This window comes from Ochotona curzoniae, unplaced genomic scaffold (assembly GCF_017591425.1).
Source record: "Ochotona curzoniae isolate NIBS_2020 unplaced genomic scaffold, NIBS_Ocur_1.0 scaffold_3171, whole genome shotgun sequence".
NCBI classification, from domain to species: Eukaryota; Metazoa; Chordata; class Mammalia; order Lagomorpha; family Ochotonidae; genus Ochotona; species Ochotona curzoniae.
Genome location: NW_024467104.1, coordinates 450,768 through 522,856, shown reverse-complemented (window position 1 = coordinate 522,856; position 72,089 = coordinate 450,768). Strand labels below are relative to the sequence as shown.

General features: G+C 37.8%; 6 protein-coding genes across 6 annotated transcripts; 1 reads left to right on the top strand and 5 right to left on the bottom strand.

Annotated features, from left to right (window-relative positions):
* Window positions 1-233: 233 nt before the first annotated feature.
* On the bottom strand, window positions 234-1,190 carry LOC121172172 (olfactory receptor 5D18-like). Its single transcript, XM_041004014.1, has one exon. It carries the CDS (start codon window positions 1,188-1,190, stop codon window positions 234-236), a length of 957 nt encoding a protein of 318 aa, XP_040859948.1.
* Window positions 1,191-8,402: 7,212 nt separating this feature from the next.
* LOC121172234 (olfactory receptor 5D18-like) lies at window positions 8,403-14,188 on the bottom strand. The gene is made up of 2 exons (XM_041004086.1): window positions 14,163-14,188; window positions 8,403-9,345 (listed from the first exon to the last, which is right to left on the bottom strand). Exons 1-2 carry the CDS (start codon window positions 14,186-14,188, stop codon window positions 8,403-8,405), a joined length of 969 nt encoding a protein of 322 aa, XP_040860020.1.
* An 8,037-nt stretch (window positions 14,189-22,225) lies between these two features.
* On the bottom strand, window positions 22,226-23,836 carry LOC121172233 (olfactory receptor 5D13-like). The gene is made up of 2 exons (XM_041004085.1): window positions 23,799-23,836; window positions 22,226-23,138 (listed from the first exon to the last, which is right to left on the bottom strand). The coding sequence occupies exons 1-2, from the start codon at window positions 23,834-23,836 to the stop codon at window positions 22,226-22,228; spliced, it is 951 nt and encodes a 316-aa protein (XP_040860019.1).
* Window positions 23,837-38,892: 15,056 nt separating this feature from the next.
* On the top strand, window positions 38,893-39,822 carry LOC121172231 (olfactory receptor 4P4-like). The gene has a single exon (XM_041004084.1). The coding sequence runs from the start codon at window positions 38,893-38,895 to the stop codon at window positions 39,820-39,822; it is 930 nt and encodes a 309-aa protein (XP_040860018.1).
* Window positions 39,823-49,021: 9,199 nt separating this feature from the next.
* Window positions 49,022-49,972, bottom strand: LOC121172230 (olfactory receptor 4P4-like). The gene has a single exon (XM_041004083.1). The coding sequence runs from the start codon at window positions 49,970-49,972 to the stop codon at window positions 49,022-49,024; it is 951 nt and encodes a 316-aa protein (XP_040860017.1).
* Window positions 49,973-58,881: 8,909 nt separating this feature from the next.
* On the bottom strand, window positions 58,882-59,820 carry LOC121172229 (olfactory receptor 4P4-like). The gene has a single exon (XM_041004082.1). It carries the CDS (start codon window positions 59,818-59,820, stop codon window positions 58,882-58,884), a length of 939 nt encoding a protein of 312 aa, XP_040860016.1.
* Between the last annotated feature and the right edge of the window lie 12,269 nt (window positions 59,821-72,089).

Here is a 72,089-nt window from a genome sequence, read left to right as displayed (position 1 = left end):
AGAGTGTATGTGTTGAAGAATCTGTGGCAAATGTGAAATGTATTTCTGTCTAAGTCACAAGGAATTTTGACCTAGATTATAAGATACAGCCTTCTATTGGGGGATTACTAAACAGAGCAAACACATTTTTTTCTGATTTAAAATGAATCATATTTGCATGACATAAACAAGAAAAGCAAGAACAATCAGATGGCAAAGCAGACATTATCTGGATAAACATAGTTTTGTTAAAACTACATTGAATGAGAAGACACTTGAGAGTTGAACAACCTCCTGACTGTCTCTTTCACGTCTTTGTTCCTGAGCCTGTAGATCAGGGGGTTCAGCATGGGAATCATGACTGTAAACAGCACAGTGGACACTTTGATCAGGAGCCATGAGCTTTGGGAGTTGGGCACACAGTAGAGAAGGAGGATGATCCCATGGAAGATGCAGATGGCGGTCAGGTGGGAGGCACAGGTGGAGAAGGCTTTGTGGAGTCCACCCTTGGAAGGCATCCTAGTGATGGTGATGACGATGAACGCATAGGAAGCAAGGATGATCAGGAGGCTGCACGTCTCGTTGAACGTAGAAATGATTAAACATGCCATCTGGCTGAAGGAGGGGTCTGAGCAAGAGAGCGAGAGGACGGCTGAGTACTCGCAGCCAAAGTGATTTATGACATTAGATCCACAGTAGGATAGCACAGAAAGAGAGTATGTGAGTGTGAGGGAGCAGAGTGCACCCCATGTGTAGGTCCCAGCTACCAGGAGGGCACAGAGCCTGTGAGACATAGCAACAGTGTAGAGCAGTGGGTTACAAACAGCCACAAATCGGTCATAGGCCATCACAGCCAGCATGAACATTTCTGTGATCACAAATGCACAGATAAAGAAAAATTGTGTCATGCAGCCATTGAAGGAGATGGTTCTGTCTTCCACAACCAAGATTTCTAGCAATTTGGGTGTAAATATACTGGAGTAACACATATCCAGAAAGGATAGGTGGCTAAGGAAGAAGTACATGGGTGTGTGGAGTTTGGGATTGATCCTTGTGACCACAATTATGCCCAGATTTCCCACAAGAGTGACTGTGTAAATGACAAGGAATACCAGGAACAGCGGTGCCTGGAGGTGTGAGTATTCTGAGAACCCTAACAGGATAAAGGTACTCACGGAGGTCTCATTTTCTTTTCCAGTGATCATAGCCATTCATTTAAAAGGAAAGTGGACGTGAGAAGAGACAGCGAGCAAGTGAGAGAGAGAGAGAGAAGGAAGGAAAGAAAATATTGAAAGGGATGAAGGAAAAGAGAGAAGAAAGAGGGTGAAGAGGAGGAGTTAAAGGAATGGAAGGAAATCAGTTGATCACCGGTCCTGGAAACAATGTGGAGATGGTAGGAGGGAGGCCAGCTCTGGGAAGACCAATGACCTCTGTTATCTGAACCCTCTGCTTCTCTTCGGAGTATCTCCTAATAGCTTATTGTCTTCTTGATGATGGACAATTAAGCTTACCGTTGTGTACTTTAGTGTCCAAACCTAGAAGAAAAGTAAATATTGTTTATTAAGCTTAAAGAGAGAGACCAAGGAGCCTGGGTAGGTGGGAGTGAGGCAATGAGAAAATGAAGAGCACTGTATTTGAGTTCTGTCTGGGAAGTGTATTGAGTCTACCCAAGATAACTAATTAAAAACATTTAAGAGGTAGTGCTTGCTGATGTTACTAGTTTATGTGTGTCATTTCTAAGTGTGTGTATGTTGATCCTTAAAAATACTGTGATAGATTCAGTTGCTTTGGGACTAGGAAGATAGAGAAAATTCAGGGGAGGAATGAGCAGTCCTATGATCTCGGCAGAGGAGCTCTACAGAAAACTAAACATTTTAAATCATAAATAACAGTATAGTAAAGAGGAGATAGAGGATGTAATCTAATGGGAATTCCCAGTCCTTTTTAATGTACTAAATTTTTACTTACTCTAAGTATATCTCCATTATAAAAGACTTCCAGAATATCTGCTTAAAATTACCTATAACCTAACTAGAAGTTCACTAGTAATGGCATTCTCTCAGGCTCATACTTACACATGCTAGCCAATAGAGTACTCTTGGGATATTCTTGGAAGTTTCCCATTGGTTCTCCTCTGCTAATTTCTGCAACCTGTTTCCAGTAAACGGTTTTAAAGAGAGCAAACAGAAACCGTGAATTTTAGCAATAAAATAATGAAAAATAGACGATTTAATCCAGAAAGTAACTCACACAAAAGCAACAATCTTAGGGTTTTCATATAAGAAACACAGCATGATGGTCATTGGGACTGGCAGATTTGATGGTAGAGCATGGTGTGCCCCTACAAGGTTAAGAACTGTAGCAGTTCTGATATGTGCAAACAGCACCATTAAAATCTTTGAGCCTCCATATCTATTTCCACATTAGTCTTAGCTAAAAAAGACATATGCCATTTACCTGAAAGATAGAAATATAGACACAAAGAGAGAGCCAGAAAGAGACACAAAATTGAAAGCCATGAAGTTTCTGTTTGTAAATCAACAAGTGTTAGAATTAAAAATTGTATGCACTTCAGCCTAAAAGAAGTGAACCTCAGGAAGGCATTGCCAACTCGGGTCAGGTGATGCAATGGTTCACTGGCTAAATTCTCTCCTGGCATCTGTCAGGATTCCATACAGGTGCCGGTTCATGTCCCTCTACTCTAGGTCCCATCCAGCTCTCAGCTTGTGACCTGGGAAATCAGTAGAAGATGGCCCAAAGCCTTGGGACCTTGCTCCCCTGTGGGATCCAAAAGACATCCCTGGCTGAATAGGCTCAGCTTGGCCGTTGAGGCCACTTGGGGAGTGAACCAGCAGATGGCAGATCTTTGTCTTTCTCTATGTGAATCCACCTTCCCAATAAAATAAATAAAGAAATCTTTAAAAATGTCAAGCCAGCTCTGGCTACCATGTCATTCCAAATCACAGTGCCTCGTTCAAGTCCTACGTACTCCACATACTTCTGTTCCAGCTTTCTACTGACATACCTAAAGACAACAAATGACAGACCAAGTGGTTGGGTTCCTCACACCACACTGAAGACCTGGATGAGGTTCTGTTTCCCAACTTGGGCGTGTGTTGCAGTCCTTTGGGGAACAAACCAACAGTTGCAAGATACATACCTTCCTTTTTTTGTATGTTCATTTTTTTGTTTTGTTTTTGTCTGTTTTTCTTATCTCTCTGCACTATGCCTTTCAAATAGAGTACCTGGTGTGATAGCACAGAAGTTTTAGCCACAGACCTGTAATACCAACGTCACATGGGGGCACCTGTTTGTGCCATGGTTGCTCTATTCATGCCCCAGTTCTCTGTTAATGATAAGGAAAGTATTTGGGCCCATGCCACCATGTGGGAGAGACTCAGGTGAAAATCACTCTGGCCTCAGCTTGTCCAAGTGCTGGCCATTGAGGTCATTAACAATGGAAGAGCTTTCTGCCCCACCCTCTTTCTAGCTCTGATGCTCAAAATACGTTAATCCATCTTTAAAAAAAATAAATATTTTAAAAATCTGATTCTAGAGATGGATGTGGGTCATCAAGAGACAGTGATATTGTTTTGTACAAAACTGAGAACCGACAAGGTTTTGGAGTGGCCTACAACAAATGATGGCCTACAACAAATCCAGCATTGCTAATAATCCAAGGCGCCCGGGGTCAGCTATACATCACACTTCCCACTAGGCTTCAGAGCAGGTCTCCCTTTTCTGAAATGTATTTGGCCACTTTTATTGAGGAAAAAGGTCTTTAAACTCAAGGATATCATTCTTTTTCTTGTGTCACAGACATGCAGCTTCAGACATTGGAGACAAGGTCTTGCTTCTGATGAACCCTTATATCAGCGAATGTTCCAGAAATTAAATTGTGTAAAGAATCCTGGAAGCCTGGCAGGAAGTAGGTGATTTTTCAGGATGATTCTGAGTCAAGAATAATATAAACTTTGGTGAAGTTGCTATATGTAAAATCTCTGATCATTCTCATACATGTTTTCCCTAGTATTCTCACTTCTTTCCACTAAAGCTCTTATTCTCACATCTGATTATCCCTCTTCAGATCTCTCTTTGACATAGCAACAATTCACAATAACAGTTGTTATGGTCAAGTTCATAATTAAACACGTATATCAAATTTTTTCTGTATTATATGTATGTAATAAAGTGTTCATTTCCATTTCTAGAATCCAAAGAAGAAAAAAAATTTTGATTTATTCTCTTTTACAAAATATTTTTTCTAGTGTTTCCAGTCCCTTTACAAGGACCCCTTGCTTTTCTTAAGTAATCACTTTTACTTTGTTTTCAATTTATGATATTTGTTTTGTTTTGTTTTTCAGTCATGATTTCTACTAGGATTATTGATAAAAAAAATAATAACCAAAAGACAAAACCATTATCCAAGAGAATTCCATTCAGGCCAAGAAGAAATGAATTAAGAAAGCTGTTTTGCTTGCTTTATACCTCATAACTTAGATTTTTTACTTAATTATTGGAAAGGAATCAGGTTAATGCAGTGCCATACCAAACTTTGTCCGTAGTTTATTGGTAAGTTACACGCTACATGCTTATGCATTTACAACTTTTGGCAAAGTTGATGATTATGGACTTACTACTCCACTTTGTGTGTTGCTCGATTCTTGTTTGCCCGTTAAACCCTCTTTGACTTTTCATGGTAATTAAACATCTTATTTGGATTCTGGACTCTCTTTCTGCCTTTGGACTTTCGCTGCAACTTCTCTATCCATAAATGTCATTAGCCACTGCATTTCTCCATACTCTGTTATGATGTAAACACAACCTTTATCAAATATTACATCATTGCAATTCCAAAGGAAGAATCAGATCGTTCAAATACACTGCGTTTTGTAAGAGCCAAGGATTATAGCAACCAGAATGAGTTCAGTTCATTTACGCATGTTCCTCCCCCACGTATGTCACAAATCATTTTGATTGCAGGATCAGTATTTTATATGTAGGAATTTACAAATAAAAGGCAGATACACGAATATGTGAAATGTTACCATTATTGCTCTAATACTGTTTTGTGATAGTTTAGGGAAAATGATCATTGTATTCTTTGAAGCTAATTAAATTTTTCAAAGACTAGAATCAAATGCATCCATGGTGACACCATTAAAACACAAAAACAAATGACCTGGTTTGTATATCTGGATGCTTTACATTTAAAATCCACTTGCATGGATTTCACAATGTTACATAATCCTCATTTTCCCATCGCTTTCTCAATATGGTCTTGTACTTTCTTTGTAAGCTGATGGCTCTAGAAAGCTAGCGAAGAAAATTTGTTTTGTCCTGTTTTGTTTTAATCTCCCAAAGGTTGCTTCTGCTCCCTTCCTGCAATCACCATTGTTTATACTAGTCCTTTCAGGCCTGTGATGAATTCTGCCCCTTTTCAGCTCTGAATACAATATCTTTAGGGTTTTTAAATAGGACTCTATTAGAAAACATATCAAAATAAAGTTTTTTGGTCCCAGTGTGGTAGCCTAGTGGCTAAAGTCCTTGTCCTGCATGTGCCAGGATCCCATATGGACATCAATTCATGTCCCAGCGGCCATGCTTCCCATCCAGGTCCCTGCTTGTGGTCTGGAAAAGTAGTCAAGGATGGCCCAATGCTTTGGGATCCTGCCCCTTTGTGGGAGACCCGGAGGAAGCTCCTGGCTCCTGGCTTCAGATCAGCTCAGCTCCAGCTGTTGTGGCCACTTAAAGAGTGAATTAGTGGACAGAAGATCTTCCTCTCTGGCTCTCCTCTTCTCTGAATATCTAATTTTCCAATAAAAAACAAAAGCAAGTCTTTTTTTTTAAGGTTTTCTATATGCATTTTTATAACTCCTTGTGAGAAATTAATATATTTTTGTCAGTAAGTACAGTATTCTATATACAGTGGTATTTAAGAATTGTATCCTATAAAACATTCATTTCCTTCTAGGTCATTGAAATGACAAATTTCTCCTCTGGTGTATTATGCCATGTCATAGTGCAAGGACAGCAATCTTAGAAAGTTCTTCCAAGAAAATCTGAATCACCACACTATTTATAACACATAGAGCACATTTGCCATTTTATGTATGAATTTATGCATGTGCCACGTTTCTTAGGTGACTTAATTACATTTTCATGAGGATAAATTTATATATATCATTTCATATAAAATCATATGTGAGCCTAAGGCCATTTAAGAACAATGGTTTGAATTGAGCCCCAAATTCCGGGAAACAATGGAAATGAAGTCTAGCATCTCAAACACACACACTCATTTTGAACTTATCTCACAAATTTTTCCTCCGTTAAGATGAGAAAGAAAACATGCCCAACACTGAAACGACTCACCAAATGATGAGTTTTCCCGGTACACATTTTTACTGAGGGGCACCTTGCTATTCTTTGTAAATTGCTTGCACAGTTTCTCTTCAACATTAAACTTTCCTTATATATTTATAGACTTCTAGATGTCTTTATAGACAACGAGGGATGCTTACAAAATGCCACTTTATAAAAGTGGGAACTGGGGACGAGTCTTCCACTGTCCGTGCATTTCACAGGGAGCAGAGAGAAACCACTGAGGATAAGCCACTCCTTGAATCTGCATCCCATAAACAGGCTGTATGCTCTGCATCTCACTCCTTCACTTTGGGGACAGAATCCCTGGAGAGACCTGATGTTTTAATGCCAAGACACAGGAACAGAGTAATTAAAGAAAATCTTTACTATGACAGAGAATGCACTATCTTCATAATCATGAATATTTTGAACTTTATGTCTTAAAATATTACTTCTCCACAGATGTTTTATTTCTGAAAATCATGGAATAAAGTACCAAGCCTCTGCTGATATGTATTTATCAAGAATGACAAGATGTGAGAAGTTAAGATGACATCTTAGACTTTGTCTCAAGTAACTTATCAAATATTTTTTTAGAAACTAAAAAATTACACTCAGGGGTTTATCTACTAAAATTATAATAAATTATATGTTATCTATAATAAAATTATTAAGGTAACCAGTTTTCAAAAATATTTTAAAGCTAAACCAGTTTAAATAATTTTTCTCAAAATTTATTTTATTTCTATTTGAAAGACAAGAAGAGAGGTTTAGATCTGCTGATTCACTTCCCAAGTGGCCTGAGTGGCGACTTGAGCTGACCTGAATGCAGCAGACAGGAGCTTCCTTCAGCTATCATGCATGTGTACCAAGGCCCAAAGACTCTGAGTTATCCTTTGCTTGTGATTTTGCAGTTCTACAGAAAATGATGTAACTCCCTCACTCCTTGATTCTTAGGTTAGCCTCTTCATGTATTCTGAACCCCTAAAGTAGACAAGTGGAATCCACACAGGGAAGCATGCTTCCATTATTGGCACAGTCCGTTGTGACATGGCTTTCAACAAAGACTGTTATCCAGTTGGTACTTAACGATCACATACCAACCAACAGGCATGTAGACAGGTTAGTTTAGACAGTTGGCCAAGGATTAACACCCAATTGTCCCAACTCTTCTCAATATAGCTAGTAAAGAATGGCACTGATTAGAGATGTTTGCATATCATTGTATAATATTGTAGTTTATGATTAATTGCCTTTTGGATTAACAAGTATTTTGTGCCTGAATATTATCTGTGTATTACATAAATATCAACATCCTGATCATTTTATTGTGTTATCAATGGAAAACAGCAGAAAAGTTTAGATTCTCTCCATTTAAATTCAACCAGTAAATGAGTGAAAGCTTCCCTGCACTATTGTCATACAATAAAAATGTAATGATGAATATCCGTGTTGCTAAAGGGCAAATCTAGAATGATAACCATGTATTTGCAAAACATGTATGGCATTCTTGTGCTAGCATAGAGGGAAAAAATACACTAATCAAATAAAACCTAATAACATCAAATTTATTTGTATTTGTCATAACTAGTATCTATGAATATTATTAAAATGTAATTTTACGTATTTTCACTACTCTAGAAATGTTTAAAATCAAACTGGAACATGTAGAATTAAATGTAAAAATGCTTAAATACATACTGTTTATTGTTTCTGACAATTCAACTTACTAATGTAAGATTATCCAGTAAATTTTTTCATTTTAAATTGTTAACTTTTAAAATAATCATACAAATCTCACATCTCACAAGAAAAATGAAATCAAAGTGTCTCAGGACAATCACATAATAACAGGTAGACATTAATTTTCCTTTTGTATTAGCAAATATGAATTATTAAGGACTGTTATTTCACCTGACATTTCAATTTATTTTACTAAAAATTACACTTAATGTGTAGATTTTAATGCAAGGACTATAGATTTTTTCTTATATTTCTTATTGAACAGCTGCAACTGCACTAACATCTTCAAGTACAAAAATTAGGATTTTCTAGTATTACTTCTTATGATGTAACAATTTGTTATTAATTAACTTGCTCACTGCCTCTTTCACATCTTTGTTTCTGAGGCTGTAGATCAGTGGGTTCAGCATGGGGATGACCACTGTATAAAACACAGAGCCTACCTTGAGAATGAGCCATGAATTTTTGGAATTAGGAACACAGTAAAGAAAAAGGATGGACCCATGGAAAATAGTAATGGCAGTCAGGTGGGAGGCACATGTGGAGAAGGCTTTGTGGCGCCCTCCAGTAGAAGGCATTTTCAAGATAGTGATAAAAATGAAAATGTAAGAAGTCAGAATTATCATCAAACTACTTACTTCATTGAAAGTGGCACCGATTAAAACGATCATCTGACTAACCGAGGCATCAGAGCACGATGCTGCAACAATGGCAGCATATTCGCAGACAAAATTATTTATAAGTTTAACCCCACAAAAAGATAAGGTCAAGAAAGAGGATGTAAATGTTACACAGCACACTAAACTCCAAGAATAAGACGCAGCCACCAGCAAGCAGCAGAGCTTCTGAGACATCACAACGGTGTATAGCAGAGGATTACAGACGGCCACAAAACGGTCATAGGCCATGACCGCCAACATGAAGGTTTCTGTAATCACAAATATGCATGCAAAAGAGAATTGCAGAATGCATCCTGGAAAGGAGATGGTTCTGTCTTCCACAACCAGGTTTTCCAACAGTTTGGGAGAAACTAATGTAGAATAGCATAAGTCCACAAAGGACAAGTGACTGAGGAAAAAGTACATGGGGGTGTGGAGTTTGGGATTGATCCTGATGATCAGAATCATGCCCAGGTTCCCCAGCACAGTGACTGTGTAGATGGCCAGGAACACCAGGAACAGGGGCACCTGCAGCTCCGGGTATTCTGAGAATCCAACCAGGATGAAGGTGATTCCAGCGGTCTGATTTTTGCTAATCCTAGAAATAAAACAAAAATGTTAATCCAGAGAAGTGAGAATCAATATTTATAATAGGAAAGAAAATGAAGAACCTTTAAAAGACTTCAATATTTCTGTAAGAGTATTCTTGAAATCACTAGGATTCTGCTTTTCAAAGGTTGAAGTTCACTTTCATGTCAGTTACACAGTAAATAATCTCTGAGTGTGGTGGGAATGGAAAATACAGTATTTAAGCAGGAGTAACAAGGCATACCCTGTTTAATTTCAAATATGATTGTGGTCTTTCGCTTGCTTCCTAAGACAATCCACCAAAATTTTTGCTTAAATCTGAAATGAATCAGAAAATATATATCACATTTTTAACATTTTCCCTCTGTCTCATGTACTAATTATGTACAAGGTATTTCTTTTAAAACTGTTAAAACTTTGAAAAACTGTAAATAATCTATTAAAGAGTGAGCTTAATATTTTTATGATCTTTCAATTGACCGTTCTTCTCTTAAACCAACATTTTCAACATTTTTTTTACACATGCTGAAGCAACACAAACTTTATATACTCATGTTGAACATGCCTGATTCTTTTCCATCCCTCTCGAACCTGATGAAAAACTTGAAGTGTTGTTGTCAATGAAGTTTACATTATAAGTACTTTTAACAAGAAAGTACACACAGTGACAAAGTGATTAAATCATATTAAATGAAACATTATGTTTTCTAATGTGGAATATTCCAGAGTAAGTTTTAGTGGAATTTAATAAAGACTATAAAAACACAAGACTGCAAATACATTTTAGACCATAGAAAACATATTTTGCCATTTTGATTCAAGAGCAACGTTTTATCAAATGTAAATATTAGGATAGACTCTTCTCAAACAAGACAAAATAACGTTCCTTGACTAACTCCTCGATGTGTTAAAGATTTGTTTACTTTGATTTGAAAGCATATTTGTAGAGGGAGAAGCAGAGTCATATAAAGCAAACTTCCATCCCACCAATTCATTCCCCAAATGCTACAATGGCCAAAGCTGTGCTAAAGACAGGAACCAGGAGTTTCTTCAGGGTCTCCCACATGGTTGCAAAGACCCAAGGGCTTGAGCCTTACTCCTCTGCTTTTCCAGTCCATTCGCTAGATCAGACGCAGTGCAGTCAGGACACACACAGTGCCCATGTGGGATGCCAGCACTGCAGGCAGAGAATCAACCTGTTACACCATTGAACTCAACATATTTCTTTTTTTTTTAAAAAAAAAGATTTATTTTTATTATTTTTTCATTGGAAAGGCGGATATACAGAGAGGAGAGACAGAGAGGAAGATCTTCCGTCCAATGATTCACTCCCCAAGTGAGCGCAACGGGCCGATACTATGCCAATCCGAAGCCAGGAGCCTCTTCCGGGTCTCCCACGCGGGTGCAGGTTCCCAAAGCTTTGGGCCGTCCTCCACTGCTTTCCCAGGCCACAGGCAGGGAGCTGGAAGGGAAGTGGGGCTGCCGGGATTAGAACCGCCGCCCATATGGGATCCCGGGCGTGCAGGGCGAGGACCTTTATCCACTTGTGCCACCGCGCCGGGCCCATCAACATATTTCTTCAACCAAAAATGTGAGTATATTAAAAACAGAAAGCTTAGAACACTGGGATTGAAATAAAAAGATTTCTAATATACTCAATATTATTGAGACACTGTATGAAAAATAATACTCAGTTTTAAAATACATGGCACAGATCTACTTGCTGAAAATTTATTTTCCTGGTATTTTCATTCACATAATTATTTGTTCTACCATCTGCTGTCATACTTTACTCATTGATCATTCTCTGCTGTGTACACATGTGCTTTCCACTCACAAGGAACATAACACCTTGTCATTTATAGACATAATTGTCACGATTGCTCAATTCCTTAAAGGTAAGGCTCAATTTTTGATATTTTATATTTCCCCGAATATTGACTTAAGAGCTGGGTACACGGTAGACACCCAAGCAGAAAACCAGGACAGAATGAGTATCTCAAGGGCAGAGGGGTCAGTTAAGTTAAACTCAGTAAGTTTGGGGCCAGTTTGACCTATCAATGTGTTTGTCTTCTGGAAAGATATCCTTAGCATTTTTCTTAGAGCATGAATAAAAATCTGAGCCAACTCACCTAAATGCAGAAGTAGTCAATTGATTCATTGAATGAGAAATCTCTAAATAAGATTAGGGAATTTAACAATAACAATCTAAATCTGTGCCTGCTTAGTTGTTCACTAACGGAAACACAACACCTCTACAGGCAGAAGAGGTCCACACTGCTTTTCACTGATTATGTCGCGTCACTTCTTCTCCAACCTATTAAGAAAACCTTGGAAAAAACATAGACCATATCACTCCTTAAAACTAATCCCTGCACATATATTGTAAATACATGTGATCCACCAACAGCTAAATAATGTACATATCTAACTCAGGTTTAAGTGCGGGAAAATAATTCTTTGTCCCAAGGTGATAGTTTCCTAGATTTTCTCACTTGAGAATCTGTGACAGCAGGGATTTGTTCACATTAATTCCCAAATGTGCCTGAGTGAGAACTGTTTGTCAGGATGGATTAACGCAAGTACCTCCCATGAAATGCCTTTGAGATCTAACTTCAGAGTTAATGGAAATCTGCCAGACCAGAACATTTGCACAGCGGAATACTGGCTAGCATACTGCCTGTTAATGCTACTACTAGCTACTTAATGCTAGCACTACTTATTTAATGCTACGATAACTTCAATCTTAGTACCCCCAAAATAAAAATACAACACTTTGTGTTCCAATTTCTGACTGTGAGACATTTAGAAGAGGGTCAACAGGTTACAGTCTATTCAATAAATAAATAAGAAGCCATTGTACAATTGTATAATTAGGAAGTGGAAAATAAAGCAAGAACATTTAACAATTACAACTATATTTGCATCCAACTTTGATGCAACAATATATATAAGACAATGAACTCCATGGGAACAGTCAACTGTTTTACAGTATTAACAATGATCTTAGTCCTCCAATGCCAGCAATGGACATATCATGTAAACAGAAAAATCAATATGTCAGGAGAGCATATTTAAGTATCATTTGTAAGGCAGGTTTGAACCAGGCATATTCTTTCAACTTTTGTTTACCCTGGAAGAGCTTTATTTCATTTTCAAAGACAAAAGAAAGCTTTGCTGGTTACGTTATTCTGGGCTGACAACTTTTTGGTTTTAGATTCTGCAATATATCACTCCATTCTCTTCTGGCCTGTAGAGTTTCCCGCGAGGGGTCAGCTGTGAATTTCATTGGCATTCCTTTATATGTCAATTGACTTTTTTCATGTGCACATTTAAGGATCTTTTCATTATGTCTGATTGAAGAGAGCTTCATGTGTTGTGGTGAAGATCACTTCTGGTCAACACTGTTGGGAGTTCTGCTCCCCTCCTGAATGTTGTTTCCCAATTAATTCTCCATATTAGAAAAGTTTCCATTCATTGTTTCATTAGATACATTTTTAAACCCAGCTTCTATTTCCGCATTTTCTGGAACTCCCATAATTCTTATATTTGGCCTTCTAATAGAGTCTCTACATTCTTGAATACTGTTTTAGCTTGACCTAGTTCTGCTTTAAGATTTTTGTTTCCCCATTGTGACAAGAACTATCTTTCAAATATGAGATTCTTTCTTCTTCCTTATTCATTCTGTTATGGAGATTTTCCACTGAATTTTTTAATTTGCTCTATCGCATCTTTAATTTCTAATAATTCAATTTGATTTTCTGAACTCTTGTATGTGCTTCTGCTTGTTGAGAAGAAGCTATCAATTTTTTGCTCCTTTGCAGGGGAGTCTTCAGTAATATTCATTGTGCCTGTTTCTTCTTTTGCTCTTGGTCATTGTACTTCTGGTTGTCAGATTCCTCTCCTCGGGGCAGGTTTCTAAGCTGTGTCACCCACAGGTCTACAATTCGATTTTTACTTGTTGTGGTTGATACATGGTTTTTTGTTTGCAGTTGCTTGTGTTATGCCCTCCAGAGAGTTTCAGCTTTGAGCCCTTCTGTTAGACTTCCACCAAAGTTTCCATAGCCCAGCTCCTGGCTCACCACTCCACCTCCTCTCATCCTGTGCTCTGGCTGTGCCATCATCTGTACAACTTACCTCCTACTTCCAGTTTGAGCAGTGCCTGATATTAGAGAGATATCAAGTGTCCTAAATAGCTAGGTTGTTGGCGATGATGATCTTGCCAGAACCTGCTGGCCATTTGGTCTGAGGATCACAAGGACCTATTTTGAGTTATAAGATGCCAAAATTAGTATTATTTTCCCCATGGGACAAGTACAATAAACTGAGCTCAGTGAGTTTGCTCTCACCTCAGCACATGCACAGCTCACTGTTGTCTCTGTAATCTGAAAGTCTTTCCCACATTGTACAAAATGGCACCTGATGAGCCACTCCTGGAGTTCTATATCTACTGGCCATGCAGTCTGGGGGTTGCCTGGACCTAGTGTGGGTAGAACGCATAGGATGCAAGGTCATTGCAATTCTCTGTGCCAGGAATGAGTTCACTCCCAGCTTTGTGCAAGCTCAGTTTTGTCCCATTGCCTTTGCCTCCCTATGCAAGATGGCTCCTAATTTGGCTCTGTAAGGTGGACTGGTCTATGAAATGCACCCTTTTCCTGTACCACCAGTTTTGGATCTGTTGCTCTCTCTGCCCCTGGTTGAATCAAGCAAATCAGCAGAATAGGCAGTTATTTGTCTAGTTCACCTCCTGAGTTCCCTGTGAACTCCCCTTCCTACCTGGTTCTTGGTGGAGTTCTGGCCACTGGTAGATTTCACATCACTACTCACTGAATGCCACTGATATATTTGGTCATTGCACCAGCACACCATTGTCTCTACTGCTTCCCTGTGTCCAGCAGTCACCAGGTTATCCCTCTGTCTTCAGTCTGACCACTCCTCTCCTATTTGCTGGAATATACCCTCTCTGCTTTACCCTGGCTAATGTTTCTCTGTCTGTTTAAAGGTGTCCTTACCTTATGGTAGTACATTAGTTGAGACATGTGATGTGCTCTATAGAATTATAGTATAAAACTTTACTTTTTATTTAGGGTAAGAATAACTGTTGAAAAAAGCAACATGTAGTAGATTGTATTCAATTTATGCATTTGGATGTCAAAAGTCCCTGCTCTACTTATGAACCATAGTCATATTTGGTAAAGACATAAGGACAAAGCTGTCAATCTTCAGTCACACTGAGTCATTATTGTTAAATCAATCAAATGGCAGCACTGCCAGCATCCCACGTCAGAGTTCTGGAGTTTAGTCCTATCTGCTCTGCTACTGATTTAGTTTCCTGCAGAAGTGCCTGAAAAGGCATCAGAAAATGTTTCAAGGGCCTGGTGCCTGACAGTTATAATGGGGACTTACATGGACTCACTGGCTCCTGCCTTGAACCGAGCCTTACTTCAGCTGTTGTGGCATTTGTCAGGTGAACTAGCAAATGGAAGTGTAGTCAGTAAAGAAGAGCAGAACAGACTGTGCCTGGAATCTTGAGTTCACAGACTACTGATGCTGGAGATTAAGGTCCAACTCTGTAGGCAATGGTCTGTGACGACACCAGGCCTGCACTTGAGGGTCTGTAACTGGGCAGTAGTCCAAGACCACAGCACTGTGTGTTTTAAGATATGCTGTGACAGTCACATACTGGCTTCTGCCTATGGCTCAACCGTTGTTTCCTGATCATCAAGCCTTGGTAGTTCACATCATTATGGCACATAGCTGTCAATGACTGTGCCAGAATTCAATACAAGAGAAGCATCAAGCCTTTTGGGTCAACTTCTTTTCTCAAACAAAGGGATTTCCCTCTGGTCAGCCACTTTTGTAGTCATTATCATATGTCTATATCATTCTTTATTTTCTCAATTGAATGTCCTACTCTCTCCAACCTTAGTCATGCCACTGTTGGCAATGGTACTTTGCAGTTCTATAGAAGGAAGATTATATTTCTCTCTGGTTTTGGCTTAGTTGTGGATTTTCATTGGCTATTAAGACAAAAAAAAAAACACAAGAGAGAGAAAAAGGGATGTGCCACATGCTTTTATTGTTGTAATCTATTGTGAGTTTGCTTTAATAAGACTGTGAATCAAAGGCTGCATTGCAGATGACATACAGATAGACATGTAGGCAAGTTAGTGCATCACATTAGACCAGCTTTGCTTGGAACCAGGTGGATCAACTAATGTAATCAGAGGAATGCCAACAAAGATACTGACACATAATGGGGGATTACTGCGGTGTACCTCTAGAGAATATTTTTTCCTTTTGTTAAAAAATAAATAAATCATGACCGCGTAAAGTTGATAGATTCTATCAATATCTATATCATGGGCATTATTCAGTAGTATCATAGTTGGACTATTCCTATATTATTTGGCAAATGAAAATAGGTTTAAAATTATCTTAATAACCTTTTAAATAAACAAAGTAGCAGGCTCACAACCTTATTGACATAAAGTAAAAACCTAGATAAGGGCAAAAAGTTATCAAAACATGTATCATTATTGTGTTCTTGTACACAGAGACAAAATAGAATATATACAATCAAACATAGTTGAACGAGTTCAGATTATTCTATTTTTAAGGAAGACATTTTTCCTGTTTTATTTTCCTGATGTTCTTTCAGTGTTAAAACTGCCCACGTAGGAGCTGGTGTGGTGGTGTGGTGGTGTAGTGGTGTAGCAAGCTAATCCTCCACCTGCACAAGCCAAATCCTATATGAGCAACAGTTCATGTCCTGGCTGCTTTGCTTCTGATTCAGCTCTCTGTTTATGACCTAGGAGAGCAGTGCAGGATGACCCAGGGACTTGGGCCCCAACATTCATGTGGGAGACCAGAAAGAAGCTCCTTACCCTCAGCTTTAAATCAGCTCAGCTCTGACCAGTGAGGCCACTTGGGAAATGAACCAGCAGATGGAGGATCTCTGTATCTTCTCTCTGTGTAACAATGTGCCTTTCAAATAAGTAAATAAATGTTTTTCAAATGTCTGGTATAGTTATATGCAAACATTTTTATTTTTTAAAAGGTTGATTTTTTTAAATTGCAAATTCAAATATACAGAGAGGAGGAGAGACAGAGAGGAAGATGTTCCATTCGATGATTCACGTCCCAAGTGACCACAATGGCTGGTGCTTTGTTCATCCGAAACCAGGAGCCAGGAACTCCCTCCAGGTCTCCCACATGGGTGCAGGCACCCAAGGCTTTAGGCCATCCTCGACTGCTTTCCCAGGCCGCAAGCAGGGAGCTGGATGGGAAGTGGAACTGCTGGGATTAGAATTGGTGCCCATATGGCATCCTGGCGCGTGCAAGGGGAAGACTTTAACCACTGTGCTATCACGCCAGGGCCTGGATGTTGATTTTGAAAGGATGATAGTATGTTGGAAAGAATATGGAGCAACAGGAACCATTGTATGCTGCTGAACAGCTAAACAGACTCTTGGGCCAGGATTGTGGGTTAATGAACCAAGCTGCTCCCTGTAGCAACAGAATCCCATAAAAGCACAGCTGTGAATACTGATTGCTCCAATGACTAATATAACAGTTAAAGCAGTGAGTGATGGCTCAAGAGTGTGAAACCCACAAGCGCATGAGAGATCTTAAAAGCATTTGGCTCCTGGCTTCAATCTGACCCAGCTCTGACAACTGTGAGCATCTAGGGAGTGAATGAGTGAATGGACAGCTCTCCCTGTCTCTCCTCCTCCTTCTCTCTATAATTCTTTCAAATATATAAAATCAATCTTTAAAAATAAACCAAATGATTCAAAAACTCTAGAAATAGCTAGATGGTTTCTCATATAAATATGTATAGAATCAGTGTTTGACTAAATATCTGGTAAATAATGCATCTTTCCACAGCAAAAAAGTTTGAATTTGCTCTCAATGTGGTAGCTAATCTGCATATCACATGACTGGAGAGTGTATTTAGGGCATAGGGGACTACTAACCTATTGCATAGGTGTGACTACCTACACCACATCTTTTCTTTAAAAGATTTATTTTTTATTTTATCACACAGTCAGATATACAGAGAGGAGAGACAAAAAGCAAGATCTTTCATCTGATGATTCATTCCCCAAGTGACCACAACAGCCAGTGATGTGCCGATCCGAAGCCAGGAGCAGGAACTTCCTCCAGGTCTCCCACACAGGTGCAGAGTCCCACAACCTTGGGCCATCTTGAACTGTCTTCCCAGTCCACAAGCAGGGAGCTGAATGAGAAGCAGAGCCACCTGGATTAAAACCTGCACCCATATGCAATCTCGACACTTTCAAGATGAGGAATTTAGCTGCTAGACCACCAAGCTGGGCCCTACACCACATCTTAAGATGTGAACAGCCATGTTAGTTTGCAAGAAAGACGTTAACCTACCTGTGCGAGAGGGGTCAAAAAAACAGAAATGAGAAAATTTAAATGGAAAAAAAAGTATATATAAATCTTGGAAGTGGACCATCATTTGCATTTCAACAGTCTTACCCTTGTTCAGCAACCTCATGAAGTGAGACCAGCCCTCTCCTATGGGCAACTTGGAAGGGGCACAGCAACACTGTACTGATAAAGTTCTGGAAGGAGTTTCAGGAATAGAATGCCTAGAAATTCCTCCACCCAGCAATCTCAGAAAGGGAGAGGGAAAAGAAATGGGATATTCACACATATAATGCATAAAAACTCTCGTGGGAAAGCCAAGCATCCTGTAGAGTAGAGAAACTCAGACCTGGACAGGTATTTCCTTTCCAAGCATTTGCTGATGTGTCAGTTGACTGAAGATCTGGGGATTAAAATTTGGAAGTATAAAAGGACAAATGTCTAGAGAGGCCATGTGGTCGTTGTGGATCTAGGCGTACCTTGATCATGCAATCTGCAAAGCTCTGTAGAATTCTTCATTGCCTACCAGTGCAAAGAAGCCTGGACATCACTAGCCTTGTGCATGTGCTTGCTTTGCAAAAGGAGAGATTTCATTGGAGAATGGTGTTGCAGTTAGTACTTTCCTCAGAAGACCAACTTTCTCAACCCTCGAGATTATAACCAAGTCAGTGGTGAAGAGGATCAGACATTTTCTCTTTAAGCTCCGTGAGTCAAAAGAACGCCACTGTGTGAAAATGCATCTCAAGGGAGTATCAGCTGATCCTCTCTGACATGGGTGAGGCCAACAGGACATGAAAGCAGGACAGTTGGCCAATGCACAGGGCATCAGCAGCCCTTCCCCTGGGCTGGAACAGACCTCTAGGTGCAGAGGGTCCCTGTCCACAGGCCCCCTTGTACACCCCAGCACGGGGCACCATTATCATCCATTTCCATTCCGGTTTTACTTTTCCAGGGATATTTTATTGTTTCTAATTTGATAAATAAAAGGCAGGGCTATTTATACATTAAAAATCATCACCTACCTCCCTTGAAATACACATAACTTAAGGCAATGGTCTAACAATAGATTTCCTAGTTTGTGTACTAGGAAGCATAACATGAAAATGAATATATATAAGGAGTAGTATGCCTTCAGATTATAATTATTTTTCCAGTGACTCTTTATTCTGTTCATTCTCTCTTTACTGTGGTGAATATCTTCACTAAAGGCTTGCCAGTCTTCATTAACAAAACCTAAAAGTTGTATCTATTCAAAGCCAACATCAACAATTTTAACAAGGAATATCATGTAAATGATACGAAGAAATGAATAGAGCAAAACTCTAAATATGCAACCACGCATCTTTCAAGCTATGTGTATGTGCACTAAAATAACAACTTTACAGTTCTTGGAAATGTGTTAATTAAATTTGTGCATTTTCTAAAATTTCATTATATCTACCTTTCTTTTCAGTTTTTCTTTTTCTCCTGCAACAGAGAAGCTTAAGAATTTTAAGCTTCAAATTTTAATTTTCCAAGGACCAGATTTGTGGGCACGTGGTTTTAGCCTCTACTTGGTATCCCATCTTGGTCTAGCAGTTGGACTGCGAGATACTCTACTTCTGATCCTGCTCCCTGCTAATGTACTGGGAAAAGCAGGAAGATGCCCCAAGTCCTCTGTCTCTTGTCACTCACTTGAGAAACCTGGGTGGTTCCTGTCTCTGCTACCTTTGGCCTGACCAGATCTAGATATTAGTTGGCCATTTTTGGAATGATCCAGCTGATAATGAAGCAACAGCTTAAGTAATTTCATAGTGCGAGTGGACACTATTTGCTGCTCCTTTGCAGCCCTCTCTGGTTTGCGAGAGTGTTCCATAACCTGGTTTTGGCCTGGGAGATGTATCTACCACATCCTGCTTTGTAATGATGGGCAGAGTTGCACCTGTCAACCAGACCCACCACAAGCAACATCAGCACCTGTAAGTCACCCTTTGAAAACGATGTGGGCCAGATGGAATACCCCTGTTGCTTGCTAATGTTTATTCCCTCAGATATGCAATTGTGATTTCCAGCCTTGAAATCCCATCCCTTGCTTCTGTTTGAAGCTGATAGAACTTGGAAGGCATGAGCATTCTCTTGGCCATCGGCAATAAAGGATTCTTTCCTAATTCCCAGTGTGAGAAAGATCTTTCTCCTCTCCCTCTCTTTCTTTCTCCTTGTCCATAATTTAAATGCAGCATTAAAAAAAAATGTGATTTGCCTATTACGTGTAATCTGTCAGTTAAAAGAGCATAATTTAAAATTTTCTTTTTTTTTTTATTGTTGCTTACATTGTATTATGTAGTACAGTTTTATAGGCGCTGGGGATTCCCCCCACCCCTCCCATACCCCTCCCCCCATGGTGGATTCCTTCACCTTGTTGCATAACCATAGTTCAAGTTCAGTTGAGATTCATTGCTTGCAAACACATGCCTAGCATAAAGTTCAGCATCTTATTGTCCAGATAAGTTCAGTGGCCTCTTGGGGAGACCTTCTATGGTCTGAAGATAGGTCTAACAGAGTAAAGATCCGGTCAGTTAAAAGCCCCAACAAGGCCTCAGTATCAATATACAACATTATGGAATTAATTGACATAGTATTGGGTAAACAATATGTTAAAAATAATGCAAGTTCCATTCTTCGAAACATCTGGGTTGAGACAGTATCAATGACAGGTTCAAAAAATAACAACCATACAAAAATTACAGGTTAAATCAAGGCAAACATGTGGTATCTAATCTTTTGGGATTCACTGAAAGCATGTGCAAAATACAATGTATTTTGTACTACCGTATTTCTTGGCTACTAAACACACAATGAGTTATATAATTCTATATTTATGTAGCATGACTTGTTAGTAATATTGCCATGTATTATTAAACAAACAAGTAATCGTTTCTCAGCCTTTTGGCTAAGACCAAGTGTAAACAAACAAGTAGATAAGCTAAACAGTTTATGAATGAATATTTATGATAAATAAAGTTATACATTTTTTGAAAGTATAAGATTCACAGTTTATTGTTAAGGCCAGTAATATTTTTACGGTCTGCAGTTATATTGGAATGGTAACAAGTTGAAATTTATCAAGACTGTATCTTTTTTTGAGATAAAAACCTTAATTAGACGCGATAGCCATAATTAACAGTCATTTTAGTAAGCAAATCAAAGAGCTAATCAATTTATGGGTTCTTTTTGACAAACTAGGACTTACAATATAAAAGAACATTTTCCTATTTACTAAAATTTTCCATCAACATCGACACATTAAATTTTTTAAAGATTTATTTATTTGAATGAGATACAAAGAGCTAAAAAGAGACACATGGAAAATGAAACAAAGATAGAAAGAGAAAAAAAGGTGATTCCTCCATATGATTCACTGCCCAAAGAGCTAAGACAGCCAGAAGCCAAAACTCTATCCAGGTATCCCACATGGCAACAGAAGCCCATTTGCTTAAGTGATGTCACAGGTATGCAAGCAGAGTCAAGGTACAGTTTGGTCAGGAAACAGGTTTTCATGTAGGATGTTAGCATTGAAGGCTGTGACTTAATGCACTATGCCATACCACCAGTTCCTAGAGCGTAACTCTGTTTTCCCCTTCGATTCCAAGCTTTTGTCCACATAACTTTCAGTCCTACAAAAGACAGGTGTATTCCTATACCATTAATCTCAGAGATGATTACATGAAAGTTTCTCCAACTGTATAACAAACAGAACAAAATACATGACTATCTGATGTTTCATACAGATGAAATGTGGTGATGATCAAACACGAGTAGCATCTCTTAGATGAAAATAGTTTGAGTTGGTGACTTTTTCGGATTTTGTAATAATTTCATATACATTTGGAGACAGCTTGAGAATGAGATCCAAGGCTTTTGTATTTTGTAAAGATAGTTTGGGGACAATTTTGCATATGTTTGTTGAACTTGCCTTTTCACTAAGGACTGTCACATGTGGCCAGCTGAAATTATTCTCTTATGGCATAAAATTGGTACTCAAAAATAATACATTTTAGAGCATGCCAGATTTCAGATGTTTCAGTGTAGGAATCTCAACACACATTTTATTATACATCAATGAACAATTTACACATAAAGAAACAAGTATTAATGATAAATTTACATCTTGAAATAACTACTTCTAAAGTATAGCATTCTTATTTTTTAGTATCATATAGATAATGACCCAGGAAATTGCACTAGCTGTATATAGTGTGAACAAAAATATTCAGTATTTATTAGTCAGAGATATATCTTAAATGCAGCTATCACATATCAGCTCCTCCTGGTAGAATTAAATGTTTATCTTATGCAGGTTTGCGTTAGGCATATTACAAAGATGGAGAACCTTTTGTTTTACTATATTGTCTTTAAGAGTTATCTGCAATGATAATCTTTGAGTATTCAAATATTCAGATCTCTAGAAAAACTATACGAAGTTCCTGAAAATTAATGAATAAACATTATACATATTATATCATTTGACATGATAACTTGGTACTGATAAATTTCCTGGCTGTTTCCTTCACATCCTTGTTTCTGAGGCTGTAAATCAGTGGGTTGAGCATGGGGATGACCACTGTATAAAACACAGAGGCTACCTTGATCATGAGCCACGAACTCTTGGAATTAGGAACACAGTAAAGAAAAAGGATAGTTCCATGGAAAATAGTAATGGCGGTCAGGTGGGAGGCACATGTAGAGAAGGCTTTGTGGCGCCCTCCAGTAGAAGACATCTTCAGGATTGTGATAAAAATAAAAATATAGGAAGTAAGAATGATGAAAAGGCTGCTTATTTCATTGAATGTAGCAGAGACTAAAATGATCTTCTGGTTAATATAGGCATCAGAGCAGGACACAGCAACAATGGCAGCATGCTCACAGACAAAGTTATTGATGATGTTATTGCCTCTAAAAGATAATTTCAACAAGAAATAAGTAAGTGTCAGAGAACAGAGTATTCCCCAAGAGTAACACGCAGCCACCAGCAAGCAGCAGAGTTTCTGAGACATCACCACGGTGTACAGCAGAGGATTGCAGACGGCCACAAAGCGGTCATAGGCCATGACCGCCAACATGAAGGTTTCTGTCACCACAAATACGCACGCAAAAGAGAATTGCAGAATGCATCCTGGAAAAGAGATGGTTCTGTCTTCCACAACCAGGTTTTCCAATAGTTTGGGTGTGACTACCGTAGAGTAGCAGAAATCCACAAAGGACAAGTGACTGAGGAAAAAGTACATGGGGGTGTGGAGTTTGGGATTGATCCTGATGATCAGAATCATGCCCAGGTTCCCCAGCACAGTGACCGTGTAGATGGTCAGGAACACCAGGAACAGGGGCACCTGCAGCTCCGGGTATTCTGAGAATCCAACCAGGATGAAGGTGACTCCAGCAGAAGACTGATTTTCATGAGTCCTAGGGAGAAAAAGAAAAATTTGCTTAGAGACGTGAAAAGATATTTGGATAAAGCAGACTGAATTTAGAAAAGTTAGAAAGGTTTAGCAATTATCCTTAGAGTATTATGGAAAATACTTAAATTCAACTAAGTTATAATATGCTAATAGTTCAGTTAAACATAAAATATGAATTTGGACAAATAGAACAATAAATACAGTTGTCCATCAGAACGCCAAGTCTAAATTTTCTATATGGATCTGTAGTGAATGGCAATGGGTTTGTGGGAAAATATTTGTGTTTACATAACTTTCAACAGTTTCTTCTTTGCCTGACCTGTTAAACTATGCAGCCTTTGAAGTAATAAAAAAGGCTCAGTAAATTATCAAGTTCATGTTTTATACTATTGTTCCTCTAGCTATGAATGAGCCAATCACAAGTCTCCAATCACCTATTTTAGATTTCCCTGTGTAAGAACAAACAATATTTACTTGATCAATGAAATGTGCTACTTTTTCTTGAGTTACAAAAATATTGTTAGTGATTTGGAATGGAAACAATATTATAATATATGCATTTCATTTGTAGTATGTCACATACATATCTTCATTGTATTCCCTTCCGATGATCAAAGAGATTTTGTTATATAGAATTTCAATGCTTTTATTTTGTTTCAATTTTTGCATCATTGGTCCAAATAAAAGCACAATCAATCCCTCCAATGAACTCATCTCTTTCGTTTTCATCTCCAGAAAAAATAATTATCTCTGATTCATTCCTCATAGGCATGATCATACTTTCAACCATTATCTACTAAAAATTCCCAAAATACCAATTTCAGGAAACATATAACATTATATGTACTTTAAAAGTCACTTGATATTTTCCATTGTTTGCTTACAATAAAGTAAAATTCAGGAGAGCAAGCACAGAGCACCAGGACGGAGTAGGCATGTTGGAACACGTACTGAATAAATAAATGTGCATTGACGTAGGCCAATATACTCTAGTTCCTATGAACTGCATGTATCAAGGCAAAAGTGTTCAATGCTGAAGAAATAAGGCTGGTCCAAATCCAGTGCACACGATGTAAACCCTGCCCTGAGACACAGTGTAAATGCTAGCAATCAGTAAGCTACAAGGATATCTCACGGGACCTGTGCATTAAAGATAATATTAGAAGATCAGATGGCTAAGAGAGAAAAGATGCATTCTATCACATTTCTAACAGTCCTGTGTCTCTTTAAAATGCCTCAACAGCCAGTGTATACTAAACAAATGCTATACTATTTTTTCTCAGAACTACCCTTTTGCTTGTTGATAAGTAAAATAACAATAGACATAAAGAGAATGTCATTGCACATAGTTCTGCTCTTTATTGCCAGCTGATGGTAATGAAATATTCACTGCATTCTGTCTAGTTGTTATTCAGGATGCTATACCTCTCTTGTTTCTTGCATGTGACTGAATGTAGATATTCAGATGAATAGATAGATATTTTAACACATCACCAAGATGCTCATTCAATGGCTGATTTCAAGTTCTTTAATTTTCTTTCGGTGGTTTGAAATTATTCTACACTTAATTATTTCCTGAATTTTTAAACATTTAATGTGAAACTCATAAAATTTTTCAAATAAGCATGTTCTTTCAAAATGTGCATTCCCCATACCCCACCCCAGACTATACTAAAAAAAAACCTCAGGAGCCCTGGGTTGAAAGAGAAATCATTGCTATCAAAGCAAATGTATTTTCTGAGAATTATTCAGCTCATTTCTATCATCATATCTTGCCCACATAAATAGCTTAGCAATCTACCTCCCACAGACTGCATTTATAGCATGAGATCTGGGGCAACTGTTCACCAGGTTTCTTCATCCTGGGAGCAGGTAGCAGCATTTCAGGACAATCAAAACTGCTTGAGCAGAACCCGGGGAACAAGCTCCACATCCAGGACCCTGGGGTGGCACTGGGTGGCCATTCCCCAGCTCTGGGTACTTAGGAGCTTGGAAGGCTGGATTTGGCTTCTCCTCTTATCTCCTCCTTTCTCCCAGATTCAGGAAGAAGAAAAACAAAATTTAGAAACAAAGGTCTAGCCTAATTTACCCTAAGCAATTATGTCACACCATTTAAAAAAAAATACTTCAGTGATTCTATGTCCTGTTGAAAGGATATACACATTTATTTAACTAGCTTATTTTTAGAAATATAGGATTTTTTCTGTTTCATGTTAAAAATTTGTGGATTTTTGTATATATATATAGTGTGTGTATGAAAATTTGATATGACATTTTACATACTTTATATAAGGAAATCTTAAAAACAACTATGATTAAATAAAATATACACTAAATACATTTTTAAAAACAATCATCTCTTTCTAATTTCTTTCTAGTTGACCCCTAAGGGTTCAATGATTTTCTCTTTTTATAGTTGGATCTTTCCTGATTTTCTCATTGCGCCTTGACCGTGCATTCATTAGTGGAATAGACACTTTCAAAATAAAACTATAAAATATAGTTCCTACCCTCAATGCTTTTCATTTGAGACTTAATCAGAGGAATACTATATGGTATTGCGCATGATATTACAGCAAATGATTGTATCATTCAAAAAGGAAAATTTGCATAATAAGAATCACATTGCAATTTATAAAGCAATGCAAAGTTTCTGTAGGCCAATTAATAACCACAAATTCTATGCAAAATAAGGAATTAAACACTTGTAGAGAATCTAACTCAGACGTTATCACAGCAAATAGATTTATACATGGGCTTGCCTCCTGCAATTGTTACTAAAAGATGTTGTCTTGCTGTTAAAGTGAAATGAAGAACTAAATCAACTCACCCAAGTACAAAGGAATTTGGCTTATTCATTTATGAATAATTCTTTTTAAATTTTGAGAGAGACGAAGAATAGACTCTTGCTGGAAAGTCACAAAAAAAAAAAAAAACAGCAGCAAACATGAAGAAGTGCAGTAGGAATCTTCAGAACACTTCAGGGAAACACAATTTTAACCAAAAAAAAAAATTGAACCAAAATATTTACTTTCCAAATAAACTCAGTAAAATCTGAATCACAGAATCCATTGTGTCACACATTTATGGCACAAAGTCCTGGGGGAACCCACCCCTGGAGAACATAGTCAAAGTATTACCCAGGAGACCACTAGTCAGGCAGTTAGAGGAAACAACACCCCCATGTGATTGTTACATTTGCATAATTTTCTTCTAAAACTCTAACACAGCGTCATCAGCAACTTTAATTATATAATTAACTTTTAGAAATGTTGAACCAGGTTTAATATGCTTTCACTTCTAACTTACACACAAAAAAAACTGACCCTTGGGTAGCATTCAGAGGTATCTGTTCTCTCTTCTAAGATTTATTTATTTTGTTATTGGAAAACTAGATATCCAGAGAGAAAGATCTTCTGTTGCTGATCCACTCCCCAAGAGGACACAATGGCTAGAGCCTAGTTGATGGGAAGCCAGGAGCTTCTTCCAGGTTTTCCAAACGGGTGCAGGGTCCCAAGGCTTTGGGGCTGTCCTCCACTGCTTTCCCAGGCTGCTGGGATATGAATCAGCTCCCATTGGGGATCCTAGTGCATGCAAAGTGAAGGCTTTAGCCACTAGGCTATCACACAAGACCCAGAGGTATCTATTCTTAATCATCATTTTGTTTCTAGTTTTTTCAAAGTTCTGTGAATAAAAATGTGCCTGTATATCTAAGTGCAAAATGCACACAATAAGGATTAGATTTCTGTTGCTTATGATCTTTTAAAAAGTTTAATAGTGTATTTCAAGCTTAATTTTTGTGTAAGAATTAATTTATATAGTGGTTCAATCTTTTAAAACATTTTTATCCCACTGAAAGTAGGAGACAGAAACAGAGAAAGACCGCCCACCCACTTGTGAACAACAGCTAGGACAGCGCCAGGTCAAACACGGGAGCCAAGCATTCCCTCCAGCTCTTCCCTGGGCCGAGGGAAGCCCCCTACTCCCACCGTTCTGCTGCCTCTCCTGGTGCCATCCTCAGGAAGCTTGGAATCAGGGGTGGGGTTGGATCACTCTGAGGTGGGCATCTCCAGCACTGTCTCTAATGCTGCTAAAAAGGCCCTCCTAGGGGCTCAGTTTTTCTTCAAAGAATTGTGATTGTGATTTGTATTTATTTTTCGTTTATTAGACACGTTTCAATGATCCTCAAAAAATTATCTGGTGGCCTGGTTATGTAGCCAAGTGGTTAAATCCTCACGTTGCATGCAGCCGTGTCCCATATCAGCACAGGTTCGTGTCCCAGCTGCTCCATTTCCCATCCAGCTCTCTGCTTGTTGCCTGGGAAAACAGTAGAGGATGGCCCAAATCCTGCAGTCCCTACATCCATGTGGGAGACCCAGAAGAAGCTCCTGGCTCCTGGCTTTGGATTGGCTCAATTCTAGCCATTGTGGCCACTTGGGGAGTGAAGTAGCAAGTGAAAGATCTTTATCTCTGTGTCTCCTTTTTACTGTATATCTGTCTTTCCAATAAAAAATCAAATTAATTTTTTTAAAGATGACTTGGAATTTCTTTTTTATGTGCAAATGTCACTATTGCTTTTATTGACACATTAGGATCACAATGGACAGCCACGCAGGACAGAACAATCTCAGTACAGTGAACTTGCTGGGATGTGGGATGCTAGAGAAAGGAAGCAGAAGGTGGCACAGAGCTCACACTCACAGAGCAGCAAAGAGCTAGGGCAGAAATACTCTGAGTCGGAATTTCATTATGGGTTAAGATGCAACAAAAATCCTGCCACATTAACAGAAAGTGAACTCAACAGCATGTTGAAATGGATTTTATTGAACACCACGCCAAGTTGAATTTTTTTCTCTGGAATGAAGTATAGCACACCATACATACATTATCAACCACATTCATGGTCTAAATGGAAAAGATTGATGCACTTCTCGGTGACCCAGAAACAGGGTTTGATGGAAGTGCACACATTTTCAGGATAAAAGCATTTAAACAATAGAATTAAACATTCTCAACATAGCAAACTCTTTATGAAAAATTCCTAACTGGCAACATAATCGTGACTGACTAGAATATTCTCTCCACAGATGAAGAATCAAACAGGGTGTTCGCTTCCACCAGATACTTTCAGGATAGTCACGGAGTAGGCATTCGATTTAATGGGTAAGATGGCAGGTGGAATGCCCAGGTCCCACTTCCAAGTGCCTGATTCCAAGATCCCACTCTGGCTTGGCTCAACCACTGGCATCCTTTCATGATGCCTTGGAGTTGGCAGTGACAGCCTAAGATGTTCACGTCCCTGTCATCCAGTGGGGAGACATGGACTGTGTTCCTGGCTTGGTCCAGCCCGAATAATTATTTTTTTCTTAAGGACTTATTTATTTTTGATGGAATGGCTGATTTACAGAGAGGAGAAACTCAGAGAAAGATCTACCTGCTGGTTCACTCCCCCACGTGGCCACAATGGCTGAACTGATCCAATACTTCACTCCTTTCCCAGGCTGCACGTAGAGAGCTGGCTCAGAGGTGGAGCATTTGGGACACAAACCAGAGCCCTTATGGGATGTTGGCCCTAGCAGGTGGAGGATGGACATACTGCGTTGTACTGGCCCACAGGCTGAATAGTGTATACACACTGAGATGATGTGAGTTAGCCAATGGGAGCTCTCGGTCTCTGACTCTCTGTCAGTCTTTGTGATAATCTTTTATAAATGAATCCGAAATGAAAGAACTGAAAGAGACAGCACAATTTGGTACAAAAAACATTTTTTAAAAATCACCTAAATTAGCCAGGAAGAAGTAAAATTAGTTCTCTATTCAAAGAACATAATAGAGAAAATACAAGAATTCCAAGTACTTCTCTCAAATGTGCCCACATAAATGCACACATATACACACAAACTGAGCAAAATTGCAGGATCGGGCCCGGCGCGGTGGCGCAAGTGGTTAAAGGTCCTCGCCCTGCACGCCCGGGATCCCATATGGGCGCCGGTTCTAATCCCGGCAGCCCTGCTTCCCTTCCAGCTCCCTGCCTGTGGCCTGGGAAAGCAGTCAAGGACAGCCCAAAGCCTTGGGACCCTGCAGCCGCGTGGGAGACCCGGAAGAGGCTCCTGGCTTCGGATCGGCATAGTATCCACTGTTGCGCTCACTTGGGGAGTGAATCATCGGACGGAAGATCTTCCTCTCTGTCTCTCCTCTCTGTATATCTGCCTTTCCAATGAAAAAATAATAAAAATAAATCTTTTTTAAAAAAATTACAGGATCAAAGTTTAAAAAATCTGTTTAATCTCCATGTTTTCCATAAGCAACCCCAAATGCACATTTAAAAAAAAAAAGAGTTCATTTACAACAACCTCAGCAAAGAATAGAAAATTAAAATAAAAAACCAAGAAGCTTAAGAGTGGCACTCAGAAGGTTACAGAGTGACTTTGGCAGAAACACAGAGAACGAAAGCCTTTCCACTCCAGCGTGCCAAGCTCAACCAAAGCAATCGTGGAAACAGTTCAATCTGAATCCTAACTCAGGTGATCTGTAGTGGAAGAGGAAAAGGCCACGTTAAACTTCATGCAAAGTTGCATGAGACCCGAACAATCAAAATAAAATGAACAAGAACAGTTAGAAGTTTCACGGTTTCTCATTTCAAACTTAAAAAGGCACAATAATCGGTGCATTTCATAGCTTTCAAAACGATTTCAAATGATTAAAGCAAAACTCCAGTATTTCAGTCATACGTTAGAGATATGTGGCCTCTGGAGAAGGACATTGTGAGCCTGGAAGGTCGGGGGCACAGGATTACAACTGATCGGATAATATTTGTGTGAGAACAGTTGAGTGGACTGCATGTGAATGAGAACACTTGGTGGAACATACAAAACAAAAGGAGTTCCAAACAAAAGTATAGAAAGAGTTGATGGGTTTTGTTGATAAGCTCAATACTTCTTCCCTTATCCCATATGACCCCCTTGATGTATAAAATCTGATGCCACTAATAAACTTGGGCTTTTGACCATCAGTCAGAGTCCACGCATGTTATTATCGGCTCTGTACACCAAGTCCATCCCCGCAGGACAGCGACATACCTCATTACACCTAACAGGCAAATAAAACACAAAAATTTCAAATCCCATTCCATTTCTTATACTTTCCTATTTCCTAGGCGTCAGTAATTTAATCGAACTTATCCTAACTAATTTTCACTTTTCACCAAGGTTGACAAATTGACCTCTATTTATTTGTTGTCTCATTACCAACAAAATACATAGTTAGCCCATTTGATTTTCTTCAAGCCAATAGTAAGAAATCCTTTTTTAAAGCAACTGAGAGCTTTTGCTAAGTGTCAAAAACACTTTGGCCACTAGATGGCAGAGGGATACCATCAATAAACTAAAATGCCTGGCATTCTGACTGCTTAGCCTGTGGAAGGTCATAAGCATCATGTCCCCTGGAGAATCCATGACAATGATTTCAGCTAACCATAGTCTCAACCTGGGCTGTTCTCTGGTCATACAGGTAAGAACAGTTGACTGTACTCCAGTCTCTCTTCCCTGTCCTTGGACAAGCTGTGTTGCGACTTCCTTGATAAGCAAGTCTAAAACAGTTAAATTTGAGAATCAATGTGGCAGAATAGGGTAAGGATATGTTTAAACAGATGGAGAAACATTAGCCAGTGTGAAGCAGAGAGGGCACATCCTAGGAAACAGGAGAGAACAGAATGACAGACGAGGTGCTTCTGGAGACTGACAGACACAGGAAAGCAGTGGACACAATGGTGTGGTGTTGCAGTGACAGATACCCCAGCAGCATTCAACGAGTGGCAATCTGAATTGCATTGGCAGCCAAAACTCCACCAGCAACCAGGTGGGGAGGGACGTTCACCAGGAGCTCAGGCGGTGAAACCAGACAAAGAACTGTCCATCCTGCTGGTCTATTTGATTTCACCAGGAGCAGAGACAGATTGGCACATCCCAGATGGGCAATGAGGGGACAGGGTGTATTTCATAGCCCAGTTTTTCACCTAGAGCCGAATTGGGTGCCATCTTGTCTAGGAAGGCGCAGGCTGTGGACAGTACTGCGCCGCAGAGCTGGGAGGCAACTCATTTCTGACTCAGTGAACTGCAGCAGTGTGGCATCTTACAGGTTCCACTCAAGATAGATCCAAGAAGCCCTCAGACCTGACAGCCAGCAGATCAAGAACTCTAGTAGTGGCACATCAGGTACCATTCTGTACAGTGTGGGAAAACTTTAAGACTACAGGAACAATAGCAAGCTGTGCATGTGCAGGGCTGAGAGCAAACTCACTGAGCTCATTGCATTGCACTGGTCACACAGGGAAACAATACTGACTGTAGCATCCAGGGGTCAAACTAGAACAATGCTACCCTCAGTTTCTAACAGCCAAAATGTTCTGTCAAAATCAGCACCATCAACAATCTAGCTATATAGGACACCTGGTGTTTTCCTAATCCTGGAAGCTTCTCTAACAGGACGTGAGAGATAGGTTGCACAGCCTCAGCAGTGTGTCACAGGTTGTGGAGAGTGTCAGGAGCTAGGGCTACGGAGACTGTGGTGGAAGTCTAATACAAGAACTCGGACCTGGAGCTCACTGGAGAGAGCGGAACATGTGACTGCAAACAAAGATCCATGTACCAACCACAGTAAGTAAAATAAAACTTTAAACTGTGGATGACACAGCTTAGAAACATGCTCAAGGAAAAGAATCTTCTAATCAGAAGTACAACGACCAAAAGCAAAAGAAGAGCCAAAGGCACATGAATATTACTGAAGACTCCCCTGCAAAGGAGCAAAAGCCTTTGCCAACCTAAGAGCTAACTGAGAAAGACATTAAACAATGGGGGATACAGAATTCAAAACATTTATTTAAAAGCTTCTTTTAATTTTTAAAAGATTTATTTATTTGTATTGCAAAGTCAGGTATACAGAGAGGAGGAGAGGCAGAGAGGAAGATCTTCTGTCCAATGATTTACTTCCTAAGTGGCTGCAATGGTCAGAGCTGAGCCGAACCAAAACCAGGAATCTGAAGCCTCTTGCAATTCTCCCACACAGGTGCAGGATCCCAAGTCCTTGGGCCATTAATTGTTTTCCCAGGCCACAAGCAGGGAGTTAGATGGGAAGGAGGGTCACCTGGATTAGAATCAGCACCCTAGGGAATTCCAGTGATTCAAGACAAGGCGTTTAGCTTCTAAGCCACTGTGCTGGGCCAGTTATAAAACTTGTTATCAACAATGACAAGCATGTATTACAGGGGTTCAAAAAATTTAAGGAACATATCACAGAGGAAATGAATCAAATGAAAGCTGATTATTTATCAGAAATTAAAAATACAGTGAAGCAAATTAAAAGTTCAGTGGAGAATATCCAAAATAGAATGAATGAAGCAGAAGAAAAAAAAATCTCAAAATTGAAAGATATTTCCTGTCACCACGAGGAGACAAACAAAAAGCTGGAAGCAGAGCTGGACCAGGCTAAAATATAACAACAACAAAAAAAATATTCTCAAAAAAGTACTCAAGAATTAAAAGACACTACTAAAAGGCCAAATATAAGAGTTATGGGAGTCCCAGAAGGTGCAGAGAGAGAAGCTGGATTTAAAGATGTATTCAATGAAATAATAAAGGAAAATTTCCCTAATCTAGAGAAAGAAGTAGGAAGCAACATTCAGGAGGGGCACAGAACTTCTAACGGGGTTGACTAAATGCAATCTTCACCACGAAACATGATGATCAAGATATCTTCAACTGAACATAAGGAAAAGATCCTTAAATGTGCAAGTGAAAAGAAAAACCAATTGACACATAATGGAATGCCAATTAAATTCACAGGAGATCTCTCACAGGAAACTACAGACCAGAAGAGAATGGGGTGACATATTCCAGATTCTAAAAGCAAAAAAATAGTCAGCCTAGGATAACGTACCCAGAAAAGCTTTCGTCTCTGAAAATGAAATAAAATTCTTCCACAATAAAGAAAAGTTAAAAGGATATGCCGCTCCCAAACCTGCCTTACAAGTGATGCTCTCTTGACAGAGAAGAGGAACAGCCCCCACCAAAACCAAAGGCAAGTGTGAAGAACGTACCAGTAAAATGACAACAGAAGACTAAACCAATGAACAACCCATTGCTAAAATGACAGGACCAAATTACCACTCATGTATAACCCTGAGTATAAATGTCTTAAACTCATCAGCCAAAGGTCAGAGATTAGTAAACTGGTTTAAAAAAACAAAATCCATTTTTTGTTACCTATGGGAGACATATCTCATCAACAAAGAAAAGCAGGAAATATTCTCATGGGTTTTGATGTCTTTATTTTTAAATTTAGTTTCATCTCCAAAACACTTCCTCATTAAATTCTTCACTCACTCATAGATCACACAGGAACATCATTCTCTTCGAGAAGTTTCTTCATTTTCTTTCTTTTTTCTTCAGTGATACATTAGTCATTCAGTAGCATGTTATTTAACTTAATGGTATTTTTAATTTCTTTTTTTTTTCTTCCTTCTGTTGATTTTGTACTGTGGCTTTTCATTTAAGAGGATGTATAGTAACTGTGTAATGGATACTGCCATATCCGGATGTGAGGATACAATGCATTATGCATCTCTACTCCCAGACAAAGATGGACTCCCAATGAAACTGTTTATTATATCTTGACAATAGGAAGCTGGACTCTCTGCCATTGTCCATGCCCACAATGATGGATGTTTGACTGTTTATGAAGAACTATACTGTGGTGATAATACAGGGGAACTAGTGGCAGGGCATAGGGAAGTGCGGATGGGGTAAGAGAAATCCCAAAGCATCATAAGATGATAGTTGCATCACAAGATGATAATAAGAAGAAAAAGTTAAAAAAAAAAAAAAAAGAAATGATCAATTGTATGAGCTGTTCAGCGGAACAGAATAGTTTAGATGCAGTTATGTGACTGGAATTGATACACTTACAAATAAAATATATTCTGTAAAGAAAGAATTTGAGTGTGTAGCCTATGTGCCAGCTACACATGGTGCATGTGACCCGAGGCACAGCTTTCAGCCTGAGTGCTGTAGGTGAATCTTGACCTCCATGCCCATGACCTGAAGGCGTATCTGCCAGCCACGTGTCAAACCTCCCACTTTGCTGGAGGATCCAAAGAGAGACATGGCTTCTAGCCAGTTGCAGTGTCATTGTTGGGTGGGAGGACTGCCGGGAAGTCCCCTTTCCCAGTCTATGTAAACTTGTGCTCGCTAAGTCAGACTGTCTTCATTGGTTCTTGCAGCCGAGAAACACAGTTGCCTCACTCCCTCGGTGTTTTCCCAGGACCTGCTGGCAGGAAGAATTCCCGAGAATGTCGGGACAGTAATTGCTCCAGAGAAACACAAAATAAGATCGCTATAGTGTAAATATACTTTAAACATCATTCATTTCCTCCTCTTATCTCTCAAAGATCAGAGTCCAAATGTTAAAAGATGATGAATGATCATATTAAATATATGTGTCAAGTAACTCTTCACTATTTTCAGTTTGGAGTAATGCATTTGGCTCTGATCACTTAGATTATCACTGATGTTTATATTGAAATGAACAGCAACTTGTTGGAAATGATTGTCAATACAAGCTATTTGACACTACGTCATTTCTATTTTAGATCTACCTGTCTTCAAAGCCTTCAAAAATGTCACTCCCTACCTGCAGCAAACACATTTTGAAATATTATGATACACTGCTATAGGAATCATTGTCACAGAGTTAATGCATCTTAGAATATGAAGGTATGGAGAAAACTTGTAGCCATACTGCATTTATTTGTCAAATTATCCAATTTTTTAGTAGATTTATTTTCCTTTTTTTTGGAAAGTCAGATATACAGAGAGGAGGAGAGACAGAGAGGAAAATCGTCTGTTTGACGATTCACTCCCCAAATGAGTCTGTCTGCACTTAAAGAAATAATCAGTATTTCATTGAGGAAACTTGTGCCTACAAAGCATCACACCCTGACATTCTTTTCGCTTGAATCCTGGTCAGTTGAGTCTCAACACTAGTGACACTTTTTTTCCCTTACCTTCAGTGTTGTCTTTTTTTTTTTTTTCAAATGAACTCATTTTCCACTTGTCTAGGAAGAAATATCCATATATTGTAAGCCATTCTTTTATAGCTGAATTGATATGTTTCTTCAGACATTATTTTCATCAAGCAAATGAAGTGTCTTTCACAAAAGTAGAATAGCATCATCCCTGCTATTGGTCTTAGCAGGTGCGCACTCCCATCATTGGACCAGTGTTCTTGCAATCACTATATTACATCCACTAATAAAACATGCAGGCTTGTGGGAACAGTTCAGCCACTGAACCAGATGTGGAATATCCCTTATTCCTGAGAGCAGAAAGTTCTAGCTTCTGGATTTTCTCAGATTTTGAAATATTTTCAAATACATAATGAGCTGTTTTGTAATGAAAACCAAACCCAAGGCATGCATTCACTTATATTCCATATGCATATAATTCACATAGCCTGAACATAATCTTACACAAAAGTTTTGCAGTATGTGACTGAAATGTCTCAGATAATCTCAGGCAGGCAATTTTATACTCCTAGTGATGTGAGCACCCACTTGGATCATAGAAATCTAGAAGAAAAGGAGGGAGAAATACTGCAGGACACTTTCAAAACTCTGGTTGAAATATTGTAAGCTTTTCTGGAATGAAAAAGACTTTCTTCAGCAAAACAAATTAAAAGAGACTCCACAAACACATATTACAGCACAGCAGATGAAAAACGAAAACAGGTCACCTGCAAGAAGCTAGAGATAAAGGAACTGTCCATAAAAACATGTGAGAAACCAGGACAAAGTTCCTGAGGCATGGTTTCAGCCCAGCCTCCCTGGCTGCTCTGGCCACGTAGGAGAGTGAACTGGCAGATGGAAGATTTCCCTCTTTCTCTTTTTCTCTGTCTCATTTGCTCCCTCTGCTCCTCAAATAAATATAAATAAATAAATACATTTTGAAGGAGTGATATTGATATGCAGTGGGGTAGAATACCACTCTAAGATGTGTTGTTATGAACAAAATCATAAGTATAATATAAATCACACTAGAATTAAACATAATATATACATTGTATAAATGTATTAATATATTATAGTATATATTAATTATACAATAAATAAATGATAGATGATGTTTATTATATGTGATCTATTTATATAGTATATGTTTTTTATTTTTAAATAATAATAATAATTATTATTATTGCAGTTTTGTATAGGCTGGGATCCCTCCGCAATTTCCACCCCCTGTCAGATCCTTCCCATATTGTTATAACGGTGTAGTCCTTCATAAGGAATCATAATTCTATCAGTCTCTTATTTAAGTGTACCCCGACATTGTTGGTACAGACAATGTCAGACAGTCCAGCATCCCATTGTCCAACGGTTTCATTGGGAATCCATCTTTCGTCTGGATCCAGGGATGCATGGTCCATTATACCCCCACATCTGTATATGATAGACCCTAGGACTCCATCACTATACATTACCATAAGTGAGAAGCCATGAAACAAGGTCAACAACTGGCAAGAGTTAGAACAACCACAACAACAAAATCAATAACAAATTACAGTACCATGAAAAAAAAAAGTGACACTGAGTGACCAACACATAAATTACAAAAAGGAAACATAGAATTCTCTTGGGAAAAATGATGCCATCATATAACTCATGAGCCCGTGATGATATATAGTATATTTATATAAGTAGATTTATTTAAATATTATAACATATAAATATATTGTGTTATATGATATAATAGAAAATCATAAGTATCATATTTATATGAAAGAACAAATATTATGTGATTCCACATGTAGGGCATATCTGTCATATGCAAATTCATGAGTTAACAGCAACAATGGAATGGAAGGAATGGGGAGTTAGTACTGAGTGGTTACTGTTTCACAGGTGATGATTAAACACTTTGGAAAATAAAGTATTTATGCTGACAGAAGAGTTTCAGCATTTAAATTAAATAGAAATGAACAGAGAACAAATTTGGGGCATGTAGTTTATAGAGTTAAAGAAAGTTTTACCAGATGAAAGAAACAAATCATAGTTATTGAAAAATCAGTCAAGAGAATAAACAAAGAGTCTCAAACAAAGATATGAGAATTTTTTCTTTTTTTTTAATTTATTTTATTTTTATTGGAAAGGTGGATATACAGAGAGGAGAGACAGAGAGGAAGATCTTCTGTCTGATGATTCACTCCCCAAATGAGTGCAACGGCCAATCTGCCGGGATTAGAACCGGCGCCCATATGGGATCCCGGGCGTGCAAGGCGAGGACATTAACCACTGCGCCACTGCGCCACCGCGCTGGGCCCAATTTTTTCTATCTTAAGAATGCAATGCATAATTGATTTCTTAGCTGAACAGTTAACAGAAAAATTGCCAATAGGAAAATCAAGAACGATGGGTAACACATTATCCTTTTGCAAATTTTAATAGATAATAAAGGAACACAGTGGACAATCCAATGTCCTTTACAAACTCTAGCTTGAAGCAACATAGCTATTTCCCAATTAACTCAGACGTTCTGTGTACTCTATTCTCTTCGATGTTGTTTATTGCAGTTTTATTTTGAAGATTATCATGATTTTCCTATGATTACTCCTGTAGGAGACAGGGTCGACCTTTACTTACTTTTCAGATGTATAGAGATGGAAAGATGATGTCATTCTGAGGGCTTTGAACAAGAGTAAGGAATAGAGAGAAAGTTGAGTTTCACTTCAGTCAAATTATTCCAGGGGGGATTTTGGATTCACAGAGATAGAGCTATAAATGCATGTAACTTAAGTATCTTCAGGAGAAGCAGCTGGAAACCAAGCAGAGTCACATAATGTCTTTATTCCCCCTTTTGCTGCAGACTGTGACGCATGTCCTACTTGGGGCAGTGCAGTGTAGTGCTTCGGAGGTCACTGTTACAGGGTTGAGCTTCTTTTCATGAACACATACATAAAACCAGAGAAAGGCTATGGAGTTTGATTCAGCAGTACACTGGACACCTTGATCTTATGAGGCAGGTAAGCTCTGTCTTCAGTCTGTTTTCAGGATACTTGTAAGATTTATTTACACATGGTTTCTACATTTACTGGATGGTTTGGAGTCTGTGCTATTTGTTTGCATTTCAGATTTAAACATAGCACCAGATGAGTTGAACGTACTGTGTCTTATTTCACAATTCATGATGAATCATCATCCTGAGATTAATAAGGACTATAATTTCAGATTTTATATTAATTTCTAATATGTACCATACCAATATGTTATATTTCATATAATTGCATATTTTAGCATTTTCACCACTTTAATGTAAATGTGTATTATTGTATCTACTTTACAGTAATTCAAGCGAGAATAACAAAGAGTCATCTGATTTTTACTTCAACTAGATATATCTATTCTATGGTTGAATTGGAACGTACGTCCCACTTAGGCTTGGTATCTATGCTGATATAATTGTGATATAATCATATTATACTCTACAATACCAGCCTGCATACCAGGAAACATTTATGTTCTCAAGACAGTGACAAAAATCTCTATATGAAAGGTTTTCTTAGACCTCAGAGTTAATTCCTGGATGGTCTACTCCAGGATAACATGTACTTTATATAAATATGTACCACCAGAACTCACAGTTTGTTTAATTTCAGGTGGCAACAATCTACCATGGACAATGGAATATAGAAATAATGTCACGGAATTTATCCTTTTAGGACTTTCTCAGACTGCAGAAGTGGAAGCTGTTTGCTTTTTGGTGTTTTTGGTTTGTTACATTGCGATTTTGGTGGGAAACCTGCTGATTGTGATTTCTATCACTCGCAGTCAACTTATGCATCAGCCCATGTACTTCTTTCTGAGTTATCTCTCACTCTCAGATCTTTGCTATACCTCCACTGTGACTCCCAAGCTCATCGTGGACTTACTAGCAACAAAGAAGTCCATTTCCTACAATGGCTGCATGACACAGCTTTTCACCATGCACTTTTTTGGGGGCATTGAGGTTTTCATCCTCACAGGAATGGCCTATGATCGCTATGTGGCCATCTGTAAACCTCTGCACTACACTGTCATCATGAACAAGCAAAGATGTGATGCCATGATCGCGGCTTCCTGTGCTGGGGGATTCCTGCATTCCTTTGGGCAGTTTCTTCTTGCCATCCTTCTGCCCTACTGTGGCCCCAATGAGATAGATCACTACTTCTGTGATGTGTATCCCTTGCTGAAATTGGCATGCACAGACACAAGCAGAATTGGCTTCTTAGTTATCGCCAATTCAGGGGTGATGGGCACGGTGACTTTAGTGGTATTGTTAATATCATATGGTGTGATACTCTATACTGTCAGGCGCTACCCTGTGGAGAATCGACGGAAAGCCCTTTCTACATGCAGTTCACACATCACTGTGGTGGTCCTGTTTTTTGCTCCCCTCCTGTTTGTTTACATTCGACCAGCCATTACTTTTCCAGAAGACAAAGTGTTCGCTCTCTTTTATACCATCATTGCCCCCATGCTCAACCCTCTAATCTACACACTAAGAAACACAGAGATGAAGAATGCCATCAGGACACTTTGGTGTCGTATTTACAGGATGTCAGTAGAGTGAATCAGATCCCTGGGTCCTGTCACAGACTTGTTTCGATGTGTGTCATACACTGAAATCTTTCGAATGCTTCGAGTTTGTACGTGTATTTTTTATCTAGCACTATATAATGAACAAAATGTAAATGTGAGTAAAGGTTTACTATTCACTAGAACTCTATATCTCCTTTATTCTGTCCTTTTTCCAGCATGTTTTGCTTCTATGTTCTCTACCCTATTAGTCCAATGACTCTGCAACTAATTGCTATATTTAGAATCAAGTTATACAGGAGAGTATGCAATGCAAATAAACAATGACTGCCCATTTCACTTACATGACTTTATTCAGTGAAGACATGTCTATCTTTGAAAAGTAATTGAAAAGCAACTCCAGTTTGAAGTTACATCACGCAGAGAAAATTTTGAAAAGTCCAATTCATGGCCAACAGCAATATTCTCCAAATCTTCACCTTCTACTTCAATGATAATTGCTGCTATCCTTGAGCTTTACACAGTTCTAACACCAACACGTTTCCATCGTGCATGGATCAATCTTGCTTGCCTTGTGAAATCCAGAATTAAACTGGGATGAAAAACTACATTAAAGCAGGATTTTCAAATGCAGTCTGGAGATTAGGGGATCATGACTTGCACACATCTCTAGCTGCTACCTGGGAATATGAATTCTAAACATGGGGATTGCAGCCTTTACAGCCAAGTCTGTGAAAACCACAGACATCTCTTAATAAATGCCTAAGTTGCAACTTTCCCTAGGAACAGTTCTAGCAAGCCATTGTGTGTAATCTACAATTACGATAGATTATCAAACCAGTCACCAGGAGAGCATTCCTTCGTCTTCCCCTTCTACTCCCAAGAATGAACTCTGCAATGTATGAGCCCCCTTCGTAGATGCATGAGTCTCTTCCATGAACTGCAGGATCTAAGGCTGCAAATAATAATATCTAGGCTTTTACAGTTTCTGAGCTTGCATTAATCAACTGTTTTCAGGTGTTTCATTTTCTAGTTCTATTGACATCAGCCTAACCTCTCTGGTTGTTTCTTTTTATTCTAAAATTCTATTTTAAACATTATGTGAACATTAAGTTTCAAAAAGAGAGAATTTTTCATCTACTATTCACTACTGGCTCATTCCCCAGGTGATTGTAATAATTAGGGTTTGACCAGGCAGAAACCATGAGCTAAGAACTTCATCTCCGTCTCCTGTGTTAATGCAGAGGTGTAAGGCCTAGGGGCCATCTTCCACTTCTTTTCCCAGACCATCAGCAGGGAGTTAGTAGTGTTACTACCTATAACAATCTGGTCTGATCCAGCTCCCTGCTGATGGTCTGGGAAGTGCCGCAACGCCAACCCCTCTGTGCTAATTCTAGGACCATACAGTATACTGATTTAAAAAAATTCAGTCAGTACACAGACTTACTAACTGCTGCACTGCTTCATGTCACTCATGGTCTTGCTCAGGGTTATATATGAAAGACTAATGCGCTGCATACAACATGGGAGTGTTCGATATGCATACGGCAATTTCCTGCATTATCCCATTATGAGCAGAGAAGTATTATGACCATGATGGTTGGACAGAGGTTCAAGGATTTTTAAAAAATCAAGGAAATCAAGAAACATTCACGTTAATGTCATATCTCCATTAGAGATGATTAAAGTTTCATTCTGAATATCAACTTCTGATAATCAAACTGTGTAGTATGTGGTTGGGTTACAAAGCTTGGAAATTAGTAGTATAACACACTGGTCGAGAAAGCGTTAAGTGATGAATGTTCTGTAAACATCATTTGACCTATAATATGCATTATAGTTGTACTGTGCAAACAGGAACACAGAAGTTCACAGAATAGAAAATAGCTGAATCAGAACAAATGGGAAAAGCTGAGTTTAGTGTTGATTTCAGCTTTTCTAATTCAAGTCATCCCTTAAAAAGTGGTGACTCTGCAAAGGTATCCAGAAGCGTTTACATTTAAAAAGTTTGAACTTACTAGAGTTAAACATTTTGTCAAGTAAAAAATATTTTGAGCATTCTAATGATTTTATTCCAGTTAAGCTCATATTAAGCATTTAGAGTGGGGGAGCAGAGCTTTAACTCAGCGATTAAACACCTGTGTCCCGTCTGAGTGCCTGGGTTCAATTCCTAGCTCTTACTCATGACTTCGGTTTCCTGCCAATTCAGACACAGGGAGGCAGTGGTGACAACAAATCAGATTTCCTGGCCTTCAAGAAGAAGAGCTGAATTGCAAGTTGGGTTCCTGGATTTAGCTTCAATCCAGCATTAACTGTGGTGGACATTTGGGGAGTGGAGCACCAGATAAGAGTGTTTCCCTGCTCTCTGTTTCTCTCTCTCTGCCTCTCTCTCTCTTTCCTATGCCTCCGCCTCTTTTTCCTTCTCTCTTTATGTTTCTCTTTCTCTCTCTCCTTCTCAAATAAATGCATTTACAAGTGCACATACAAAGCATTTATATATTAATATAAAGGGATTAATTTAATACTAAAGCTAAAGACTTACAGGACAGATAATATTCTAAGATGTCCAGCAGATGCCTGAAGCCCTGCTTATTTCAAAATATATGCTTTTCTGCTGTCTACCCACATAAATATAATGTTATTTGTATTTTAGTAAATCACATTTTAAATAACAATGGTGGCTTTAACTTTTTCAATTTGATGTGTAACTTCAAGACTATCTAAATTAATTTTCCTTCCCCACAATTTTACAGATAGAAGATTCATTCCTACCATAAAGTCTGGTAACTTAATTTTTTTTTCTTTTTAAGTGGAGAACGTTCCCCTTTCAGCTTTAGTAGACACTTGACATCTCCCCTTTGCATATTCAAGTTGTGAACACCACTACCCTTGTACCTGCAGGGCAATATTTAGTACAATATGAATTATTGGAATACAAGAGCTGTGATTCTGTTACAGTTGATCTGATAACTGGGGAAGCTATAGATTAAAGAAAGATAACAAATAAAATGTGCATGTGCTCTACAAAAAATTAATGTCACATACTGGCGGAGCAAGAGGCTACACTTCAATAGCAAAATGATAGACTTGTGACTGTTTATGGAGGATTATTCTATTGTAATGATACGGGGAAAATCAGTGATGTGGGAAAGATTTGGGCATGGGGCTGGGGTAATCCCAGAGCCTATGGGACTGTATTGCAAAGTAATGATAAAAAAAGAAGAAAAAAAAAGCATATAAAATTAGAAGTATAAATAGAAAAAATGCAATTGATTTTATACAAGGTTACTTTTAAAAAGTATGAAAGAATATAATCAGAGGATAAGTCCTTTTTGCAAAAGATTTGCAATTCATGTACAGAATGGGAATTCAAAAATGTTATGGAAAAATTTCTAATACGAAAAAAATTTACCTGAATTTCATTATTTTACACAGTAGTAAACCTATTTTTAAATTATATTTTTCTTGAACTTTTATGTTCTCTTGTATATGGATATGAGAACTTTAATTCCATCTAACATTAATACTAAGATATGGATTCATTTTGAATAAATCTTGTTTTAAAATAAATAAGACATTCTTAATCTAAGCAGTTAATTACAATAGATAATTAGCGGACAACGGATGCTTAGACTGACTAACAAAGATTTCAACTTGACTTTGAAGCTTTGGCTGAACAGAATCGTGTATATGCAAGGTGTAATTTAAGTGACTTCCAAGGTGAGAGAAAATATAAGCAAAGATGTGAAGCATAACTGAACTATTCAAATATACCTGTGCAGCTTAGGATTGGATGGGGAGAACACACTGATTGACATCAATGGCATTAGAGAACTACGGTAGTACACTGAACAATTTTACACCTGTGCGCACTGCTTGCTTTTTCTGTAGAGAAAATTACTATCTTTAAGTCAAAACCCATGTAAAATAGTAGTTTGAAAGATTCCCATATATATCTGCTACATACATTTAGACTTTATGTTTTAAAATATTTTTCCATTTTTCTTTTTTGTAAATTACTCAGCAAGGTGGCTCAAAGGATTAATCCTCTGCCCACAAGCACCAACGTTCCATAAGAATTCCAGTTTATGTTCTAGATGCTCCATATCCGATTCAGCTTCCAAAGTGTTTATGGACTGGAAATGCAGTCAGGATGGCCCAAGTCCTTGGGCCCATGCTCCCACACGAAAGAGCCAGAAGGAGCTCCAGGCTCCTGGCTTCAGATCAGCTCAGTTCTAACTGTTGTTGTCTCTAGGGAAATAATCCAGCGAATTAAAGATCGTTTTCACTTGGTCTCTCCTTCTCTCTGTTAATCTGCCTTTCCAATAAAAATAAAATCTTAGAAAATGAAGGTTACAAATAACTCATCTATCACTAAAAAGAGGACACTCTAGTAATTGCTCCCTAGTCCAAAATTAGACTGCTAAAATTCAAATGAAGAAAATCTGATTACTTCTTCATTATTGCAACTGCAATAGCATTTTTGCTGTCAGGATTTGGTCGTGGAGGTCATTCTATGAATTGCCCACATTGTTAGGCCAGTACTTTGTCATCTCTGGAATTCTAAGTGTAGCTCACTGACATGTGTATTCCTCTGTATATTAACAGCTGGTGTTGTCACTTTATACCCATCATGGAGGAATTACTGCTCTCAACTCCGGGAAAAAAATTAAAGCAAAATTCCATTTGGAGGTTCTGCTTTGTGGAGCCACTCTTGACATCAAATATCTCATTATGTGCAACCTAGAATTCAGAATGAGCTATGCCTTATGAGTTATATTCCAAAAATATGGTACAATTGCGTAAGATGGGGGAGAGAGAGTGTTCATTGAACGTGCATTACTTAACTGGTAGTTGATATCAGGGACTACTATTTCCCTCCCCCTTCCTGTCTTTCAAGATTGTGTGATATATTGTGCTTCAGAGGTAACTTTTGAGAGGAAGACAATGAAAATTGACAGCTATTTTCTAATTAGTAAGAACTATTTCAACAAGACTTACCTCCCCTTACAGCTGGAATGCATACCCAGGACACTCAACAGAGCGTATCACATGTGTCTACCGAAGTTCACCATGGGTGAATGGTGAGCTGGTGCAACATACAATGACCGTAAAGCTTTGGTGTGGAGAAAAAGCGTTACTAGAAGCACCATGAAGTGGGCTGACTCTAGTGATGGCATCAATATCCATGTGAAAGATAGGCAGTTACATTTGGTCAGTTAGAGTTTAAGGAACTCTGTGACAGCCAGTATTCTGTTTAACTGTGGTCTCCTGAGGAAACACCCTATTGCAAAAATGAAAGCTGATACTTGATTGCAAGTGTGGCAGGCCTGTAAAGAATGCTGGAAGCACTGTCTATAATACTGTTTCGTTTTTTTCCCCCTCAATTAACTTTTTGATCTTTATTGATGAATAGAAAGAACATATATTTGTGGTATACAATGGGATGCTTTGAAATAAGCATCTATCATTAGCTCGAGTGAGCTAATGGGTGTTTATATACAACATATTATCGTATTATTTAAATTTTAAAAATTAGGTGATGTTCAAAATATAATGAATTATTATTGACCAAAGTCATTATGCAGAAACATAGATCTCATGAACTTATTTTTCTATCTAAAAGAAGCTGTATATCCTTAAACCGACATGTCCCCAAGCTTCCACATGTCCAGCTGCTGATGGCAAACTTGGCACACTTGTTTCTTAGGCTTAATTGTTTAGATTCCATGTGGCATTTGTTCTGTCACCTTGTGTGTTCATTCCTGTTTGTGTCAAATTATTTAGTCATGCTTTACGTTTAGTTTCTCCTTTGGTGCATTCATATTTTAGAGACATACTGCTTAATGTCCATAAATCAATGAAGAATTTGAAATTCCTTGTGTAACTTGCAGTTTATTAACATTTTGATCAGGAAAGGCACCCAACACAGTTTCAATTATGCTGCATTTACCAAGAATTATCTTTGTCTATCTTACAGTCTATCCTGCGTAAGGTCCTGTGTGCTGTTTTGGAATAGATATTCTGTGAAGGTATATTAGGTCCATATTGTTTAAATTCTATGTTTTTTTTTATTGATTCTCTCACCAAATAATCTGTCCATTGCTGAAGTCCCCTATTATTATTGTCATATAATTAGCCTCTTGTTGAAGACCAATTAACATTCACTATAGATGTCTTGATCTTTCACTTATGGTAGATATATTCATACTTATATAATTCTTATATCATTTTGAAATATATGTTACATTGTAATATATATTGACCTTTTCTGGTTTTATGCTATTTACTTAAGGTCTAGATTTGTAATGTGGATATAAATAATACTATTGTCTTTTGTTTTCTCTTTGTCACGAATGACTTCCAACACTTTGCTTTTAATCTATAAATACCCTTAAAATGAAGTAAATCTAAGGAGGTTAATATGATAGCAAGCAGGCTAAACCTCCACCTGCTGCATTGTTATCCCATATGTGCATGAGTACAAATCCCAGCTGCTCCACTTTTAGTCTAGTTCCCTGCTTATGGCCTGGAAAAGCAGTGAAAGTTGGCTCAAATCCTTGAGCTCCTGCACCCAGGTGGGGGACCAGCAGAAACCCCTCGTTCCTGTTTAGGGAGTGAACTAACAAACAGAAGATCTTCTTTCTCTCGCTCACCCTCTCTCACTCTCTGCCCCCTGTCTCTTCTTTCTCCTTAACTCTGCCTTTCCAAGAGAGCAAATAATCCTCTTAAAATAAATTAAAAGAAAGTAATTCTGGAATAAATGGCATATTGAATATTTTCAAAATTCATTCAACGACTCTAGTTAATAATTGGTAGGTAAGGACTTACCATTGATATTGTTTTCATTATTTTCTAGTTTTGTTGTACAACCATTATTCTTTCCTCCTCTTGTTATTTTTCCTAGGATAAACTTATTTTCATTAGTAGTATAGTTTGATGCGTTTCTTTTTTAAAATCTTTTTTGGATCTTTTATACGTTTTAGGTTTATTATCATCAAGAGTGCTACATAAAGTATAATTCTTTATTTCAAGATTTAATTCTGTCCCTCTCCATCCCACTTGGAAGCCTGAATGGGTCTACAATTCACTCACCTGTGTAAAAAGCTATACACTAAATTTTAAAAGATTTTTTAAAAAGTATGGAGGTCCAGGCAAGAGTTGAGAATCTGTGTGAGAGTGGAATGAAACGTCACAGCACTTAACTTTACAGCACTTTTCTCCCAACAAGTATATCTGTGAACATCTTACAAACATTTGTTGACCTTGAAGACATTGCTAAAATGTTATTTGGTAAAATCAATAAAATAGTAAATAAGGAAGTGATAGATTTTTGAGAAATAGAAGAAACACAAAAAATAAAAGGAAAATGAGGAGAATAGGTCAACAAGAGAATTTATGGATTATTTGTATTTGAGAACTCACACTCAGGTGTTTTTAAAAACTAAGAAGCATGTGTTTTCTTTGGAAGTACATATACTAACAACTACAAAGGTTAAGAGAGGAAAAAGTAATGACTAACGGTTATATTATTATGAGAAACTATTGGAAAAACATTAAGATATAGTAATTTAGAAAGAAAATAATAAAGTAAGACAAGAGTGAAAAAGAAATAATAGAAAACTTTCCAAAGCTAGGAAACAGAACAATACTTAGTTACTGCAGACTAAGGGGCTTCCAGTCTGGTTCAACACTAAAATAACGTTAGCAAGAGGACATTATAAAAGTTGACAAAGCAGTGGAGGATGGCCCACGTCCTTGGGAAATTGCACCCAATGGGAGACCCAGAGGAAGCTCCTAGCTTCATATCATCTCATCTTTGGTCATTGCAGCTATGTGGGGAATGAACCAGTAGATGAAAGATCTCTTTCTTTGTAAATCTGCTTTTTCATTATGGCTTCCTCAATCATGTCATAATGAAACAAACGTGGCTTCAGACTTACCTCTAGGCTTTGTGTAGATAAAATAGTAAATCATTAAATGAATAGTCTAAGGCACAGAGACATTCATTTTTAAAAGATTTATTTATTTTTATTGGAAAGTCAGATACATAGAGAGGAGGAGAAACAAAAAGGAAGATCTTCAGCCTGATTAACTCCTCAAGCAGCCACAACGGCTGGAGCTGTGCTGATCCAAAGTCAGGAACCCAGAGCCTCTTCCAGGTCTCCATGCGGGTGCAGGGTCTCAAGGTCTTGGGCTGTCCTTGATTGCTTTTCCAGGCCACAAGCAGGGAGCTGGATGGGAATCGGGGCTGCTGAGATTAGAACTGGCACCCATATGGGAACCCAGTACATGCAGGATGGGCCTTTAGCTGTTAGGGTACCGCACTGGGTCCTAGACATTACTTTTTATCCATCTCTTCTTGTACTTAGTGGTTTTCAGCAAGAAAATTAAATCTTAGAAACTGAAAGGTGCACCTTTTACTATTTTGCCAGTGACTTCAGCTGAACTTTCTGTTTCAGGTAGAATGAATTGGGAGGAACTAAAAGAAATAGGTCATTGCCCAGAACATTTTGTGTGCTTAGCCCTCCTTCCCTCTCCTGCCCGCTCCTGCCTTCATTTATCTCATTTTATTTTATCATTATTATTTTTTGGTGGAGGAGAGAGCAACTACCTTTAAAGGATTATCTTCCTTAGTGAGAGCATCAAAATGCTTTTTTTGGTAAGTTTATTCATGAGTTTTTAAACTCTATTTTTATTTGGAAATATAGAGAAAGACAGAAAGAAGCTGTGGGTGATTGAGGCTGAGAATGAGACAGAAACTGCACCCTAAGCTTTGCACATAGGTGCGGGAACCCAAGGACTTGATTCGCCTGTTGCACCCTAGGTCCACTGTCCCCGGTGACGGTATAATTCGTTGTAGATATACTTCTTTTTTTTTTTTTTTCAACTGAAAATTCCAGATTCCCCCATTCTCTTCTATTGGTAACAGGAACCTAAAATGTGTGTTTATTCTTTAACACATGATGTCTTAGTTTCTGTCAAGCTTGGCATTCTAGAGTTTGATGGAAATCCAGTCCAAAAGAATTAAATATTCAAAATAAAATGCCTTGAGGCAAATGTGAGAAAACAGAACAAACATGAAAAGCATTCCCATCACAGATGTCTGAGCACGTGTTAGAGTTACAGAACTCTGTTCTTTGGCTGGCTGTGTATTTCTCTGTCACTACTTGTCAATTCTAGGGCTCACGGTTGAATCCTAGAGTGAAATTCTGTAATTACTTTCATTAAACTTACTTCCTTCCCAGAAACAGATGATGATGCCACAGGTTCCTTATTGCATTTTTCATCTCCACATTTCTCAGTGTGTAGATGAGAGGGTTGAACATAGGTGCAATGATGGTGTAGAAAAGACTCAATACTTTGTCTTCTGGAAAAGTTACGTTTGGTCTTATATAAATGAAAAGAACAGGAACAAAGAATATGATGACAACTGTTATGTGAGAACTACAGGTTGACAGAGCTTTGGTACGGCTCTCTGGAGGGTATGCACTGATAGTGTACAATATCAGAATATAAGACATCATCAAAATCACAAATGATACCAAAGCAATCAGGCCTGAATTCACAATGACCAGCAGACCAATTCTGTATGTATCAGTGCAAGCCAATTTCATCAAAGGATACACATCGCAGAAGTAGTGATCAATCTCATTGGGACCACAGAATGGTAAGAAGATGGTGAGGAGAAACTGACTGGCAGAGTGTACAAACCCTCCAACACAACATGCTAAGATTATTGTGTTACACTTCTGCCTGCTCATGATGACGGTGTAGTGCAAGGGCTTACAGATGGCCACATAGCGGTCATAGGCCATTCCAGTGAGAATAAAGATCTCAATGCCGCCAAAGAAGTGAATGATAAATAGTTGTACCATGCAGTTAGTGTAGGAAATGGTCTTCCTCTCAGCCAGTAAGTCAGTCATCAGTTTAGGGGTCATGGTGGATGTGTAGCAAAGGTCAGAGAGTGAGAGGTAATTGAGGAAGAAATACATAGGCTGGTCGATCAGCGGAGTGCATGTGATGGAAATCATTATGAGCACATTTCCCATCCAAATGGAAAGGTAGCAAAACAAAGTGAACACGAAACAGAGCACTTCAATATTCTTGTCTTGAGAAAGTCCCAGGAGAATAAATACAGTGACATTATTTCTATTTTCCATGGTCCAATGCTTTGAAATCATAAATAACCTAAGAACATATAAATGCAGCAGTCAAATTATAAATGCCTTGGAAAATATGTTGATTTTACAACTATCACAAAGCTAGGTTTAAAAGATGTAATTCCAAAGTTTTGGATAATTAAAATCTTATATCTAATACTTATTTTTTCTAATTAGTTTCATGATGAATTACTTAAATTTGGAGGGGGCAATGTGTTCAATCTGAGCATTAGTAAAATGAGTGCATTTAATTTGCTAGAAATATCAATTCATTGCCAAACATTTACAAATATACAATCAAGCACCTACCAAAAGCAAAAATGTGTAGTTTTAAAACTAAAGATTTGTTTAAAATGAGCATGTCATGTATAATTTCTGAAGTCTAACAGTTAGCTCTGCCTTACACCCCAGAATCACTGAACAGTGAGATAGGAAAATTAATGATACACACACACACACACACAAAACACACACCACACCACACACAAACACACACACACACACAAAACACACACCACACCACACACAAACACACACAAAACACATACCACACCACACACAAAACACACACCACACCACACACAAACACACACACACACACCACACCATACCACACACAAAAACACACATATACTATTAAAGGTAACAGTCTGCAAGAGGCTCAGGCAGTTTTCGCAATTTTTGATTACTTATTTGTCTTTACTTGCAATCTAACCAGTAAAATGATATTCTGGAACAAAGCTATCACAATTTCTGTAGAAGATTTAATTGCAATCATTTATTAAAAATGCAAAACAAAGCAACACTGCAAGGTAAAACTGAAGAATATAAGCAAATTCCCATAGGGTGGTTTTGCTCTTGATTCAGCATGTTTTTCTCTGTGTTTTTTTTTTAATCAGAGTCTTGGTTTCTGTTTTATCTTGTGACTAACTTATTCTTCTCATTTAAACAAATAAAGAATCTTTATGCTGCATAATTCAGAAAAAGTTTCTGAACATTTATGGTAAGATGTTTTTATAACCAAAATGGGTCCATTTATGCTCAGATAGCTGATGATGTCACCATATATGGAATTGTGTAACAATCACATTATTCCTTATAATTACAGTTATCCTGTTTATGAAATAACAGAAGTAATTCATTCATTGTTACAGACTACTTCTCAAATTTAAACAGATCAACAGATGCCAAACTCTCACTACCGAGAAACTATCAATGTGTTAGTGAAGTGCAAGCGTCAACAAATCAGTAACTGAATAATTCTCAACTGTACCAATCTAGGATATTTGACTTCTATGAAGAAAATGTATTTTAGAATAAAAATTATTTTAAAACATGAAATGTTTCCATATTAGTAGGGGTTTTAACTAGAAGGGAAAGAAGGAGTGAATAAATCGGTCTCAGCATCTTCACCATTCAGTAAGTGTTAACGCTATAGGACCTGATCCATGCAATTCTAGGTAAAGGAATTCAGGTTGACAGTAGATTCTAGTAATCTGGTTTGAGCGTCCTATTTGTGAGTAAAACAATAGAATTGTGAATCAAGTTGTTTAGTGGATCTTCTAAAATTATGAGCCATATTGCCATCTTTGCTTAAAATCTGTGATGTGTGTCTGATGCCATGCCTCAACAGGTTAATCCTCCACCTGTAGGCACCAACATCCTATATGGACATGAGTTCTAGTCTTGACCTACCCACTTCCCAGCCAGCTCCGTGCTTAAGGTCTAGGAAGACAGCAGTCTTTCTAGATGCCTCGTTTTTAAGCCCCTGCACTCATGTGGGAGACCCAAATGAAACTTTTGGCTCCTGGCTTTGGATTGGTTTAATTCTCTCTCTCTCTCTCTCTCTCTCTCTCTCTCTCTCTCTCTCTCTCTCTCCTTCCCTCTGTAAAATCGGCCTCTGAATAAAAATTAATAAATTTTTTAAAAAATCTGTGATGTGCTCTCTGTCATAATCTTAGAGTTCTCTCACCAATTCATTTCAAAATTATCTGCTCAATTCTCTTCCTTACAGAACAAATTAGTTGCGTATAACTGTGACAACCTGAAAAAAAAGCCCAATTTAAAAAAAAATGAAACCTTAGAACAAACAAATTATTGTAGGGCAATTTGAAGATTTAGAAATAGTCTAAATCATAGAAAAGCGAGTGTACTTAGTATGCCCCCAATTATTATATGCTTATTTGTTGATGAACAGATTATATGGTTATTTTAATTTTTAATAGTATTTAAAATACCAGTTTGCACAACCCCTAAAATAATGTTATTTTTATCAGTTCCACAATAATCCTGTTTTTATCAATAGGTGCAAGCAGAAATATTGTCCACTAACCTTACATTTTAGGTAAATTTTCAAAACCAACTTGAAATCAGAATTTTCCAAGTGCAGAACATGAGTTCCTCCATGAAGGATGGGCAATCAAAACAGTAGAGTGACTACATCTCAGAAGAGCTTTGCTCTGAATGCATAGCAGCTGAGTTCCAAATCCAGTGGCTTAAGCCACAGAAGCAATTCTAAGTTTGAAATGTGAATGACAAAACGGGGCAAAAATTAAGCCGAATTACCTAGCTCTATTAAAAAAAAAAGTGACAGAAATTAACAACACTACATATTTGGTCTGTTCTTCTTTTTGAAAAGCACAAGTTGCTCATACTTTCTAAGTAATTTACGGATCACAAGTCTGAATTTTTCACTCTGGACCAGCTTGTGTTCTGAAGCGTTAGTGATGCTATTATGGCACAGCAGGAACTGGGGAACATGAGCTCATGACTCGTTTTCTAACATAGCTCTTCATTCACTATAGAAATATGACCTACCTGTAGCATAATAAATCTTGACTTTAAGATCCACGTGATATTTTTCAGAGAATGTTTAGCATCACTCTTGAATTCCATACAATTTTTGTGCTATGTATAGAAATAGCAAAGTGAATCTTGGGCTTTTATCCAAGATCTGCTATGAATAAGTGTGTGACTTCAGTAAGCTATATATTGGTACTTACGTCGGTAAGTATCCCAAGTCTTACATAGCTTGTGATTTCACAGTTTCCATGTGCTTAATTTCTTCTCAACACCTTTTAGGCAATCATTAAGTACAGTATCTCTGAGAAGTAAACATTATTAAACGTAGTATACAAAATAAATTACTGAGTCATTGAGAAAGAAGGGACCCAAGGTGCAAAGAACTTTTATGTCAATAGATGCTAAAATTAATGATTTACCCACTTAGCATTGTTCTGGATACATTCATTTTATCAATAATCATGTGATTTGGGATACTATCATTACTTAAGAAAGTTTTAGTGACTCACCGCTTAATTTTTTTAAGCTATACCGAATGAAACAGAATGCGTGCTTGAATTGCAGAACACTGGACTCTGAACTACCGAGAAGTGTGAGCAGACATTCGATTTCAAATCCTGGCCACTTCGTTCTCGCCTGTGTGATTTAGAGTATGCTGCATTTCTTCCTCACGTAATGATGCTGCTAATGATATTGAGCCCTTTTTTTAAGGGCTCAAAAAAGGTAATATTTACAACTGGTGTTTTTAAATGTAGTTTTTGATATGCAGACTAATGTTCACTTAAACAATAGTCATTACAAGTTTTCTGAATGACTAAAGCCTTAGCTTCAGTGATTTTATAAAGTTTATAAAAATATTCAATAAAGTATCTATCACCATAATCTCATGGGCAATGAAAATACAGGAGAAATTATACAGAGATAAAGGAAGAAGGCATTCTAATTTTGAGATATGCTCATGTTTATTGACTTACTTTGCTTCTCTAAGTTAATTATTTGGCCAACTTTCTTCTTTGGAAGAGGCAGAAATGATGATTGTGACAATGGTGACTGCAACCTTATTTTTCCTTTTGCTTTGAGTTTCTCCATTTCCTTGATAACTCAGCAATCAATTTTTATTCCCTTAATCAATACTTTGAGTTTCTGCTGAAAGCTCTACTGATTTTTTGCTGTTGTTTTTAAATTTGCTGTGAACTCAGCACCTTCCACCTATGAAAGTCCACCTATTTCCATAGAATATCACATCCCACCCTCAGTGAATAATTGCAAGAATTCAATACCCCCAATCTAAAAAATCATCAAAATCAACTGATTGAACAATTGTTTCTATGCAGTGGAAACAAATATATGTTCAATATATAGCCCGCATTCAGGTAGGGTCATGTGAGGGAGACAATTTCTGCTACAGATTCTTCTGTCTCAGCTACAATACCAGTTCTTTGCATTTTCCCCAATGTTCTTTCATCATTCAAATTCTGGTTATTCTCTTGTTCAGATTGCTTCATCTTCTTAAATTCGCATTTTCTTCAAAATTCACTTTGAACCACCCCATGTAAAAAAATCCTGAATCACTTTAGAGACAATTGATGCTAGTCATTCATACAATGTTGATACAAACAATCAAAAGTCACATACTTCAGAAAAAATGCTTTTAAGGTAAGTGGAGTAATGTGAATATTAAAAAGATCCAAACTATGATTTATGTTTGTATCACTTAAATTATCTCTAAGTATTTCCTGACTCAGGATAAACTACCCAATAGAGACCCTAAAACCGCATTACAGTTGCAACAGCTCTAACTACTCATTGTGTTTTGTTGAAATTACCTTTTTAAATGCTCTCAACAGATTCATTTCTCCTAGCTCCCAGTTAACAAATCTGCAATGACTAGCACTGAAGCTGGATTATAAATACTTCGTAAGCCACAATTAACTTTGTGACCACAATTAAATGCTCTCTTGGGCTGCGTTGACTAGATTCCCCTGCACTCTACAGAAAGACATTGACAACCGTTACACACTTGAGGAACTCGTGTGAAAAAACTTACCTTTCTCACAGTTTCCTTAACTGAGGAGAAAAAGACATGTCTATTGTGTACAGGTTAGGAATTCCACCAAATGTTTTTCGTTTTTAAGATCCATTTATTGTTATTAAAAAGGCAGATGTAAGAAAAAGAGAAACAAACATCTTTCATCCACTGGCTCACTTCCCAAATGGCCACAATGGCCTAAGCTGAGCTGTGCTGATCTGGAGCCAGGAGCCAGGACCTTCTTCAGGTCTCCCACGCAGGTGCAGGACTCCAAGGCTAGGCTTTGGGTCTTTCTCTATTGCCTTCCTAGAGCACAAGCAAAAAGTTGGATGAGAAATTGGAGCAATGGGGTAACACACTCACATCCATATGGGATCCTGGCAGTTGTAAGGCAAAGATTTAGCCGTTAGGCCATCTCACTGGGTCCCCATCAATTAATTTAAAGACATAGCTGTAGTTGTACACATTTTCATTATTCCACAAGTCCGTGTGTCATTTCCAGTTGTCTCTTTCCTTTTCCTTCTTTCATGTCTGTCTAAAACTAGAACAGAGTCCCACTGTTCTATGTGAACAAAATGCAGCCCATACACGCTGGACACTTAACGTAGTGAACATGTTGAATGTTCTTGAGTAATCCAGGATCCACTTAGTTGGTCATAGAGTGTGCTTATTTTACTCATGAGAAAATCTTACAATAGATAAAACAAACATTAGCCTCAGATTGCCAGGCAAGTAGAAGGTTATTCCTCAAGGTCAGAAAAATGACGGATTTTGGAGTGTGAGTCTTAAAACAGACAGGGGCTTGTTCGAATCATGAAGTGCAGTATTTCTGGATACAGACTGGCGTTACAATCTAACCCCAGGGCAGGTTTGTCTTTCATTTATTCTTAAAGTTTCTTTATGTAATATAACACTTTAAAGATATGAAAAATACAAATATATCATAAAATATATCTGGCACAACAAAGCTCCCAAAGAACTAATTTGGAAAAACAGTAAGTATTGTCATGTCTGTGCGTTCATTTCCCACATCTACAAGGAAATCCACTTTAATGCATTATTGTATTTGCATTGTTTCTCCTAGATGCCTCCTCTGATCATGCAACAACTAATGGACAAGAGAAATCAAATTATTTTTGCTGATGACATTCTTGACTTAGAGGAATCAAAAGACTCAAAGAGGCTATTGTAACTCATAAAACAGTTTGACAAGGTGGCAGGGTACAAACTCAATGAACACAAATCAATGGCCCTAGTACACACACACACACACACACACACACACACACACACACCAGTGTGAGTTAGAATAGCACCCTTTTAAAATAGCGGAGAACCTTAAGTACCTTGGAATAAGCATGATCAAACATCTGGAAAACTTTGATGAGGAAAACTACAAAACCTTTTTTTAAAAAGAGTATTCCTCTCCTTCTCACAAAAGAAAATCTTCCATGGAATCCCATGTGCACTTCTGTCTGCACAGACATGGTAGAGATCCTGCATTTTGGCCTCTGACTCAGAAACACTCGCAACTGCCTTTTCAAGCCATGAGCACCACTGACTCTCACGTACTGTCTTTCCTCCAAAATAAAATAGTCAAATATACCTTTCACTTCTGTGTTATTTCAAAATTACAAACTTATATAAATGTATGTATGTATATATATATATAGACATATATATATAATACTTTTCAATGTTCATGGACAGAAAATTGATTATAGAGGCTTATTTTGAAATACAAAGTTAAACACACATATTTTAAATGTACATTACATATAAATTTTGATATCAAAATGCGTGGATTTCAAAATGTCTGAAGAAAATAATTTTATTTAATTCTACATTCTGGAAGATTTTAAATTCCTTCAATTACAAGTATGTTATTCTTATAGCAGGATACAAGCATTACGGAAGCATATATGTGTTCTCAACTGTTTCTCCTTGAATATTAAATTCTTGAAGGAAAATACATTACACAAGGAATTCACTCTCTTTTTGAAATAATACAAATATTTAAAACAATTTCTGGGCCAATAGTACATTGCATCAATAAGAAGTATAATTGGTAAATAAGTATTCACTTCTCTAGTTCATATTATTAGTCAAAACTGCGATTAATGGTGATATGTGTTTTACCTAAACATTTAATAAACATATTGAAACTTGAGTGACCAATGTAAACCCATGTAAGTTATGACCTCAAACTGAGACAATGCTGGCTAATTAGAGATAACACAAAATAAGAGAATATGCCAAAGCTATAAGGACCTGTTCTGAAACAGCCGCTGTGATTACCTGAAAATTATCCTGCTGGAATAACTCATGAAACACCTTTGTTTATGTTTAGATGGCTGTCACCTTTCAATTTTATTAATTTGGAAGGATTTACTCTGCATTATGTTTCACTGAATAAAAATAGATTTTCTTCTTTGATTTCCATTTTAAAGATGATAAGAGAGAAAACAATATCATCAGTAAACATCATAGTCATAAATATGAAGGTATTTATAAGCTTCCATTGTAAATTTTAATGCCCTAAGGAATAATAATCGCATTTATTAGTTACTTCATATGCAAATTCAAGTTATCATTCACTTATACATGATATCAATAAATTTCATTCTCAGTTGTATAGGGGAAACTAGTAAGAAAACATGAGATGGACACAAGCTGATGGATTTGACAAGTTGTTTAGTTAAATATCAGACTAGCATTTAAAACATGGTTAATGACTCCTGAGTCTTCGCTCATTTTTTCTTTTCACAAGTGCTTCTAGAAGTGACCTTTTGAAAACAGATACAAAACAGATCATGTTATGTTCTGATTTCCTGAGAAATTTTATATGGATTCATTTTTAGGACATAGTGAACCATCAAGAAAAGTACTTTTAGACCTTGTGGTTAAAAAGAACATGTGTGTACTAGGTATCATGGCGCTAAGCTTAAGCGAAGGTGTTCTGGAGTCATGATATAAAACGGATGTGGGAATAACACGAGTTTCGGTCTCTGAAATACAGTATTTATTGCATTGTCTCCTAAAACTCAACGTTACCGAGGTAATCTAGTCGATCATATACAATAGCTACCATGTTGTTTGTTCTTCTTCACAGAAATATTATTTATTTGCATCCAGTGATGGCATAAAGCCATTTTCACAAGTCTTTTTCTTTAATAAGTCTCAGCAACAACTCCTCACAATGACTATCAACAATGTGTTCTCTTCATACCGTGCGCTTCCAAGTTTTTCTCACATCTCATGCTTTCTTTGTCACAAGGAAAATCCATCCAAAATAATTAAAATCACCATAAATTTATTTCCAAATGATTGTGGAGCTAGACCTTCTCAGGAGAATGCCAGAGTGCCTCACCCAGTACGATGATTGAATATCACAAACTGATGGGCACAGGTTCCTCTCAGCAGCAGCCTTGGGACCACTGATCTAAACAATTTATTAGAAGAAAAAATCCTCACATTTCCTCATTCCTGTCTTTCCACACTCTGATTATATATGATGAAGCAAAGCATAAAGAGCCACCAATGTTTTAGCCCTTCCTCCCTGCCCATACAGGGGCTAATGGGATCCAGGCTTTCTAGAGGTTTTATATCAGCACTTCATTTTCTTTTAGTATCTGAGAACCTTTTAATTACATATTTCAGACTTTCATTATAAATTATCTCATGGAATATCTCATTAGGAAATATTAAAGCTCATCATATTTTAAAAATTTTTCTGCTGGTCATTCTTACTCTTCTCTAAGTGTATAAAATGCTGAAAAGTTAATCTAATCTTCAAGTCAATCTCGATTGAAACTACATAAGGAAACTCAACATCAGTATCATAATGAGTTATTCTTTATGATACAGCTATCATTTTTTAGTCTAGAGCAGTGTGTGTGTGTGTGTGTGTATGTGTGTGTGTGTGTGTGTGTGTGTCTGTGCCCATCTGATGTCAATACTACTGGTGAAACTGTCATTTACATATAATTTTCCAGCCCATTGTTTCTGACATTTCTGGGTGAACATTTTGTCTTTAATTGTTAAAGTGGTGACAAATCCACTTTACTACAGCACGGAGTTGTTTACCATATGGTTAATACTAATCAATTATTCTTTCTTCAGAAAACTGTTGTTGACAAAACACTTTCCTGATGGCTTTTTTCATCTCTGTATTTCTCAGGGTATAGATTAAAGGATTGAACATAGGGGCAATAATAGTGTAAAAGAGTGAAAAAATCTTGTCTTCAGGGTAAGTGGTAGGCGGTCTAAGGTAGGCAAAGATTGACGGTCCAAAAAATAAGACAACCACAGTGACATGTGAGCCACACGTAGAGAGGGCTTTGCGTCTTCCTTCGGCAGAGAGATTTCTTAAAGTGACTAATATAACGACATAAGATCCAAACAGGAGAACAAAGGTTACCAAGGCAATTAGTCCTGAATTAGCCACTGTAAGAACACCAGTGAGGTGGGTATCAGTGCAGGCAACCTTCAGCAGAGGAAAAATATCACAATAGTAGTGATCAATTTCACTAGGGCCACAGAAAGGCAACGTGATGATCATCACAAACTGGGAAAAGGAATGAACAGCCCCACCAGCCCAAGCCACCAGGATGAGCAGATGGCATCTAGTTCTGTTCATGAGGAGCATGTAGTGGAGAGGTTTGCAGATGGCGACACTGCGATCAAAAGCCATAATCGTCAGGATGAAGACTTCGATCATTCCAAAGAAGTGCATGGTAAACACCTGTAACATACAGTGACCATAGGAGATGACTTTGCTCCTCACTAGGAGATCACCAATCAGCTTGGGTGTCACACAGGAGGTATAGCAGATGTCCATAGATGATAAATGACTGAGGAAATAGTACATGGGTTGGTTAAAAAGAGAACTGCATCGGATAGAGACGAGGATTAGGAGATTTCCTCCCAAGATAGCCAGATAGCAGAATAAGAAGAACATGGAGCAAAATATTTGTATGTTCACGTCGGAGGAAAGGCCTGTGAGAATGAATTGAGAGAGATTCTTTTGGCTTTCCATGTATCGTAGGCTTTGTGAAAATGATTGTATATCTAGGAAAATAAATCTGAATAAAAACATTTATAAAGATCACAATCATGTAATTAATATCATAAAATCATGGAATTATAAGATAAGTATCACAGAAACTGATTCGTGATTGAATGCTATTTGTATTTGTTTCTGAAAATCATGGCAGATTTGTCTAATGGGTTTTTAACTTTTTCCAAGCTTTCTGTCATTTTTGACAATACCAAGCTCATGTTGTTTTTCTTAATCTTGTGTACAACCCGATTTAAACTGTGATTTGCCTAGAATAAAAAAAAAAAAGCTTATACTATTGTAATTTATAACATTAGAAGCAATAGGCTTAATTTAATACAAGAAAATAATTTTGTTTTTTATTTTCTAATTGTGTTCTTTAGCATAGACTTTACATTTTAGGTAGCATTCCTCTCCTTTGAATGATATGGAATACATCCCTGAATTTTTTAAATACATAATTAAAGAATACTTTTATATTTTTTTAAAGAACGAAATTGTGAGCTATATGATAGATGGGTAACATTCCTTGAAATACAGAACTGTAACTGCAATTTTTATGAAAAAGAGTTTCAGAAGGAGACAGAGGGAGAGTGAGAGAAGCAGAAAGGGAGAGAAAAGGAGAGTAAGAAAAAGAATGTTCCATCTGCTGATTTACTAATAGGCCATGATGTCCAGGAATGAGCCAAGCTGACGTCAGGAGTCAAGGAGTCCCCCACGTCTCACGTGTGGGTTGCATGGACTCAACGACTTGGACCAGCTAAAGATGCCCTTTCCAGGAACATCAGCAAAGAGTTGAATAGGAAGTGGAACAGCAAGGAATATGTCAGTGGCCCAAGATGAATGCAGTAATTGAAACATGCTTTTTAATGTGCTGTGCCACAGCTTCATCCCCAGGAATGTGAGCATGCAATTGAGGAAAGGTTCGAGCTGCTTATAGTACAAGGCAGCAAATACATGAGAATATATTAAAGATAGGATTTCAAGTAACATCAGGCATTTTAAAAAATGTAATTTTCAGTGAAAATTGCTTCTTAAACACAAAATTCAAATTATAAACATAAGTGATACAGAAACAAAGCCAAGCAATATGCAGCAGTAATATGAATTCCGCACCAGTTGCATGTTCTGTTATAACGGGTTACAGCTATTCGTGCTATCTTACAATATAACACAAACATTGTGATCAAGTACTGCTTCGCTGTTTCTGACAGTGTAAATTATTTGGGAATTTGCAATATTAATTTCTATATTATCATGATATAAATTGTACAAAGACAATGGCATGATCCACTACAGACAGAACATGTACCTCTAAGTTCTAGTCTCCCATTGGTGAAGCATCAAGTAGCATCTGACTGAGCTTTTCACCTTAGATTAATTGTAGTAGGCATACCTTAGCAACGGACACAATGCTTAAACAACATGGTACTTTTTTCCCAATGATATGGATAGAGAAATAAATTACTGTTTTTCAAATCATGTTATTTCACTGGTGATATTTCGTTTCAGATAGTAAGGACATTTAACCCTAGTTCATATCTTATAAAAAACTGAGAAGTTCCATTTTCAATTTTAGTGTTAAATGTTTGACATTAAGAAGCGAGACTATCAAGATCAGCCTATCCTGTTAGTATTTCCTTTAGCCATTGTCGTTGGCCTTTTCATTACAAATTCAAGAGCTTGTGTTCTATAAAGTGTGTATAAGTAATAATACCACAATGAAATAAATAGTTTTCACTTTGAAAAGTCACAAGTAAAGTGTAAATAATGCCTTCTTAGAAAAATAATTTCTGCATGTATGGCCTTCTAAAAATGCAAATGAAAAATAAAGGAAGCTTGAAAAAAAGAAGTTTTAAAAAATAAGCTAATTTGTTTATTAAAATGATACTGAAGAAGATGTTCTTCCAACCCAACCATGCTCTTTTCAGTAGACAAGAAATCAAATATGAGAAACTGAGGAGAATTTTCCGATCTTAGAATAAACTGAAGAGCTGAAAACAGCAGATTAAACAGGCTAAGCGTTCAGCCCAGCAGTTAAAGCACTGGCTTCCTCCCTCATCTAGATACATGGCTTCAACTTCAAGTCTGACACCTGATTTCAGCCTCCCACTAATGCAGACCCTAACAGAGAGACAGAATGGTGATGGCTCATGCGATTAAATTCCCGCTCCAGCTTCTGCCCCAATGCAGTTCCTCTCTCTCTCTTTCTTTTCCTCTCTTCCCTCTTCTCACCCTCCCCCTCCCTCCTGTTTCAGGCCCAAATCCTCCTGCCTCCTCCCCTTCAATTAAAGAATAGAATAACTAATTCATATTTAGCTGTATCCAATAAGAAAAGTAATCCCTAGCAGTGAAGTAAAAGGAGGAACTTCCACAGTTCTACCACTGAGATCATTATAAAATACATGACTTTGTTTTAAAAAACAAATTTTGCTGGACCTGGTGTTGACTTTGAAATCATTACACAAAATCAGGTTTTACTATGATAATCACGGATATTCGTACCCCAACCTATCATCTTATGGAAGCAATATAGTGCAACTGTAGGAGAAACTAGAAGAATATTATGTGAATAACTTCATTCAAGAGGAATTATATTCCAACAGCAAAGGGAATGACATTTTCTTAAAGCCATTAAGCCATTACACATGTAAATGAAGAGCACATTTTTAAATAAATGTATAAAGGGTTGCACGGGAAGACTGGGACATGAATTAAAAGTAATGGGGCAAGTACAAGAAGTGAAACACAAATCCTTTTTATGCAAGCATTTTGCATATGTGAGCTAACTTCAGATGCAGACCAAGAAAATATCAATTACCTATGCTTTTCCAGCACTCAAATATCAGATACTGAGTGAACAAAATGTGAACTGAAATTGGCTACAGCTTTGAGTTAGTGTTATCTTTAATTTCTGTCCACAAAGTATGCTTTTACTGATACAAGACATTGAACATCTTTGAGTTTCACCTTTGAGTAAATTCAAATAAATGACCATTAATGGAAATAATGAAGAGTAGCTTATATGTAGCCTTCTGGGGAAATCTGAGGCACATAGCGAGGCATCATCAACCTCTTGCTTATCTTGCTTCCGGTAAGAGGAGTAAACTTCAGTAAAATTTTCCTGCAACATGTATAGAATCCACCAAATATTTGCACATAAAATTAAAACTATGATATAGATTTCCGTGGCCAAACCAAAAATAAATAAATAAATGAATAAAATTGACAGGCAGGTATCATTGTCTTATCTGAGGAACTCCATAACACTTCATTCAGTTTCTCTATTTCCATTCTCTGAACATTTTTATTTTATTGTTTTATGGTAGTTCAGTATCCCTGTCCAACCTTTTCCAAAAACTGTCAGCACTGTAAACTGCTCTTCCTTTAGTTTGACTAGTACCTATGTCTATTAAATATAATCATTTAAATTTTTGGCATCAGCATGAGACTTACCATAAACTACTTTATCCAATACAAAGACTGTAGACAATTTTAGGAGAATGGTCCTTTGCAATGTGGTAATATGTGCAAATATTTGAGGCCGGAAGATCATTAAAATTTTTAACACATGGTTATCTTTAAGTGTATGCAAAAATTCAAATTAATAGATTATTCAATTACATATGTAAAAACACAATTTTACTTATTCATATTATTGTAAACCACGTAAAAATGCTCATCACTGAAACTAAATCAAGAAACGACAAATAAAAGTAATGATACAAAATAAGCATGATTACCTGCACAATTTCTATAGATGGTCTTGAAGTTCATTTTGTGCTGGTCAGAAAAATTATTTTGATCATACATTTATTCCCCTCACTTATGCAGTAACCTATTATCTACATACATAAAAAGCAAGAACACAAAACAGTAACCATTATCTAGGTCATTATTCTGAATGTATCTTCGGGGTTGCTTTTTTCATTTCTAAGTGAGGAAAAAAATCATTGCTTTACAAGCAAAATGAAAACTGAAGTTCACACTGTGCTATCAGTTCACTGCATAGGACATGGTCTAGGAGTTACTGATGCAACTTCCTAAGTCCTGCTCACACTGAAAAGCAAACGAGGATACCTGAAATGACTGCTGAAGCAGCATGGATCTCTGTACCTCGATAGTCATCCCTTTTATGCCTACACTTACATAATGCAAGAACTAAACATAAAATCAGAGGAGATTATAAGATTATTTTGAACATTTAAGAATTGCTTCCCTTGAAAGCTTTTTATGCAATAACACTGCTATCTTGTCTAAGATTTCCTTAGTTGTCTTGGGAATTTTCAAGTTTTGGCTACAAAGTCACTCCCTGGGCACTGTGTCTCTAGAGATAGGTACTGTTGTTCAGATTCACAGAAACTCAGGACGATGCTGCCAGGTCCAGTGGATTTTTCTTCCAAAGAACTTGGTCAGCTTTACAGGAACTCTGGGTTTTCTTTGGAGGATGTTTCTGTCTATAAAGACAAAAGAGAAAAGAAAGTTAAAGATGGAGAAACGTAGATGATCCCATCACACATTCGATATAAATTCACGGGAATTATTTAATCTGTTATCTTACCCTACTGTTCCCCAGAGCAGTAGCCACATCCAAAGACCAAGAACTGCACTTTCAGCACTGGAATTGTGGCTCTGAGACACATGACAAAGGAGAGGAGGAACTACACAAACTAAGTTCAAAACAGATGTTCCAACAGGATCAGTGGATTGGGACAAGGGTCACATTTTGAGTGAAAAAAAAAAAGGAGTTATTCAGAAAGTAAAGCAATTTTACATCAGCAAAACCAGTGCTGGAAAGTAGACAAAGAAATTCAACTTCACTGAAATTCAGTCATGGTTCTTTCAACCCAACTATTAAATGTGTACATCATAGGTAGTCAAATAAGACCACAGAAAGCAGTGTTTGTATAGCATCTTATCTAAATCAAAATCAAAATCAAATCAAAGTACTTAGTAAAATAACCATTACAATAGTTTTGAGATCTTTTGTGAACATTTGTTGTATCAATCATAATTTTAGAATTTTTTTCACAGAAAGTCCATTGATTTTTAAATGTTCACTATAGAGGTGAACGGATGGAGATTGCAGACTCACATGAGTCTCTGGGAAGGATGGAGAAGGTTACAGCACATTACGGAGACAGTCTGTTGATGCCACTTCAGGAGCTTCAGAAGGCAGGAGATTGTCCTGGGAGAGTTGAGTGGTCATTGTACAAGAGGTGAGGTAGTCCTTCTGCCCTCATAGAATTCTTCCACGTTCTTTCTGTGTAAGTTCCGAGGCGCATTGACTGTCCATTTCTTCCTCAGAGTATCCACAAGCTTAGGTGCTTTCTACAAAAGTTGGCCTGAAGTGGTGTGCCACTTACTTGTTTTTCCATCCTTTCAAGAGATATTTGAGGTCTTCTATTGAATTAGAGGATTCAATTGTCTCTGATGCATATTTGGGCATACTTGTCATCCTTTCTCTAGAATCAGCAACAGAAGTGTCCTAGTCTTTCAATAGGAGCTCCACGGTAGCACAACATATCCTGAATGTACCCTGAGCTCAGGGATCTTGTCAGCCTAAGTTACGCAAGTGATTTCCTTCCCAAACAGGTCAACCAATGTACTTGCTCCTGGATCCTGTTCTCACACACCTCAGTGGATGTTGTATCTTGGTCCAAATAGCTACCTTCCCAATCTCCTGTGCATTTCTTCAGGTGTCAACATGGCTAGACCCACCAGAACTCCTACCAGGTTAGTGCCCAGACTCATTTCCCACAGTGTCAGAAGACGCAGCAGACTGACCAAGCTCACTCAATCTCAGCTCTCTCACTGGAAGGTACATAGTACAATGTTCAATGACCTAATTGGTGCAAATCCTTAAATACCTACTAGGATGTTCCCCAGACCTGGCTCTTGTAGGCTCTTGTAAGCTGGTGCAACTGCCCAATCTGGTCCACCCCCAGACCCAACACACACCAGGCTGGAGTTGCCCCAGCCTGGTCAAGGTGCCTCTTAAGAACCTCTTCCAGGCTGGCCCAGGTCTAGCTATGGCTGAGGGGTGCTGTGAAGTGGTCCAGCCTGCCCCCAGACATAGAAGACACACCCACTAATGGGTGCTTGTAGCCTAGTCTGGCCTTCTCCAAAGCTGGCATTTGTGTGAGCTAGTGGATGTTGTAGTCTGGCCTTGTTGGCTCTCAGACCCAGCTCTTGCAGGCATCTGCAGGTGCCTCTGCCAGATTCTTTCTCATCCCAGGCTTAGCTCTCACACATACTAGCAGGTGCAGCTGACTAAGTCAGGTGGCTACCTGCAGTGAGGTGAGGGGTACTAGAGAGGCCCAGTCTGCATGCACCACATGTGTCAGGTCCATGAGACCCGGGAGTGGGGGCCCAGCCAGGCCTGTTTCTCCTGGTCCAGGTCCTTGAGCTCATCTACACAGTGGGCCCATAAGTCCCAGGGTTAGAAGGTGAATCAGGACATGGGCTACCTGGGTCCTTGTGTCCACCTGTGACAACTGATCCTCTTCAGTGGAGAAGATGGAGCAGTAGACCACAGACCTTAATGCACTAGGAGGATATGGTAGTGTATTAAGGCCTGCAGAAGGCATCTGATACCATAACACAAGGAGGGAAAAACAAGTTGGACAACTGCCCCGGCAAAACCCATGACAGCAAAATCTGGGTGAATGGAGACTCTAAGTTAGACTATGTCAGCCAATGGATGTTGCAAGGGATTCCTCATCCTTGAATCAGTGAGATCAAGAGCATTTCATAACTATCAAAAGCATCTGGGCAGAACCCTCAGAGCATGCACCACATCAGGTCCCTGGGGTGACATTGGATGGCTCTTCCCCATCGCTGGGTTTACAGGAGCGTTTGGGAGGAGGTGTATGGTTCCTCTCCTTATCTCCTCCCTCCCCCCAAAACAGAAAGAAGAAATAGAAATTTTGAAAATAATGATCACACCCACTTTTCCCTAACCCTGGATCCTTCCCATCCTGATCAACTATATAAATATCATCAAAAAATAAAAAAATTTAAAAAGAGAGCATTCCAGCCAACGATAGATGACAGAATTCACATTTTTGTCAAATATGCTTAGAACATTTACCAACAGACGATACCCTGAATCTTTAAGCAAATTTCAATGCATTTAACAGGACTTAAGTTTTTAAAACTACATTAATTGAGCAAAATGTAATTAAAGGAAACCTAGAACATCTCTAAGCATATGGAAATTACAAAGTAAACTTCCAAAAACATGTGCCATGTTTTAAAAATTTTATATAACAAAAATTAAAGCAAAACATTAACTTCTATAACATTGCCTAATTAATATTTGGAGAGGTACATGTTAAGAAGAATAATGTTTTAAGTTATTATCCTCAGTTTCCAATTTAAGATTATGAAAAGAAAAGCAATTACAAAGAAGAGTAAGGAGGGCGGAGGTGATGGCATCTCCATATAGTGGGTCAAGCTAGTGTTTGCTGAGCCAGCATTCCATATCAAAACATTGACTCTAGTCTTAGCCACTCTGTCCCAATCAATTACTCTATGCTTAGACCTGGATGTTCAGCACAAGGCCCATTCACTTGGGCAGCTGACATCCACTGGGGAGAGCAAAATGGATTCCGGTCTCTTAGTTTTGTCCTGAAACAGCTCTGATTGTTGAAACTATTTGAAATGTGCAGCAGCAAATCGAAGATTCTTTCTCCCTTTCTTTCTCTTGCTTTCTATAAGCAATAGCCAAATCCTTGAATAATTTAGCCACCTATTTTTGGAGGGTTAATGTAAACTGTGTAGTTCAATAAATGATGAGATAGAATTGTAAATCTGTGGAAAAGAAGGGAAAATTAGATAAATTGCTGTCTCCTTGGCTGCTTTCTGTTTTCTCCCTTTTTGAGTTGTGTTCCGTATGCATAATTATAACATTCTAGTATAATTTTCTTCTTTGGACTATAAAGCATAACAAAGTTAAGCAACACAAGATGTTGAACAACAGAACATGCTAAGTGTGATTATAATCAGAAACCAGAGAGGTCAGCACAGTGGTGCAATGGGTAACCAAAGCTTGTAATGCTAGCATCCCATATGGTTTTCTGTCTCAGCAGCCTCACCTCAAATCCATCTCCCAGCTGATGGTCAGGGAAAAACAGTGGAAGCTGGCCCAATCCTTGGACCACTGCCACCCATACAGGAGACCTGAATGAGACTACTGGTTTCGGATTGGCTCAGCCCTGATCTTTGCAGGCATCTCAAGAATGAACCAATGGATGGAAGCATGGAAGGTTCTCTCTCTCTCTCTCTCTGTATCCTCTTTGTAATTCTGACTTTCAAATAAATAAATCATTTTGTAAAAACGGAAACCAATATTCTGTAATAAATTGCTGAAGCCACTCTGTTGCATAATTTTGAATGTACCATCCCCTTTTGGGTTACAGTCCACATATTGATTCTTAAGTGCCAGTATTACCAAATAAAATTTCAATGAAAGGAAATGAACACTTCTCTCATAATTCCAATACTGTAGGTCATAGCTTTTCTGATGAATCATTTCAGTTCTCCAAAATATGAACAACTAGAAGTAGAAATAAAATAAAATGCCCACAGACTATAAAACAAGCAAACATCTCTGTGTGGTCCCAATATGAAATGACCCTCTGAGCTAAGACCAAGTTTTCTCCCAAGCTTTACTGTCAATGCCCAATTTCATTAAACGCATCTGAATCACATACTTCTTTAATAAAATGGAAAAAGAAAACTTATTTAATCTCAAGATAATGTATTGAAGGGGGAAAGCATTTTATTTATTCTATAAATCTGTGTCTATTTATCCATAAATATATCATTCTTTAGTAAACTTTCCTTAATTTTCTAGTTCCAAAAAGGGGCCAGCATAATAGCCCTACTGGCTAATACTCCACCTACAAATGTCAGCAAGTATCCCAGCTGCTACATTTCCAATCCAGCTCCCTGCTAATGGCCTGGGAAATCAGTAGTGAGTGGGTCAAGTCCTCGGAACCCTACAACCTCGTGGAAGACCTGGAAGAAGCTCCTGGTTTCTGGCTTCAGATGGGTCTAATTCTGGTCATTGTAGCCATTTGGGGAGCAAACATGTCTCTCCTCTCTGTAAATCTTCCTGTCAAATAAAAATAAATATAATCTAAAAAAACTGAGAAAAAAATGACTAAATAAGTGGTTTTTTTCTAGGATTTATACCTGACATAACAATCGAGAAGACCCACTGAACGAATAGGAATAAGGAAGTGTAAATATGCTAGTTAAACCTTTAAAAAACAAACAAACAAAAAACAGTACATGTTATAACAGATTGAAACTACTATATCCTAGTGCTCAATGTTTATATTCATCAAGCAGACAGACATTTTGTCCTGAATCTGCAAGGAAACAGAACTACCATCCTGATGTGCCCAGGGTTCTCTCCTGAACTGGAGAGGGAAATAAGTGTATTGTTTACCCAAAGTCGTTCTTTTTTTTTTTTTAATAAGTAAAGGAATCAAACAAGCAAACGAACAGCATCTCTATTATTCAGAGGTGTACAAGTTGTACAAACACCTGACCAAGCCAATCTGTATAGAACCATGCCTTAGAGAGTCCTACTAGTGAGAAATTTCCAACCCTAGGCTTAATTAGGTGGCAAATCTACAGGTATGTGACCATACAGAGAAGCCTCTTCCAATTCTAGCTGTAAATCAAGGAGTTCACTTTTGCCTCTTTCCTTTCTCCTGAGACCACACTGATGATAGCACCTAAAACAGTGGGGAGGAGCCTCCACGGGAGTTGCTATGTCTGCTCCTTACTACTTAAACGTAGAAATAGAGCCGGAGCAATCTTTGCATTTTTGACCAGCCACTAAATGGATTTTTCTTTATAGACAGCCAGACGTTGTCATCACCAGGATTTTCAAGAAACAGGTAAACAATATGATCTATACTCTACACATTTGCATATTCAGAGCAGATTTTTTAAATTCTGAGATGCTGTTTAACCCTGAAGGCATTATGAGTACAAAATTTGGATCTATTTGTAATTGTGTTCTTGGGTTAGCCATGTAACATTTTTCTCTCAGACTCCTCATCTTCATTGGAGCAATATTAATTTGCAGCATGAAATAATACATGCATAAAAGTAATTGTGATAATAGGAGATGCACAGTAATGCATGTGAAAAAAGAATACTTGAGCCCATAAGCAGATACTTGTCACAGAGTAAGTACTGAAGAAATAACAGGTGTTCAAATGCAACCCACTTTTCCTTTTGATTAACAGCACCTATGACTGCGGGGGTAATGACGTTAGATACGTGTTCAGCCCTTCACCTTTACGCTAAATGCTAAGCATGTGGAAATACAACATATGTATCCTTTGTGCCTGCACTTCAATGGAATTTTGTTTGTTCCTACAATATTCTCACTTCTTATACAACCTCCAATGTTCCTCCCGGCCTGCTTCAGCAAAAACGAATTTATTTAGAGATTTGTGAATTCTTTTTTTTTTTTTTTGAAGCTGATGTAGAGGAATGGCAAGTTCAAAAGCTACTGTGCCGTTTTACAAAATCCTTATTTCTAGCATTTAGTATTTTCTGTTTCCTTGGCAATCTACTAACAAAGGCCCCAGAGAAGGACATTAAAGTGAGAAACAACAACTTGAAACATGGAGCGGAATTTGTAATGTCAAGTATGTGTATTGAATTTTCTCTGTGTGTCCTAGCATCCTGGAGTATTAATCAATATTTCCCATCTATCTTATCATTTTAAAATTTCCACTCCATATTTTATCTTTAGGGTCAATTTTTGTGGTTAAGATAAACTACTATGTAGAATGAAAATGTATTTATGATTCTGGAAACAGTTGTTAGTATATTTTCCAAAATAATTACAAGAATGATATAAATTCTTCTAAATTTTAGGATGGGTAAAAATTTAAAAATAATTTAAAACATTTTTTTAAAAATTTAAAAGCATTTTAAAATTTTTATTCTGTTATTATTTTACTTTGCATGATTTGGTTCCACTGTTTTTTCTGCCCACTGTTTCCCTCCATATTGTTAAAACAGTATGAGCAGTGTAAGCATAGTCAATAGTAGAAAGCGTAGTATCCTGTTGTTAAGTATATTTGACAGCTTCATTTTATTCTATGGATTGATTCAGTTTTCCGGCACTGTTGTGTTTGTAGACACTCCTTAGGCATGTGGTTTCTATCAGTGTTTCCCACCTATCTTATCATTTTCCCTGCCAACAATTCATAACAACTCTATTAGGTGACTTAAACAAGTGTGGTTGTATTGCTTTATAAGAGGAGGCTGACACATACTGGCTTCTTAAATGACACATCACTATAAACAACACAGCAGCAGTCAAAGCAGGCATGGGTATATATTGAAAATTGAGGTTTGGAGTCACTGGATGATATCTGGAAAAGATTGATGAGGTAAGATATGCGGGTTTTTATTTGAGAGAGTAGTAAATTCAATGGCAAAGGTCCTTGAAAAGCTTCATTCTTAAACTGAGGACATGGTACTTAAGTGTACTCAAGGATCTCTGCTTTACAGCAAAATCATATAAATTTGAAACAAGTTATGTGTATGCTTAACAGTGTAATTATTGTATAAATAATTGTATAATTATTGTATAAATAACTGTAGATAATCCATAAAGCTTCAAGCCTCTGACTTATACTCAACACCTTGTCTTTTTTATCAATGCGGTGGTTGTAAATTTTAATGTGAGTTACACAGTTTCTTTATGATTCTGTACATTTTCTTCTGTCTTCTTTATCTTAGTTTTAATTTTTTATTGTTTTTTGCTAGTTTAGTTGGTACTGAGGTCTCTCTTCCCTATCCCTCACGATCCCTCCCCTCCCATCTGTTCTGCTTCCCAGTCTTACAACGGGTGTCTTTTGTGAATTTTCAGAAGTCCATCATGCTGCCACTAGGTTGTCTCCTAATGTGTAGGAGATTGTCAGTCATTTCATTATGAGTTCATTCTTGCAGTGCGTGCATGAGGACTTATTTCTCTCTCGTTCCACCTATGACCATATTCATTTCTGTTACATTTCCATGATGTATCTCCTTGAGCACAGTCTACCATGAGGAGAAGAAGAAGAAAAACAAAAACAGAAAAAACAAAGATTGAACCTTCATCCACATGCAACAAAGGTATCAATGTGGCGCTTGGATAGTGAAAAAAGCGTCCAGCATCTTTGCAAAGGGACAAATGTCAGCATATGTCCCAAGGCCCTACTGAA

Bases quoted from the DNA above. Each gene is read 5' to 3' on its own strand.
- LOC121172230 (XM_041004083.1), bottom strand. From the start codon at position 49,972: ATGATTTCAAAGCATTGGACCATGGAAAATAGAAATAATGTCACTGTA.
- LOC121172231 (XM_041004084.1), top strand. From the start codon at position 38,893: ATGGAATATAGAAATAATGTCACGGAATTTATCCTTTTAGGACTTTCT.
- LOC121172172 (XM_041004014.1), bottom strand. From the start codon at position 1,190: ATGGCTATGATCACTGGAAAAGAAAATGAGACCTCCGTGAGTACCTTT.
- LOC121172234 (XM_041004086.1), bottom strand. From the start codon at position 14,188: ATGACCAAATATATCAGTGGCATTCA. The intron at 9,346-14,162 runs GTGAGTAGTGAT...TTTTATTTCTAG, and splicing joins AAATATATCAGTGGCATTCA to GATTAGCAAAAATCAGACCG.
- LOC121172229 (XM_041004082.1), bottom strand. From the start codon at position 59,820: ATGGAAAGCCAAAAGAATCTCTCTCAATTCATTCTCACAGGCCTTTCC.
- LOC121172233 (XM_041004085.1), bottom strand. From the start codon at position 23,836: ATGCAAAAATTGAAACAAAATAAAAGCATTGAAATTCT. The intron at 23,139-23,798 runs ATATAACAAAAT...TGCTGGAGTCAC, and splicing joins AATAAAAGCATTGAAATTCT to CTTCATCCTGGTTGGATTCT.